The sequence below is a fragment of the Pseudophryne corroboree genome, chromosome 4 (assembly GCF_028390025.1).
Source record: "Pseudophryne corroboree isolate aPseCor3 chromosome 4, aPseCor3.hap2, whole genome shotgun sequence".
NCBI lineage: Eukaryota > Metazoa > Chordata > Amphibia > Anura > Myobatrachidae > Pseudophryne > Pseudophryne corroboree.
This window is the reverse complement of record NC_086447.1, coordinates 270,272,687-270,344,775: the sequence shown is the minus strand read 5'-3', so window position 1 is coordinate 270,344,775 and position 72,089 is coordinate 270,272,687. Positions and strand designations below refer to the sequence as shown.

The window sequence follows — 72,089 nt, the reverse complement described above, 5'->3', positions numbered from 1 at the left end:
GTGTAAGTCCAGTTGGTTGGCTATGCTGCAGTCTTGTCCTTTGATGTTGCGGTCCTATGTTGTGATACACACCCACAACACTCCCATGACACTTCCATGGCACTCCCACACATTCCCATTTGCTTACATTGGGGCCACCCAATAAATGCTCAATTTCATGGAATGGCAGATCCAGCCAAGATCCGTACGACTCAGAATAGGAGGGACATATGAAAAATGCATAAATTCAGGACAGAGATGAGAATCTGATGTGTAAGTGTTGGGCAATACTTCCTGGACTGCTCTCCTCTGTTACAGTGGTAGGAATAGGAACTGGAAATGAAATGGCAAGTCTGTTATATAACAAGCATAAAATAAAATTATAAGTTTTACTGGCATTCATCCAACACAGCTCAATGGGCCTGATTCAGATGTGGTTGGAGCCAGCATTGCTGGTAATGCAGCAGGAGGCAGACACCTGCTGGATGCATTAGTGATCCGAGCTGCATCCTAGGATGCAGCATCGGATCAACTGCGACACCAGTATGCGGCTACATGACTCACTGTGTCACGCAAGCCGGCTGCCGCAGTTCCTACAAAGAGTTCAGGAAATCTCCATTTTCTGACAGAATTCCTGTAGGCACTCCCCAAAATGTAGATGACATGCCTCCAACCCCAAACAGCAGTAGACTGTCAGTCACTGACAGTCTGCACTCTGCACCTGAAGTGCATCCAGTGATGCAGTTGGATCATGCAATGTGCCGCAGATCCAACGGGATCTGAATTAGGCCCATTGTGCATTCACTGAGAGCAGTCCATGAAAAATGAATTTTCCCACCCCTCGCAGACTGGCAGGTGCTTGTTGTGCATATAATTGCTTCTGTATATGTAACTATGCTTAGGGTTCCTTTGCAATCAATGCTGCTGCTGCTCAAGGGAAATGCAGCAATGATAGACAACCAGTTATTGATACACATATACTCTGTAGTACTCTGTAGTACTTGCCAGCCTATATGAGGTATAGTATATAGCAGCACCTCTCCCAAAACAGGCGTTATCCTAAGGGGGCAGGATATGAAGCATTAGAAGGTGACAAGTGGGACAATTAAAACGAGATCTATGGTAAGAACTTACCATTGTTAAATCTCTTTCTGCGAGGTACACTGGGCTCCACAGGGAATGACATTGGGGTGTAGAGTAGGATCTTGATCCGAGGCACCAACAGGCTAAAAGCTTTGACTGTTCCCAGAATGCATAACGCCGCCTCCTCTATAACCCCGCCTCCGTGCACAGAAGCTCAGTTTTTGTTAACCAGTCCAATGCAGTAGCAGGCAAAAGAGACGACAACTGTTAGTAGCCACATACACCACATTCTCACGACAGGAGAAGGTGTCAGCGGCTAATGCCTTACCAACCAAAGAAGCTAAGTGCGTCAGGGTGGGCGCCCTGTGGAGCCCAGTGTACCTCGCAGAAAGAGATTTAATAACGGTACGTTCTTACCATAAATCTCATTTTCTGCTGCGGGGTACACTGGGCTCCACAGGGAATGACACTGGGGATGTCCTAAAGCAGTTCTTTATGGGAGGGGACGCACTGTAGCTGGCACAAGGACCCAGCGTCCAAAGGAAGCATCCTGGGAGGCGGAAGTGTCAAAGGCATAGAACCTTATGAACGTGTTCACTGAGGACCCCGTAGCCACCTTGCACAATTGTTCAAGGGTCGCACTACGGTGGGTCGCCCAAGAAGGTCCAACAGACCAAGTAGAACGGGCCTTAATGGTAGCAGGTGCTGGAAGACCAGCCTGTACATAAGCATGTGCAATCACCATTCTAATCCATCTGGCCAGGGTCTGCTTGTGAGCAGGACAGCAACGTTTGTGAAAACCAAACAGTACAAAGAGAGAATCCGACTTCCGAAGGGAAGCAGTCCTCTTCACATAGATACGGAGAGCCCGTACCACATCCAAAGACTGCTCTTTGGAAGACAATTCAGGAGAGGCAAAGGCTGGAACCACAATCTCCTGATTAAGGTGGACAGAAGACACCACCTTAGGTAAATACCCGGAACGTGTTCTAAGAACCGCCCGATCACGGTGAAAAATCAGATATGGTGACCTACAAGACAAGGCACCCAAATCCGACACCTGTCTAGCAGAGGCAATAGCCAGCAAAAACACTACCTTAAGAGAAAGCCACTTAAGGTCTGCAGATTCAAGAGGCTCAAACAGAGACCCTTGCAACGCCTCCAGAACCACTGACAAGTCCCAAGGAGCCACAGGCGGGACATAAGGAGGTTGAATCCGCAACACACTCTGAGTGAACGTGTGCACATCAGTTAAGGTCGCAATTTTTCTCTGAAACCAAACCACAAGGCAGAAATATGAACCTTTATGGAGTCCAGACGAAGGCCCAAGTCCAGGCCCTGTTGTAGAAAGGCCAAAAGTTTGGTGGTACTAAACTTGTAAGCGTCATAATTGTTAGATGCGCACCAAGCAAAGTAAGAATAGCAGACCCAATGGTAAATCCGAGCTGAAGCCGGTTTCTGGGCCTTCAACATGGTTTGAATGACCGCCTCAGAAAATCTTTTGGCCCTCAAGACAGAATCTTCAAGAGCCACGACGTCAAAGCCAACTGGGCTTAATCCTGATATACACAAGGGCCCTGAATGAGGAGATCTGGGCGCTGTGGAAGTATAAGGGGATGCTCTATCGAGAGACCCTGAAGGTCTGAGAACCAATGTCGTCTGGGCCACGTGGGAGCGATCAGAAGTAGGATTCCTCCTTTTTGCTTGAATTTCCTTATTACTCTGGATGTAGTGACACCGGAGGGAACACGTATGGCAGCTGAAAGTTCCATGCAATTGCCAGTGCTTCCACAAACGCTGCTTGAGGATCCCTTGTCCTTGCTCTGGAGACCGGAACCTTGTGATTGTGTCGAGATGCCATCAGGTCCACATCAGGAAGGCCCCACCTGTCCACGAGGAGTTGAAACACTTCTGGATGGAGGCTCCACTCTCTGGCGTGTATGTCCTAACGACTGAGGAAGTCCGCTTCCCAGTTTAGGACCCCCGTAATGAATACTGCCGATATGGCTGGCAGATGGCGTTCCGCCCACTGAAGAATCCGTGATACTTCCCTCATTGCCATGCGGCTTCGAGTGCCGCCTTGATGATTAATGTACGCCACCATGGTGGCGTTGTCCGACTGTACTTGAACAGGTCTGTGTTGTATTAAATGCTGAGCCAAGTTCAATGAGTTGAACACCGCCCGCAACTCCAGAATGTTTATTGGGAGGAGAGATTCCTCCTTTCTCAGGGTTGCTGGAGCTGCCCCCCTGTTGTATGCCTGCACTGCATGGCACCAACTACAAAACTGAGCTCCTGTATAGTGGAGTTATAGAGGAGGCGGCGCTATGCATTCTGGGAACAGTCAAAGATTTTAGCCTGTTGGTGCCTCGGATCAAGATCCTACTCTACACCCCAATGTCATTCCCTGTGGAGCCCAGTGTACCCCGCAGCAGATATTATTTTAAAAATATCAGTAATTTAGTATTATATTGAATACTTTTAGGTAACGTAGGAAATACATCCTCTGAAGCCAACATATGTCGGGAATAATCCTTCAATACGATAAATGGCAGGCTAGATTGGCTAATCAGTCTTTATTGTCCACCACTGTTTACAGGATTGTAGTACATGTTGTACTTTGATATTCTGGGAAGTTCCCTTTTATGTTTTTGCTGTGTTGGTAGCAATGTAAAATATAACTACTCTGGTTATTATTTGTATGATTATCATAACATGCAATCGTTTATGATCTTCATGAGCATAACAAACTGGTTACATGTTCCATATAAGGGATCATTTAAATATAAAACCTCTTCTTGCATAATGTAGATAAATGTTTGAATGTCCTGGTCCAGTCAGTTCCATGTTACTGACCAACCATTTATCTGTTGTTAAACATAAACACTATCTCAAGTTTATCCTTGAACTGACTTAGATAAACATGAGTTAAGAATCTTAAATAAAAGCTTGAAGAAGAAATATAAATTTCAACACATAAATAGATATTTACTCACATAGATAAAACATTTATTACTATTAACAGAAAGTCACACAAACTGGAGTGAAAAGATTGCTTATATGAAGCATAAAATCTCCGGGAGGAGTTGTGACTGCGATTCTGTACGCATCGGTACTGTGAATATATGCGAGTATCGCAGATGCTGGGATTTGTACTGTGCCATCTCTAATCCACAACTTGCTACAAAGATACACCATCGGTCACACATTGGATGCACCATCGATGCCCATCGCAACAAAGCTGCCTTGCCCTGAACAACTGCGTACAAGGATGCAGTTACTGGCTGAGACACACCCACGAAATGCTCGCGACACTCTTGCATTTGGCTACCCATCCCCCATTACCTTCCTTAATTGCTCATTGACTGTCAATTACTCTGCGTCAAAGTGCTCACTGTGACCCCCGTCTTTAATCAATCTTGGCGCGTACACAGTGTGACTCATGCACAGTACTAAAAAAATTGCTCAGCTTCAGAAACATCGGAATTGTGTCCACCTCTGAATCAGGCCCAAAGGGAGCTATTAAGGTCTATAGGGCAGGTTTAATTAAGTGTGAGTTACGATCTCCATGGGATATGGCTGATATGTTTTGCTTGCACCTCAACAGTGAACAAGGTTATTTTGTACGGCAATGCCCAGTAGTGCACGCAGCTACACATCTCTCACGGCTACTACGGGACCTGATTTATAGATGGATGCAATGTCGATGTTGTACGCAGTGGAGCAATTGTTATTATAAAGGCGCATGTGCGGCGATGGTCTTGCAGTGGTGGTCACTGTGGGGATTTATTCACAAACTGATGACAGTGAGGGAGCATTTGTGTACTGCAATGGGGGAGTGGCGACTCAAATGCAGGTGTAGCCATGACCATCTCACAACTATAATCCCATACTCAGTTACAATCCTCCGGCGTCTTAATTCCAGCGGGGATGCAGTGCGACAATACGGTTACTTAGAAGATTAATTATCATCCGATATGCATCCGATGGTTGCGTCTTCATACACAAGCGGCACATCTGAGACACCGCCAGTGGGCGTCTCTATACAAATCCTGGCGGCTGCAACATTTGCATATTGTTACACAACCACTGCGTAGGAGAACACTGGAGGGATGCCAGAATTTGCAGCTTATTGTACAAATCACTTAGCATTTATTCATCATCTCGGAATAACTGTGTGAAGCTTAAATAATACCTATTGTTCTTACTATTTTGACTGAATACAGTTGTAATTATCAAGGACAAAAATACAACAGTGTTTCTTTGTGGGCATATTTGAGTTACAGTTATATAATGCATATGGGGGGTAATTCCAAGTTGATCGCAGGAATTTTGTTAGCAGTTGGGCAAAACCATGTGCACTGCAGGGGAGGCAGATTTAACATGTGCAGAGAGAGTTAGATTTGGGTGTGGTGTGTTCAATCTGCAATCTAATTTGCAGTGTAAAAATAAAGCAGCCAGTATTTACCCTGCACAGAAATAAAATAACCCATCCAAATCTAACTCTTTCTGCACGTTATATCTGCCTCAAGAGGCTCAAACAGAGACCCTTGCAACGCCTCCAGAACCACTGACAAGTCCCAAGGAGCCACAGGCGAGACATAAGGAGATTGAATCTGCGGGGGAGGGGATACATAGAAAATTTTAAATTTAAACACAACAAGCCAATCCCTGGTATCCCCGGAATCCCAGGATTGATCATTTTTCATTCCTGATTCCTGCCAATCAGTAGCCTTTTAGGTATGACCAGGGTTAGATGGCTGGTGTTTGGACAAATGATCCGATGATGCATCCATGGACGCAGCAGTGGATCCCAGAAGCCGTCAGGAAGAGTCTATTTGCACAAGATGTCTCCTGCGGCATTGGCATGCATTCGGAGTAGCTGCTGCAATAACTGTCGCAGCTGCTACTGCATTCCGTACACCTAAGAATCAGGTCCATTGAGTGGGTACTAAATATTCACCATCAGCACAATGGCCCACACAGTACGCCCAATGCCTAAAAGCTTGAGTTAGGATAGGCAATAATCTTAATGTGCACAGACCAGAAAATATTGGTGTCTTCAAGGCAAATCCTGTTTTGAACCATGTCATATACACTTCTTCAGCGGAAGAGTGTAGCTAACTCAGATGAACCAAAGTGGCGAAGAGCTTCCTACACAAGAGAAACATTATCATGGACTTGGTGATACTGTATTCCAAACAATTAACAATGACAATAAACCTGCACTTTCATTGGAACATAAAGATTAACGTTGAGACTGCAAGGGAATCTTTTGAGTTAATAGTGGTTTCCAGTCCTGTGAAAAAAGGAACTTCTCAATCTATCTTCTAAATCGGTCAGGGTTATCCATAGGCAACCTAGGCGTTAGGGTTAATCTGTGGGGGAAGGATTGGGTTAGAGGTTGCATTAGGATTAGTTTAGTTGCTCACACATGATGGGATGCCGTTGATTGCGTTCCGACCACTGGTATCCTCACTAAGATGCCTATTGGGTACTACTGCTGTGCGGCATAAGGTGTCTATGGCGTATGCCTGTTCTGTGCTCTAAATGTGAATTTGGGCATTTCATTACAGTACATATAATGCAACAGGGATCTCATTGTGGATCATGGGGTGCACTAACCTAACAGAAGTAGACTCAGAACTGTACAGGGCAAAGGGTGGTCACACCATATATTGATTTGATTTAGATTTCTCTTCTGTTCATTCACTTTGCATTGTGTTAATTGATAAAAATAAACTTTTAACAAATGTATTTTTGAAAGCATTATTACTTTGCAGCATTTTTTACACACCTTCCCAAAACTTTTGCATAGTATTATTTAGATATATATATATATATATATATATATACACACAGAGTAAAAACCACAGCACTCACCGCACCAGAAGCGGGGCACAGCTATGCACTTACCACTCACAGGGTGGGGTGCATGTAACACTGCACTCTCCACCACAGAAGCGGGGTACACAGCTGTACTTACCACTCACAGGGCGGGGTGCATGTAGCCCATGACCACATCGCTCTAATAAATACAAACAGAGAACCCAGCACTCACCAAAGTAAACTCACTTATCCTCAACAATTCAATAAATAAATGATGGGGGTTTAGTTGGTGGATTGGCCAATGCACGGAAGCCTGTATACCGATTCAAGGTACCCCACCTTCATACAGGTCCTACACTATCACAGAGTCTTAAAACCTGACTACCACACTGCTGCATCATCTGCCTGCTAGATGTAATGTGTACCTGCCACAGACACCCCGCCCTGTGAGTGGTAAGTACAGCTGTGTACCCCGCTTCTGTGGTGGAGAGTGCAGTGTTACATGCACCCCACCCTGTGAGTGGTAAGTGCATAGCTGTGCCCCGCTTCTGGTGCGGTGAGTGCTGTGGTTTTTACTCTGTGTGTATATGAAGGGGTTAATCTATGGTTAGCTCTTATTAACCGTGGCCACTAGCTTTCTCATGCACCACTGTGTGGACTTTATTATCCTGAACCTGTCTCAGCTGTTTTTTAGCAATCATCTTTGAGCCAGTGCAATAGGTGACTAGTGTGCCTTTAAAAGCCATAAAGTCTGTGGCAGGTACACATTACATCTAGCAGGCAGATGATGCAGCAGTGTGGTAGTCAGGTTTTAAGACTCTGTGATAGTGTAGGACCTGTATGAAGGTGGGGTACATTGAATCGGTATACAGGCTTCCGTGCATTGGCCAATCCACCAACTAAACCCCCATCATTTATTTATTGAATTGTTGAGGATAAGTGAGTTTACTTTGGTGAGTGCTGGGTTCTCTGTTTGTATTTATTAGAGCGATGTGGTCATGGGCTACATGCACCCCGCCCTGTGAGTGGTAAGTACAGCTGTGTACCCCGCTTCTGTGGTGGAGAGTGCAGTGTTACATGCACCCCACCCTGTGAGTGGTAAGTGCATAGCTGTGCCCCGCTTCTGGTGCGGTGAGTGCTGTGGTTTTTACTCTGTGTGTATATGAAGGGGTTAATCTATGGTTAGCTCTTATTAACCGTGGCCACTAGCTTTCTCATGCACCCCTGTGTGGACTTTATTATCCTGAACCTGTCTCAGCTGTTTTTTAGCAATCATCTTTGAGCCAGTGCAATAGGTGACTAGTGTGCCTTTAAAAGCCATAAAGTCTGTGGCAGGTACACATTACATCTAGCAGGCAGATGATGCAGCAGTGTGGTAGTCAGGTTTTAAGACTCTGTGATAGTGTAGGACCTGTATGAAGGTGGGGTACCTTGAATCGGTATACAGGCTTCCGTGCATTGGCCAATCCACCAACTAAACCCCCATCATTTATTTATTGAATTGTTGAGGATAAGTGAGTTTACTTTGGTGAGTGCTGGGTTCTCTGTTTGTATATATATATATATATATATATATATATATATATATATATATCCATATATAGTTATGGCACTCCCAATCACAGTGTCATCCACCTGGGTGCCCTCCTCCAGAAACTATAGACCAATGTGGGGTACCTTCAACTATTGTCCATAGAAAAGGAAACCAGGCGGCACTCCAAGGGTTTTGTTCAAGCAAAAGATTTGTATTAGTTTGTTTTTGCTGCTTGTCACGTTGCACTTTATAGCATAGCACCTTGAAAAAAACGCCTGATGGGCGTTGAAACGTCGGTGGCTTGCAGTATGCTGGATTAATTTTTTTGCACTGTCACTTTAATACAAATCTTTTGCTTGAACAAAACCCTTGGAGTGCCGCCTGGTTTCCTTTTCTATGGACAATAGTTGAAGGTACCCCACATTGGTCTATATATATATATATATGGTATCCGGTCTCTAGGTCGACAGTAACTAGGTCGACAGTGTCTAGGTTGACCACTATTGGTCGACAGTAATTATGTCAACAGGGTTTCTAGGTCGACATGTTCTAGGTCGACAGGTGAAAAGGTCGACATGAGTTTTTCACAATTTATTTCTTTTTTTGAACTTTTTCATACTTAATCCACGCGGACTACATTTGGGAATTGTAACTTGTGCTGAGCGCAGCGGTAGTGGAGCAACGCACCTTGCCTGAAGCATGGGGTTACCGGTCACTGTACGGAGAAAACGACACCAAGAAAACATAAAAAAAACTCATGTCGACATTTTGACCTGTCGACCTAGAGATCATGTCGACCTAGTCACTGTCGACCAATAGTGGTCGACCAAGACACTGTTGACCTAGACACTGTCGACCCTCCATACCACACCCATATAATATATATTAATGTTTGTGTGTGTGTGTGTGTGTGTGTATATACAATGGTAAATTGTAATCTAGATGTAATAGAGGAGGGAGTCCCAGATTGCTATTTTGCCTAGAGCCCCGTGGGGTCTTAATCCGGCTGTGACTGTATGCTTCCTATAGGATCTTACTGAATCTTACTGAATCTGACTTGTGCACAAGAAGATCCCTTCGATACTTTGTATCCTTGATATACACCAAGTTATTTTATTTTAAACTGCAACCACTGAGTAGGTTGTAGTTGTGATTTTTGAAGATTGAGAATCCAACCGTGATGGATAAGAGTTTCCTTTGTGAGGGTTATGCTGGTGTAAAACTACTCTTTTGAAGGTGCCTTTATGAGGAGGTTGTCCAAGTATGGAATTACATTCACCCCCTGCAGTCTGAGTTGCAACATCATTTCTGCTATGACTTTCGTGAAAACTCGTGGAGCTGATGACAGAACGAATGGCAGGGCCTGGAACTGATAATGATCAGACAGGACTGAGAACCGAAGGAAAGCTTGGTGAGGAATCCATATCGGGATGTGTAGATAATCATCCTTAATGTCTTCCTGGCTCTACAGACTCTCAATCACTGCTCTCAGGGATTCCATCTTGAACTTGAATACTTGAAGATACGGGTTCAGAGCCTTCAAATTCAAAATTGGCCTGACTGACCCATCTGGTTTCAGAACTACAAATATGTTTGAGTAGAACCCCTTGTTCTTCTGGTATTCTGGTACGGGGATTATGACTCCTGCTTCCAGAAGTCTCTGAATAGCCTCCTGGAGAGTTAAACGAGCCTCCAAAGAAGCTGGTAAACTGGAGGTGAAAAATCTTTGAGGAGTAATCTGAAACTCTATTTTGTACCCTTGACAAATAAGATCTTTGGCGTCTTGACAAGACTCTACCCAAACCTGACTGAAGTTCCTTAGCCGTGCCACCACCCTGGGATCTTCTAGGTGAGATGTCATGCAGTCATGCCGAGGGCTTAGGTACAGTCTTTTGTTCTTCTGGGACTGGTGCGGTTGGTTGACGTCCTCTGCCTCTTTTGCCTTTAGCAGCATTAGATGCTCCCCTGCCTCTTCCTCTGAATCTAGTGGGATGAAAGGAATGAAATGTAGGCCCACGAAATATGCGTCTGGGCGGCGGCGCTGCTGACGGAAGAAAATTTGATTTTCCCGCTGTTGCTTGTGATATCCACTTTGTTAACGCCTCACCAAACAAAGCTTCTCCAGTAAACAGCAGGCCTTCAACCCCACGCTTGGATTCTGCATCCGCAGTCCACTGATGTAACCATAAAGCTCTACGAGCTGAAACTGCCATTGCCGAAATTCTAGAGTTAAGCAACCCTGTTTCTCTAGAAGCTTCACATACAAAGGCTGCCGATTCCTGAATATGTTGGGCTAATTGGATTAATTCCTCTTTAGGTTTTCCTTCTTGCAAACATGATATCAGGCCTTGCGCCGAAACCTCCATAGCCTTATTCACCCAACAACTTGCAATTATTGGTCCCAGTGCCACTCCTGCAGCGGTATAGATTGATTTCAAGATGTTTTCCACCTTTTAGTCTGAAGGATCTTTAAGGGTAGTAGCCCCTGGTACAGGGAAAACTATCTTCTTCGAGAGCCTGGAGACTGAAGGATCTACCAGTGGCGGCTGTTCCCACAATTTCCTGTTATCTGGTGGAAAAGGAAATGACAACAGAATTCTTTTAGGAATCTGAAATTTCTTATCAGGATGTAACCATGCTTCCTGAAACTGGCTATCTAGTCCCTGGGAAACTGGAAAGGTCACTATAGACTTTTAAGGTTTGCTAAATAAAAACCTGCTGTACCTGAACCTCATATTTGTCAGAAATTTGCAGTGCCTCTTTAACTGCCAGAATTAGGGCATCTACACCCAGAGGAGACTGTTCATCTTCTATAATGCAATCCTCTTCCTCATCAAATTCTCCCTCCTCTAGCGGTGGTATATCCTCATCCGAATCAGATAATAATTCGGGCAAAGCTCTTTTTTTAGAAACCTTTTGAGCAGGAAAAAGAGGGACTGGTGTAGTTTTTCCCACAGCTAAAGAAAAGGAATCTACTGATTGTTTTATGGATTGAGCCCAGACTGGTTCTGGCGGTGATTTTTCCCTGTGTTGTCTGGCCGCTGTAAGCAGACATAATACCAGTGAGAGCTGCCATCCAAGGTGGGGTCTCCTGGGATCTACTTGCCCTCTGCGAAGAAGATTCATCTAAACATAATTCACAAAATAGGGATACCTCTGAAGAATTCTGCGTAAATTTTGCAGAACATCCCTTGCATGTAAAAAGCTTCTGGGAGCCCTTAGATATTGTGCTTTTAACAGACATTACTGTACCTGTGTCTAGTATGTACACATTCACATGAAAAAAAAAGTCTGTCAGTCAAGATAAATAAAAAAAAATATATATATCTAAATATATATAATACTATATATTTTATATATAGATAGATTTATATATATATATATATATATATATATATAGTACACGTTACATGCACACAGTAAAACTATAATTTGACAGTAATGCAGACTGTTATAGTCAGAAAAAGAGAGGGAGAGTATGCACACCTGCCCTTGAAGCTGTTTGTTCTGGCAAATAAAGTAGTGAATAACACTCTACCCTGCTCTCCTGAACCCCTCTACACCCCACAGTAAACCTGGCTGGTGGTGCATGGTCCGGCCGCTATCCGCTTAACCGGAGCTGAGACGATAAGAAAAACGGCGCATCTTTTGTCTCTGCACAGAGAGCGCGGCCGCAGCGCGTCACAGTAAACTCCGCCCCTCAAAACTTATTTCCCCGGAGCCCCTCTAGCGGGGTCCCGGTCTCTACATACCGCCGCTGTCTTCAGCTGCTCTGAGGTGATGTTGCGGTCGCTCCAGCGCAGACCTCTATGGCTGCGGTGTGAGCTGCCTTGGGACTGTCCCAGCAGCCAGGGATCCGTGCAGCCGCCTCTCTATTAGGTGGGAACAGATCTTTTCAGAGCTCCCATGGTGCGGGTAGGTAGTAAGCCAACAGCCTACCTGAACATAACAAATAAAAAATTAAGTAAAAGTAAAAAAAATAGGATTTTAATACCTACCGGTAAATCCTTTTCTCTTAGTCCGTAGAGGATGCTGGGGTCACATTAGAACCATGGGGTATAGACGGGATCCGCAGGAGATATGGGCACTTTAAGACTTTGAAAGGGTGTGAACTGGCTCCTCCCTCTATGCCCCTCCTCCAGACTCCAGTTATAGGAACTGTGCCCAGGGAGACAGACATTTCGAGGAAAGGATTTATTGTTAAACTAAGGTGAGATTCATACCAGCTCACACCTCAAGCATGCCGCACAATGTGGCATTCAACAGAACACAAGCCAACGGCATGAACAATTGCAGCAACATGCTGACAAAAACGTAACACAACATGTGTGTAACCACAAATAATAACTGAAGATACAGTACGCACTGGGACGGGCATCCTCTGCGGACTAAGAGAAAAGGATTTACCGGTAGGTATTAAAATCCTATTTTCTCATATGTCCTAGAGGATGCTGGGGTCACATTAGAACCATAGGGTTATACCAAAGCTCTAGAACGGGCGGGAGAGTGCGGATGACTCTGCAGCACAGATTGACCAAACTTGAGGTCATTTGTAAAACTTAGCAAAAGTGTTTGATCCCGACCAAGTAGCTGCTCGGCAAAGCTGTAACGCCGAGACCCCCCCCCGGGCAGCCGCCCAGGACGAGCCCACCTTTCTAGTAGAATGGGCCTTCACCGATTTCGGTAATGGCAATCCTGCCGTGGAAGGAGCACGAGATCCAGCGCGCAATGGTCTGCTTGGAAGCAGGACACCCAATCTTGTTGGGATCATACAGGACAAACAGAACCTCTGTTTTCCTAATCTGAGCCGTTCTGGCGACATAAATTTTCAAAGCTCTGACCACATCTAGAGACTTTGACTCAGCAAAAGCGTCAGTAGCCACAGGTACCACAATAAAGGTTGGTTCATGTGGAAAGAGGAAACCACCTTCGGTAAAAATTGCTGACGTGTCCTCAATTCAGCTCTATCTTCATGGAAGATCAAATAAGGGCTCTTGTGAGACAAGGCCGCTAACTCAGACACCCGCCTTGCAGATGCCAAGGCCAACAGGATGACCACTTTCCAAGTGAGGAACTTCTACTCCACCTTCTGTAAAGGTTCAAACCAATGTGATTGAAGGAACTGCAACACCACATTAAGATCCCATGGTGCCACTGGAGGCACAAATGGAGGTTGGATAGGCAACACGCCCTTCACGAAAGTCTGAACTTCTGGAAGGGAGGCCAATTGTTTCTGAAAGAAAACCGATAAGGCTGAAATCTGTACCTTAATTGAGCCCAATTTTAGGCCCGCATCCACACCTGCTTGTAGAAAATGGAGAAAACGTCCTAGCTGAAACTCTTCCGTAGGAGCCTTCTTGGATTCACATCAAGAAACATATTTTCTCCAAATACGGTGGTAATGTTTAGACGTTTTTATGGCCTGAATAAGTGTGGGAATGACTTCACTGGGAATACCCTTACGGGCTAGGATTTTGCGCTCAACCGCCATGACATTAAACGTAGCCGCGGTAAGTCCTGATACACGCACGGCCCCTGTTGTAACAGGTCCTCGCGCAGAGGAAGAGGCCAGGGATTTCCTATGAGTAATTCCTGAAGATCTGGATACCAAGCCCTCCTTGACCAGTCTGGGACAATGAGGATCGCCCGAATCTTTGTTCTTCTTATGATCTTTAGAACTTTTGGAATGAGAGGAAGTGGAGGGAATACATACGCCGACTGAAACACCCACGGTGTCACCAGTGCATCCACTGCTATTGCTTGAGGGTCCCTTGACCTGGAACAATATCTCTGAAGCTTCTTGTTGAGACGAGATGCCATCATGTCTACTTGAGGAACTCCCCAACGACTTGTCACCTCTGCGAAGACTTCTTGGTGGAGGCCCCACTCTCCTGGATGGAGATTGTGTCTGCTGAGGAAGTCTGCTTCCCAGTTGTCCACTCCTGGAATAAAGATCGCTGACAGAGCGCTTGTATGCTTTTCCGCCCAGCAGAGAATACTTGTGGCTTCTGCCATCGCCGCTCTGCTTTTCGTTCCACCCTGACGGTTTATGTACGCTACTGCTGTTACATTGTCCGACTGGATCAGTACGGGTAGATCTCGAAGAAGATGTTCCGCTTGCAGAAGGCTGTTGTAAATGTCCCTTAACTCCAGAACGTTTATGTGGAGACAAGTTTCCTGACTTGGCCATCTTCCTTGGAAGTTTTCTCCCAGCGTGACTGCCCCCCAGCCTCAGAGGCTTGCATCTGTGGTTACTAGGATCCAGTCCTGGATCCCGAACCTGCGCCCCTCTAGGAGGTGAGAGCTGTGCAGCCACCACAGGAGTGAGACCCTGGTCTTGGAAGACAGGATTATCCTCCGGTGCATGTGTAGGTGGGACCTGGATCACTTGTCCAACAGGTCCCACTGGAGCACTCTGGCATGGAACCTGCCAAACGGAATGGCCTCGTAGGCCGCAACCATCTTCCCCAGCGACCGAATGCATTGATGGATTGACACTCTTGCTGGTTTCAGAACTTGTTTGACCAGACTCTGGATCTCCAGAGCCTTTTTCACTGGAAGAAAAACTCTCTGAAGTTCTGTGTCCAGTATCATTCCCAAAAACGACAATCGCGTTGTTGGAAGCAACTGCGACTTTGGCAAGTTTAGGAGCCAACCATGTTATTGAAGAACTGTCAGGGAGAGTGCAATGTTTCGCACCAACTGGTCCCTGGATCTCGCCTTTATCAGGAGATCGTCCAAGTACGGGATAATAGTGACTCCTTGTTTGCGAAGGAGAACCATCATTTCCGCCATCACCTTGGTGAAAATCCTCGGAGCTATGGATAGACCAAACGGCAACGTCTGAAATTGGTAATGACAATCCTGAATCGCAAATCTCAGGTAAGCCTGATGTGGAGGATAAATGGGAACATGTAAGTAGGCATCCTTTATGTCCACCAAAACCATGAAATCTCCTTCCTCCAGACTGGAGATCACTACCCTGAGAGATTCCATTTTGAATTTGAACTTCTTCAGGTAGAAATTTAGGGATTTCAGGTTTAGGATTGGCCTGACCGAGCCGTCCGGCTTCGGGACCACGAAAAGGCTTGAATAAAAGCCTTCTCCCTGTTGTGACGGGGGAACCAGGAAAATGACTTGATTCTGACACAACTTTTGTATAGCCTCTCTTACTACTTCCCTGTCCGGAGAAGAAACTGGTAAGGCCGATTTGAAAAATCGGCGATGGGGAACGTCTTGAAACTCCAGTTTGTACCCTTGGGACACTATTTGTAAAACCCACGAGTCTAGGCCCGAACGAATCCAGAACTGACTGAAGAGTTTTAGACGTGCCCCCACCAGTGCGGACTCCAGCAAGAGAGCCCCAGCGTCATGCGGTGGATTTGGCAGAAGCAGGGGAAGACTTCTGCTCCTGCGAACTCGACAAGGTTGTTGATCCTTTACCTCTTCCCCTCCCTCTACAAGCAAGGAAGGAAGAGCCTCGCCCTCTTCTGTATTTATTGGGCCGAAAGGACTGCATTTGATAGTGGTGCGTTTTCTTTTGTTGCTGAGGAACATAAGGCAAAAAAGATGACTTACCCGCAGTAGCCGTAGATACCAAATCAACGAGGCCATCCCCAAACAAGACACCACCTTTATATGGGAGAGACTCCATATTTTTCTTGGAGTCTGCATCAGCATTCCATTGGTGAATCCACAATGCTCGCCTAGCCGAGACCGCCATGGCATTGGCTTTTGATCCCAAAAGGCCAATATCTCTCGCAGTTTCCTTTAGGTATGCTGCAGCGTCCTTGATATAACCCAGCGTCAAGAGGATGTTATCCCTATCCAGTGTATCTATATCAGATGACAAGTTATCTGCCCACTTTTCAATAGCACTACTCACCCACGCAGATGCAATGGCAGGTCTAAGCAGCGTACCCATGGCCGCATAAATGGATTTTAACGTAGTTTCTTGCTTATGATCTGCTGGGTCCTTAAGGGCCGCCGTGCCTGGTGCTGGGAGAGCCACCTTTTTAGACAAACGTGACAGGGCCTTGTCCAAAATGAAGGGGGGGGGGTGACTCCCACTTTTTCCTGTCCTCAGTGGGAAAAGGATAAGCAACCGGAATCCTTTTGGGGATTTGAAACTTTCTGTCAGGGTTTTCCCAGACTTTTTCAAATAGAGCGTTCAGTTCATGAGAGGGAGGAAACGTCACCTCCGGTTTCTTTTCTTTATACATACAGACCCGTTTATCAGGAACAGCAGGGTCCTCAGTGATATGTAATACATCTTTAATAGTCACAATCATGTACTGAATGCTCTTTGCCAATTTTGGATCTAATCTGGAATCACTATAGTCGACACTGGAATCATTGTCCGTGTCGGTATCAGTGTGCATCAACTGGGCAAAAGAATGTTTTTGCGACCCTGAGGGGTCCTGGACTTGCAATAACATATCCTCCACAGATTTTTTCCACGCCTGGGTCTGAGACTCAGACTTATCTAATCTCTTACTGATAAGAGCCATATTCGCATTCAAGACATTCACCCAGTCAGGAGTCGGCGGTGCTGACAAGGTCACCCCCACAGTCGTCTGTGTCCCTAATACAGCCTCCTCCTGGGAAGAGCACTCAGCCTCAGACATGTCGACACACGTGTACCAAACACCCACAGACACACTGGGCTTATAGGGGACAGACCCACAGTAAAGTCTGTCAGAGGGACACAGAGAGGATTTGCCAGCTCACAACCCAGCGCCAAACTAACAACTCTGAAAACACAAAAAAATGCCTCAGACCTGTAGCGCTTTTAAATGCCAATATACTGCACCAATATGTACTGCGCCCCCCCCCCCCCCCCGTTTTGCACCCTGATACTTGTCAGCAGTGTAAGGAAGGACCAGCGTCTCTGCAGCCTTGTGGAGAGGAAATGGCGCCGAGCAGTGAGCTGTGAGAGTGAGGCAGAAGCTCCGCCCCCGTAATGGCGCGCTTCTGTCCCGCTCAAATTAAACAAAAAATTATACTGGCGGGGGTTAGGACAGTGCCCAGGCACTAATGTCCCCTCTTGCCAGTTAACTTTTAATGAGGATTTATGCTGCCCAGGGCGCCCCCCCCCCCTGCACCCTGCAGTGCCTGTGTATGTGTGGGAGCATGGCGCGCAGCGTTCCACTCGCTGCGCGGTACCTCAGAATGCCGTCACTGGAGAAGTCTTCTGATCTTCTGCTACTCACCTGTCTTCTGACTTCTGGCTCTCTAAGGGGGTGACGGCAGGCTGCGGGAGTGAGCATCCGGGAGCGCCCAGCCATCATCACCCTCAGGAGCTAATGGTGTCCTGTCAGCCAGAAGCAGAGCCATTGAACTCACCAGAAGTTGGACATACTTCTCTCCCCTAAGTCCCATGAAGCAGGGAGACTGTTGCCAGCAGTCCTCCCTGAAAATAAAAAACCTAACATAAGTCTTTTCAGAGAAACTCAGTAGAGCTCCCCTAGAGTGCATCCAGTCTGCCTGGGCACAATTCTAAAACTAGAGTCTGGAGGAGGGGCATAGAGGGAGGAGCCAGTTCACACCCTTTCAAAGTCTTAAAGTGCCCATGTTTCCTGCGGATCCCGTCTATACCCCATGGTTCTAATGTGACCCTAGCATCCTCTAGGACGTATGAGAAATAAATCTTCTTATCTGGAACCTCCAGAGATGTGCCCGGCTCTAAGGGCACAAAATTCTAAACTGGCTGTAGGAGGGACACAGTGGGGAGGAACCAGCACACACCATCACTGAGAAATGTAAAGTGCACCGGCTCCATAGGTATATGGTCTATACCCCACAGTAAACCATTCCACAAGTATCCGCTATGAGGACAGAGAAATAATATATAACAACTCTCTGTATTTTGTTGCTTTAAAAAAAATGTTAGTGCTGCTCACAAATAAAAAATAAAATAAAAATAATTAATGATAGTCCTTAATACTGTATATGTGTTTGAAATAATAAAAGGATACCAATGAACATAAAAATAATTTAGAATAAATTAAAATAATATGATTTAATTTAGCAGCTTCATGTAAACGAAATACTGCAGAAGGAGAGGATAAAGACCCTGGTTTAGGTCCTGAAGGATGTGTGGCACATGCCGCAAAGTACCAATGTTTATACTTTGGGCATGCACCGGACCTGTACTGAATGTCTCCGCCATGGGGGAGTGGGGGGGCTGTTTGAGCGAAGAGGTCATAATCTGCGATCACTGAGGTTTCCTGGCGTCTTAGTTGGATCTGCAGTGGCCGGATTGCGCGACTCCATATGTTAAATAAATAATTTTTATTATAGTTGGCAATTTTATACTTTATCAATAGACACCGTGGTCGCTATACATCCCTCATCCCCCCTTTCCATATATATATATACACACACACACACACTAAACAACCACTTGAAAAACAAAAAATATTCCAAAACAATTTGCACTTGGATGGCAATTATGTGCATATCATAATCAGCACACAACAAATTTTTTTCAAAATGGAGTAGTAGGTAAAGAAATATACAGGTTGCTAGATTGTCCTCTACTTATAGATCCTTGAGGCGGGATGTACAACGTCCAAGTTTGCCAGAGGCGCGGAATGCCGGCTGAACTCTGACTTTTTTTTAAAAGCGGCAGTCATATACAAGGCATGGTTTTGTCTTCTAAATGATTGCCGCTTTAAAAGAAAGTCAGAGTTCGGCCGGCATGCCACACCTCTAGCAAACTCGAACGCTATTACATCCCTCCTTTGGTGTCCATAGAGGATTTTTTTTTACTATAAATTCATGTTACTAAAACTAAAATGAATGCAAATGTTTCAAATCAAACCTCTTGAGCTGTCATTAAACCCTATCTTGAGTTATTCTTTTCCTGGCTTAAATTAATAGAAGTAAAGACTAAATAGAATCCTCGAGAATACATTTATATTTCAGAACAAGAATATTTACTGAAATAAATAAAAAGCTCTTATTAATAACTAAAATGCACACAAACTGTAACACTGAAATGTTTTTTCAATATTCACATACATTATGGACAAATGCACTATCGTTATTCTGAGATTGTAAGCTCGGAAGAGCAGGGCCTTCTTCCTTCCTGAGCCTTTCCTTCTCTTACGCTATCTTATACTCCTAACCCTGGTTTTCTGTATATAACTTGTACTTGTCTTATATTGTCTCAAACAGTTTTTTTCTTGTTTTGCTCATTTGTTCATGTACTCTGTAATTGGCGCTGTGGATCCCTTGTGGCGCCATATAATAAAAGATAATAATAATAATTGCAAGACTTAGCAGTTTGTTTTTTTACTATTTATCGATTTCTCGGTCTACGCTGGTTAAGAAGCCAGAGATCAGTGGTTTTCCTCATTGTGTGATTCCCCATAAAGAATATTCTGGGTTAATACTTTTACCTAGGAACATAGTGAATTCCCTTTGGCGAATGTTTGACAAAATTGTGGGAACAACTTGTCTTCTGGCAAAATAAATGCCCCGTCCAAACAATGCAGGATGTTTGCCCCCAGACTTATACCCCTTTTCCACCTGAGTACCGGGTCTGATCCAAGATGTTTAACCCGGCTACAACCCGTGTCAGCCCCGCCGTTTCCACAGCACTTCGACACGGGTTATTCCCGGGTCGGATCTGTTTCCACTTAACCCAGGTAAGCTCTATAAAAGCCTATTAATGTCACTTGTTACTCGGGTCTGAAAACACGGGTAATGACCGTTTCCACTGCACAATTACCCGGGTCATTTCATTTTCAACCCAGGTAGCTACCCGGGTAGGATTCCAGGGTCACTCAACCCGTGTTGAGCCGTTTCCACTTACTAAAAACCCGTGTTGATGCGTGCCCCCGTGCAAAAACACGGGTAAATTTAGCTAGTGGAAAAGGGGTATTAGTGTCAAAGTTATTTGGCAGATCCCATCAACAATGTCCTGGGAGTTCCCATGAAACAATTGTCTCATAATCCTGTCCAGTCCGGTCTTCTTCCTTGTCATGTACTCTTTCTTCCTAAAACATAACATGTAAGTATGGATCCAGGAACATCAACACATTCTAATAAATTACAAGTGTCATAAATGTAAACTTAGGGCCTAATTCAAGGTTGATAGCAAAAGCAAAATTTTCCTCTAATGGTCAAAACCATGTGCACTGCAGAGGGGTAAGATATAACATGTTATATCTGCCCCACCTGCTGTGCACATGGTTTTGCCCATTAGAGGAAAATGTTGCTTTTGCGATCAACCTTGAATTAGGCCCTTAATCAACTATTATTACAGAAGCTTTTGAAAAGGAATTCTCGCTGATATGCGATTGTGATGGAAGCATTTTCCTAAGTATGCCAGCCTAAATCTATTTACACATGCTGCTATACTGACAACATCCCTCAAAACAACCTTGACAAATGCTGATGTTCAAAATGAATAGAATCATACTCAGAAATGCTAGTAAAGGTAGCTGGACTGGCAGTAACTAATCATCGCCAAACTTTACAAACCTCTTTGCCTGATAACATTAAAATAATGGATTCGAAGGTATATTTGCTTTAAAACAATAAAGTTGACCAACCCTAAACTAATCTAAGCTGAACCTTGCAGTGAGAGACCAAAGATGATAACAACTGATAAAAATTATTTACGAGGTGGGAGGCATCCACTGAATATCACATACAGTCCCACCTGCGGTGTGTTCCAACTCCTCAACTAGCTCGTGGAACAGTTCCACGACTGTGTATGAGAAACAGGCTGCCAACCAATCAGGTGGCTGGAGACAGATTGTCACCCAGATCGCGTGGTTTCCCATCATGGAGATATACAGTAATAATGCATATGCTTTTCCTTCTCTTAGGGAGCCTAAATGTCTATATGTACAAAATACAATGCCACATTATGCAGAATAAGCAGAAGTGAAACACAGAGTCACATACCTCTGAGCATTCACCTGTCACTGTGCATCTATGTGACACGTAAACAGCCTTTCTGCAAAGTGGTGTGACGCCTGAGATGTAACAATGAGCACAAATGTGTACAATACGCCCAGGCCCATGCGTGACTTAAGAATATTTACCATGTCCTATACCCTTAATGAAAAAAGTTGTATAACTAATCAAGAGTTTAATTCTGGTAATTTTGGAAGACATCTCAGGTAAATTGTCACTAAAGGTTTGCTGAGTAGCATTAATGGAGTTGGCAAAATTACATTTTTATTGCAATGTTGCTTTACATCTGAACCATGCAAAGCTGTCATCTCCAGTGCTTTAAGGAAAAGGTTACAGGTAATCTGTCCTCTACAAATATTTATAGACTAAGGTTCTGTATAAATATATCTGTCAATCTCAGTTCTGATACATATGCGTGTACATATATATATATATATATATATATATATATATTTAGTGCTTGATTGAGATATATGTACCTTCTGTGAAATTCCCCCATATTTTAGATTATTCTTAGGAAGCCTCTTGTTATTCAAACTATATGAAGCTAATTATTAGTTTAAACTGCTGCAGCTAAGCATATCTCAGTAGTGTGTGGTTGCACCCAGCAGCCGTACACAGATTCTTCCCGTCTTGGCCCCTTTCACACTGGCGTCCCCAGCCCAGCATATTGCCTGATTTGGTGACATCACCAGTGGCGTGTGCAGAGGCGGCGCATGGAGATCAGATAATCTCCAAGTGCCGCCCATCCATACTGTGTGAACGGGAAACGAGTGGCATCGACCCGGCAACCCGTTCACACCGCACAGTGACCTGGGTAGAAGCCGCATTCAACCCTGGTCGCTACCCGGGATATTTCCCCTGGCAACTTTCAGACCGCACAGCAACCCGGGTTACTGCGCACTTGTGCAAAAACCTGGGTTACAAGCTAGCGGTTTGAAAGGGGTATTAGCTGCAATGGTTTAAACTGGCAAGTTCAAATAGTGCCATATAGTCAGGATTACAACTGGTTTCCTGCGCAGGAGCAACTAGCTCACGGGTTAAGTGTCTGACTGCTGTATATGAGGTTGGGAGATTTTGCCCACTGTGTGGTATGCTGGGCATTTCATGTTTTAAATACAGGGGGATTTAGCTGAATGACAAGGTTCCCACAAATTACACTATTACTAATGGCTCACAATTTAAGGGTATGAATATGGTATAGGAGGTTTGGTGTTCAAATCCGTTATTTGGCACGTTAAGTAGCTAGTTTACATCAAACAAGTAGAAATATCGGAAACCATCAAATCAATGTTTAGGCCTAAGCAACATTTTTTTTACAAATGTTAAAAACATTGGTGCTAGTCATTTTCTTTCAATGTCTAATCACTCTCTCCCATCTCTCATTGTAACATAGTAACATAGTATCTGAGGTTGAAAAAAGACAATTGTCCATCGAGTTCCACCTATTTGTGGTCTCCTATGCATGATGATTTGACTAAAATTTCTGACTGATGCTGCTGTCAGCCGTTACATTTTATCCCTATTTATAGTAACTATAATGCATGACTATGCACCATATCCCTGGATATCCTTATCCATTAGGAATTTATCTAACCCATTCTTAAAGGTGTTGACAGATTCCGCCATTACAACTCCCTCAGGCAGGGAATTCCAAACACGTATTGTCCTTACCATGAAGAAGCCTTTACACCGTATTGTGCAGAATCTCCTCTCCTCTAACCTGAGCGAGTGTCCACGAGTCCTCTGTGTTGATCTAACCAAAAACAGGTCCCGCTCAAGCTCTGTGTATTGTCCCCTTATATATTTGTAGATGTTGATCATATCCCCTCTTAGTCTCCGCTTTTCCAATGTAAACATGCCTAGTCTTTTAAGCCTTTCCTTGTATTCCATCGTCTCCATGCCCTTAATTAGTTTGGTCGCCCTCCTCTGAACATTTTCTAACTCCAGGATATCCTTTTTGTAGTACGGTGCCCAGAATTGTACACAGTATTCAAGGTGTGGCCTCACTAGTGATTTATATAACGGGAGTATAATACTCTCGTCCCTAGCATCAATACCCCGTTTTATGCATGCTAATATCTTATTAGCCTTCTTTGCTGCAGTCCTACTTTGGGTACTACTACTTAGTTTGCTATCTATGAGGAGACCTAAGTCCTTTTCCAGTACAGAATCCCCTAATTTTACCCCATTTAGTAGGTAGGTGTAATTTTTGTTCTTGTTACCACAGTGCATTACCATACACTTGTCTGTGTTGAAGCGCATTCTCCATTTGGCTGCCCATGCTTCTAATTTAACTAAGTCGTTCTGAAGAGACTCGGCATCCTCCTCTGTATTTATAGCCTTACACAATTTGGTATCATCTGCAAAAATTGACACCATGCTCTCTAGACCTTCTGTTAGGTCGTTAATGAAAATATTGAACAATAGCGGTCCTAATACTGAGCCTTGCGGCACACCACTTAGCACTTCAGTCCAAGTTGAAAAAGATCCATTAACCACAACGCGCTGCTCCCTATTATCTAACCAGTTTTTGACCCAAGTGCATATTGTGCTTCCTAGCCCTGATTCTTGTAGCTTGTAGATAAGTCTCAAGTGTGGTACAGTATCGAACGCTTTGGCAAAGTCTAAAAAGATTACGTCCACGTCTTTACCCTGATCTAGGTTTGCGCTTACTGTTTCATAAAAGCCAAGTAAGTTGGTTTGACAGGATCTGTCCTTCATAAACCCATGTTGATTCCTTTTAATGACCTTATTGTGCTGCTGCCGCGTTGCCCCACCCCTCAACTCTGACTCTATTGATCCAATCTGTTTACAGCTCTGCCTCTGTAACTTAATGGTTGGGGTAGGAGGGCTGAAAGAGGGTGCCCTGGGGTACTGCACTGAAGACGGGCCCACGACTGAAGAGTTAAAAATACAAAGAGTGGCTAGAAGGGAAGAAACAGAGGCCCAGGAGTGAAAATAGACATAGGGGAGCAACAGAGAAAGAAAAGGGGGAATAAGAAAGGAGGAAAAAAAAAAAGGAGGAGAGTAAGGGCAAGTACATATTAGGATGACAGGTAACCGGGCTGAAGGTTGGGACAATTTCCTAGACCATGCAAGATTGCCCGTACACACTGTCCGATGTAATATAAACGACGGAACGATCTCCTGTTCCATCTTTCATTATATTACAATGCACTGGGCTGCACACAGCTGACCAGAAAAGGTCTTACGCGACCTGTGGGAGCGCACAATTAGGCATACACACTAGACAGGATGCGGTTATCTGACTGGCGCTCAGGATCCCGGCAGTCAGCATGCCGACGCCGGAATCCCGAATGCTAGCATACGGAATGCCGTCCCACAGGCTCTATTCCCACTCATGGGTCTCCACGACACCCACCCATAGAGTAGGAATAAAACATGTGGCGAGCGCAGCGAGCCTGCAAGGCACTTTGTTGCGACAGTGCCTCCCCCCCCCCTTCTCCCCCTGGCATTCTGTGCTGCCGGGATCAGTATGCTGACCGCTGGGATTCCAGCAGCCGGTAACACATATACAACACCACTAGACTATATACACGATTTACCATTCCAATATGACAAATCGTGCAGATATCATCCTACTGTGTACCCGTCCTAATGGGAGAGGGTGTCCGAGGGAGAAAGCAAAATGGGGGAGAGAGGCGAGAGATGAGAAAGCAATTTTTGTTAGCATTTATATAGCGCCAGCATATACCATTGTGCCATACAATGCATAGTCCACCTGCATAGCTAGTAATGGAGACTCTTCATCCATCTGGCCTGCTATACAAAAGGTTCTAAAAGCTGTGCTTATAAAGCAGATGACCTCCATGTCCTCCCATGTGAACTCATCCGTGCCAGTGACCCGCAGATGTGTATTTGAAGCACTTTAACAGATTGGATCAAATGCAGGTTAAGAAAGTCAGCTGTGAATTTATTTAATCTCTACAGATAAATCTGGGCAGGATTCACTATAATTAGAAAGTGTTCTGCGGAGCCTGACGTATCAGTGCTACTGACAGGAGAGGACGTGTGTACTGCTGAATCTCTCTCCTCTACCTGTAGATGATCTCATGTCAGTGCGCACGGCTTCCTGACTGTGGGGGTAATTCAGACCTGATCGCTGCTGTGCGTTTTCTCACAGGCTGCAATCAGATCTACGCTATTCATGCGTATGCAACACAATGCGCAGGCGTGACGGACCGCAGCAACGGGGATCGCCTGCCAGCGATGGGACAGTGCGAAAATACTGAACGCACCGGCGATCGCAAGGAGATTGACAGGAAGAGGGAGTTTGTGGGCGGCAACTGACTGTTTTCAAGGAACGTCCAAGAAAACGCAGGAGGGACCAGGCGTTTGGAGGGGTTTCTGACGTCAGCTCCAGCCCCAATCATCGCAGCAGCAGAGTAAATCCTGGGCTGAGAAGAATCTGCACAAATTTATGTTTGTGCAGTTCTGCTACAAATGCGATCGCTCACCTGCACACACACCATACCCTCCCCCTGTAGGCGGCAACTACCTGATCGCAGGGATGCAAAAAACGCACCCTAGCAATCAGGTCTGAATTAGGCCCTGTATACTGCCATGGCCGGAGTCCATAGTGTGCAATGCTGATTAACATCAAGCTGGAAATACAGGCATTTCATGGCGTCATGTCCAGACAGCACATTACATCAAATTACAAATGAACACTCATACATAATCCTTCAATAGAATAAATGGCAGGCTAGATAGGCTAACTTGTCTTTATTGCCCAAGACATTTACAGTTTTGTAACACATACTGGGCCTAATTCAGACCTGATCGCAAAATGAAAACTTTTTCTCTAATGGGCAAAACCATGTGCACTGACTGCAGGTGGGGCAGATATAGCATGTGCAGAGAACGTTAGATTTGGGCGGGGTGTGTTAAAATGTAAATCTAAATTGCAGTGTAAAAATAAAGCAGCCAGTATTTTCCCTGCACACAAACAATATAACCCACCCAAATCTGACTCTCTTTGCACATGTTATATCTGCCCCACCCTGCAGTGCACATGCTTTTCCCCACTAGAGAAAGATTTTGCGGTCAACCCTGAATTAGGCCCATTGTCCTTTGCTATTCAGGGAACTTCCCTTTTCTGTTTTGCAGCAATAGTACCAAAATATAACCAACTCATTATTTATATGATTATTATACTATGCAATCCTCTAAGATCTTCAGGAGTAAATAATTCGGAGAATGGTAAACTAGTAACATAACAGAACTGACCAATCAAATAATGTAATCTCTCTTCTTTGTATAATGTAGATAAAATGTGCTGAATGTTTTCGCGTACTCAACTTTCTATTTCTTTATTTCTTTATTTTACAGGTCAATCTCTGGCCGTTTATCTGGAGTTATCCTTGGCCTGACTTCAATGAACAGGATTTCAGAATCTTAAATAAAAGCCTCAAAAACAAATTTATATTTCAACACATGAATATTTACTCACATAAATAAAACATTTTTATTATTAACAAAAAGGCACACAAACTGTTAACAATTAAAAATATTTACAATATGCACATAAATTATCAACAAGTGCACCATTGGTTGTTATCACAGAGCCTGGAAGTTTTGGGGGTTTTGTCTATTTGTCCTTTACTCCAAATTAAATAACAACTTCAGCAGATTGTTTAGGTTTAAATGGCAACCGTGTTACTAACTTCTTCATACTGAATAATAAAATAGGGATAGCTCTGGTCATCATTAAATATCACAAAGATTTGAGGCTCAAAGAAATTGTCTACACAGGAATCATAGAGGTCGCTGGTCAAGTCCCCCGAGTTCAGTGGCGGAGGTCTCCTCATGGTGTGATTCCCCACAACGTATCTTCCTGTTAATACTTTGGCCAGGAACATGTAGTGAATTCCCTTTGGTGAGCGCTTGGAGAAGTTGTGGGAATAACTTGCCTTCCTGGCAAAGTAACTGCCCTGTCCAAACATGGTAGCATGTTTCCCACAGACTCGGGGGTCAAAGTTATGTTTGCAGATCCCATCAACAACGTCCTGGGAGGTCCCATGAAACAGATGTCTCTCATTCATAATCCTGTCCAGTCCAGTCATCTTCCTTGTCATGAATTCTTTCTTCCTAAAAGACGGATTAAAACATCACCTGTTAGTATGGATCCAGGGAAATCAACTGTTACATGCACATCTTAATAGACAAGTGTCATAAATGTGAACTACATCAACCACATGACCAGTGCTGCTAGAATATGATCAAATCTCACAGTACATAATCATGATATTACTCCAACTAGTTCTTTTCATGCTAAATGCATCTATATCACATTGTTTATGATGTACAAAAACTTCATGGGATGTTGCACCAAGTGTGGCAAAAAGTGTGGTAGGTCAGATATAACATGTGCAGAGAGAGTTAGATTTGGGTGGATTATTTTGTTTCTGTGCAGGGTAAATACTGGCTGCCTTATTTTTACACTGCAATTAAGATTGCAGATTGAACACACCTCACCCAAATCTAACTCTCTCTGCACATGTTATATCTGTCCCCCCTGCAGTGCACATGGTTTTGCCCAACTGCTAACAAATTTGCTGCTGCGATCAACTCAGAATTAGGCCCATAGATTGTAAGATTCACTGGGGCAGGGACTGATGTGAATGACAATATATCCTCTGCAAAGGGCTACAGAATATGTATGCGCTATATTAATAACTGGTAATAAATAACTATTATTCGGGCCAAGAGACAGGATTGAGGAGTGTTCAGTCAGCACAACACTAAACCAATGCATCTGTTCTTGCACTACTAAAACAACCAGAAGCAACAAAATTGCAATAGTGCACCTATCAATCTGATGTGTGACACTTTTACATCTGTGTGCAAAGGAGTCAGAATCTGTGTAAGAAGTGCTACTATGCAGTGGCCACGGCTTAGTCTCACACCAAGTCAGCTGTACTTCATCTGTACATGTTTAAAACTAATTCCTGTGGGGTAAAAGTCACAGTCTAGTGTTTGCAGTGTCTGCGAATAAGACACAAAATGTAAGAAACTATGGTACACCACCGGAGCATTTCAGTCGCTTCAGGCATCTTACACTGTACAGCGGATTGAGGCTAGAGGGGTATATTTATTAAAGGTGCAGGTTTTTAGAAGTGGAGACATTGCCTATAGCAACCAGATTCTGCTTATCATTTATGTAGTGCCTTCTAGAAGATAATAGCTAGAAATTGATTGTCGTTATGGGCAACGGCTCCATTTCTAAAAACAGGAACTTTAGTAAAATCTACCCCCAGGTGTATGAGAACACATATGCAGCTTGTGCTATGGGAGATAACAAGGTTACACTGAAGGTCTGCTACAAGTATGAGAACTGTAACTTAATGATTGCTAGGTGACTGAGGATGCCCATTTATACTGGATTAAATCATACATTCGTTTTTGTGACTATGTAACATTCACATCATAAATGTGACGTGCACTCCTACGCTGACACAAAGTAATAAAACACATATTACCGTTTGTATTTTTCCCAGAGGAAGAGGTTCTGAACTCGCATTATCTTTGAAATTCGGAACTTGGTCTCGGGCACAGTTTTGTGAAAGAGTGTATAGACTGTTCTGTAACTTTTATCTTCCTTTGGCATAGGCACTTGGATAAACTCCTGAGATGGGTCCATAGGGATCCAGGTTTCCGGATAAAAGTTTGGGGTTGTAATAGCACCAGGAGATAAGATGTGCAAAGGTGCTGACGGAGCCAACGTGGGAGCTGCTGGGGGAACTCCACTCAGTGTCCTAGGATTACATAAATGCATAAATGCATAATGAGGTGCAAGACCAGATTGTGAACACATGACAGCTCAACCGCTAGACAGAAAGGCTTGCTTAACATTATGGTACATTTAGCATAGATTACATAGGGGTCTATTTACTAAGCCTTGGACGGAAATAAAGTACCAGCCAATCAGCTCCTAACTCATTTTTCAAACCCAAACTGGACTTTATCTCCTTACAATTTATCTCCATCCAAGGTTTAGTAAATAGTCACATAGTGGCTTACATTAAATCATTTGTAATTTGTGATAAATGCAATTTGTTATAGGAGAATGATATCAAGCTGAGCCAACATTTTTGTAGGACAATTGCTAAAACATTATTTCACAAACAGTATCTCTTTTGGAGCCCAACGTATGCAACAAGCTGTACCATAAAAGTTAGTTTGTAAAGTATTGTACCTACAGAGACTCAGCTAAAAGCGGTTTTGTCCAGATGATGCATGACCTCAGGTCTTTCTACAGGAACAGTGTGTGTACATGACGTTCCCTCTGCATCAGGACAGACAAGTTAAACTGCAGCACTTTAGATCAATGTTGATGCAGACTTTTGAAAAAGGAGTGCCGCTGATAAGGTAGGATGAAACATCAAATATGTGTTTCATTTGGGTGAGCACAGAAGATATTTTACACTGAAAACACAATCCCATAGTGCTCCAGCATGATAAAAAAAAACCTTGGGAAGTATTCTGCACAGATTATTAAAGGTTATATATTGAAGTATTTTTGTGTATGGTATTATTACATATTGGGAAGGATTCAGGGGACGCTACAATTCTTTGCAGGAGAAACAAGCATCAATGCAATACTAAGCTTCATATCACCACAGAAAAATGACGTAACATAAAATGTATAATTGCACACAAGTTTCCAGTAATGTACTATCATAACTAAAACGCATCAGCGCAAATTTCTGTCCAGTAACACTCTGCCTGCAGCTGTTAGTACATTCCAGCACCCATTCTGAACAACCGGTGCTTACTCCATCAACCTTTGCCACCTGTATGTCACTGAAGTTTGAATGCTCATGTGTGTGCTATGGCCTGTCTCCCTGTTGGCTGTTCAGCAAGTACCCAGCTTTGATTGTCGTGCATGGACTTTGGACCTAATTCAGACCTGATTGCAGCAGCAAATTTGTTAGCTAATGGGCAAAGCCATGTGCTCTGCAGTTGTGGCAGATATAACATGTGCAGAGAGTTAGATTTAGGTGGGTTATATGGTTTCTGTGCAGGGTAAATACTGGCTGCTTTATTTTTACACTGCAATTTAGATTTCAGTTTGAACACGCCCACCCAAATCTAACTCTCTCTGCACATGTTACATCTGCCCCACCTGCAGCGCACACTAACAAATTTGCTGCTGCGATCAGATCTGAATTAGGGCCTTTGTTTATTTTCATCTATCTGTTGGTTTCTCTTTCTGAAAGAAGAGATGTTCTCTCAGGTGAATACGTATGATTTGTCGACAGTAATGTTGTCAAAACAGTCAAAATGTGACAGCTTTATCTCAACTGGACAATGCAGACATGCGTATATTATTAATAGCATTATAACTGTGCCGGCATTAAAACGTGATTATGCATTAATGTCAACTTTGTAACTACCGGTACTTCATCTCTCAGTATGTGGGTTTACGGTCAATACTTGCACAGTAATAAAACATAAGAGAACATACTCTGTTACTTTGTTTAATATCTTACTTCATCCTCTGTCCGAGCTTACAATAAACTCGTTTGTCCAGAAGAATAATTGGGGCTATGGGGGGCATTCAGAGTTGATTGTAGCAGTGCTAAAATTAGCACAGCTACGATCATAAACTCAAACATGCGGGGGGACGCCCAGCACAGGGCTAGTCCGCCCCGCATGTCAGTGCCCCCCCCCCCCCCCTCCCCCGCACAAATACAAAAGCATTTCACAGCAGCGATGCTTTTGTATTTGAGGAGTAACTCCCGGTGAGCGCAGCTCCTGCGGCTGGCCGGGAGTTACTCGTCGCTCCCACTGGCCGCAGCGGCTGCGTGAGACATCACGCAGCTGCCGCGGCCCGCCCCCCGAATGGTCCGGCCACGCCTGCGTTGGCCGGACCGCTCCCCCTAAACGGTTCAGCCCCCTCCCGCCTAGCGACCGCCTCTGTCTCAGAGGCGATTGCTAGGTAACGACGGCTGCCATGCGCTGGCGCATGCGCAGTTCCGACCCGATCGGTGCGCTGCGACAAACTGCAGCAAGCGATCGGGACGGAATGACCCCCCATGTTAGGTGTAGGAGACCAATTCAACTCAAAAGTCTTGCAAAGTCATCGCCCTTACACCCTCTGTCACTGCATCCAACGAGAATCCTTTTCATGGTTTTGCTTTGTAAATGATTGTCACTTTAAAAATACGGGCATTCACACCTCAAGTCCCGCACCCTAATACATTTACCTCAAGATGTCAATACAATGTCAAAATGCACAGAATAACAAAAGTGAAACCAGCAGCATACCCCTGAATACTATTCCTGGCCTTGTGCTACTATATGACACCCAATGTGTTGTGATGCACGAGCAGCAGCAATGAGAAGGAATCCAGTGTACAACTAGGCACAGGCCTATCTGTCACAGACAGAAGCTATTTACCATGGCACAGAACCTTAATGTAAGAAGTTGTGATACTTATTTTGTGCAGGTTAAATTGTCACTTGAGGCTGGTTTAGGAGAAATTCTTGCATTTGGCTGCAAATCCTGGCTGAGTCCTTACATTTTTGAATGTGCTGCACGAATCTTGGTAGCTGGGGTGATCAAGCCTGAACATGTCAGACTGTGGAATATTACTCCAAACGCTAAAAATAGCAGACAAAACATGCTTTTTCTAATCTTTCATTCACGTCTTACAAGCAGCAATCTGCCACATTTATGCAGTGTGTGGATTCTGTGATAACATACTTAGCTGCTCAGACAACCTGATTCTGTAATGTGTTACGAGGTAAGCTCTTGCTAGACCCTGCATGTCAAGCCTTCAGGCAGACTAACAGCTTCCTGCTTTACCCTAAGAGGACAGCATGTTCCAAACACTGGACTGTGCAATCCTGCTTCCAGCTGTGCATGAGATGCCACAAACAGCTTTTATACGGCCTCAAATCAAAATAGATTAAGCTGTAGCACTTGCCTGATAAACGTGCACATCTGCCCAAGTCAACAAAGCTGTGGAACATGAGGAATGTTCTGACAAATGCACTTGATGTTCACAGTGCAGAATGTTATGGCAATGTTCGCTAGCGTGCTTCCCACCTGGCTCACTAAGCCATCTTAAGAATTACAGCAAGTCCTTATTTTTCCTTTTAATGACAAGGATTTTTCATGTTATGTAGAATTAAAAATAATGTACAAAAAAAAAAAGTGTTTAACAACTGCTTTGGTGCTGAGCGAGATGAGAAGGTCATCCATACACTGCAGCTCACTTCTACAGCCACACTTGATTCTTGTAGGACCCGAGTTCCTTACAATTGTTTGTGGAGGTAAAATGAGATATCTGCTAGGATTTTGGGTTGCACTTGTGAGAGGTACAGATATGTCCTCATACATCTTCGATGTTGTCGCACCAAACAGCCCCTCTTGGCATGCCGGATCGCATGACTAGGACGCACCAGGAGATTGTGCCGATTAATTTGATACGCAACACTTGTATATCTGTGTGCGACAGAGTCTCTGAATCAGCTTAATAAGTGCTACGATGCAGTGACTGTTTTTTCCACGTCAAGTTCTGTTGTGCTTCAAATACAGACTCAGTCAAACACAGCATACATGTGTCGCATATCTAATTAATCACCACAGTCTTCTGGTGCGTCCGAGTCACCTCGCATTGTGACTAAGATGAAATTTTGGCCCAAAAAAAAAAAAGATACCTGCCGCTAGCGGAGTTACACAGGACCCATCAGCTCACTCGTGACGGGCATCTCCCACTGTGTGGTGTACTGAGGGTAGATGCATGAGGAGACATCTATAGATATTATGTGAACATAGGGTAGAGTCACATTCAGGACTCATCAGGGGAAGATGTACTAAGCAATAAAAAGAATGGATACGTGAGCCAGTGGAGAAGTTGCCTATGGCAACCAATCAGCATTGAAGTAACATTTATAATTTGCATACTATAAAATTATACAGAGCAGCTGATTAGTTGCCATGGCACACTTCTCCACTACTTAGTACATCTATCCCCTTAGATTAATGCTAGAGATATGTAAGGGTTAGAATTAAAACTAGTTACCGTATATACTCGAGTATAAGCCGACTTTTTCAGCACTTTTTTTTGTGCTGAAAAAGCCACCTCGGCTTATACTCGAGTCAGTGACAGGCAGAGGCAGAGCAGTGTGAAGGAGGGACACGGAGCGCACAGCGCGCGGCTCTCCTGTGTCCCTCCTGCATCTCCGGCGGCAGCAGCGGCGGTTCTATTACAGGAAGTACCCGTTCGTGACCTCTGATCACGAACCGGCACTTCCTTTAATAGACCTGCCGCGGCCGCCGAAGATGCAGGAGGGACACAGGAGAGCCGCGCGCTGTGCGCTTCGTGTCCCTCCAGAAGACAGCGCGGGAACGACGGAGGGGTAAGTAACAACACTGTGGGGCATACCTGGCACTTGGGGAGGGAGCATATCTGGCAGCATGAGGGGGTATATGTGGCAGCATGAGGGGACATATCTGGCAGCATGAGGGGACATATCTGGCAGCATGAGGGGACATATGTGGCATCATGAGGGGACATATCTGGCAGCATGAGGGGGCATATCTGGCAGCATGAGGGGGCATATCTGGCAGCATGAGGGGGCATATCTGGCAGCATGAGGGGACATATCTGGCAGCATGAGGGGACATATCTGGCAGCATGAGGGGACGTATCTGGCAGCATGAGGGGACATATCTGGCAGCATGAGGGGGCATATCTGGCAGCATGAGGGGGCATATCTGGCAGCATGAGGGGGCATATCTGGCAGCATGAGGGGGCATATGTGGCAGCATGAGGGGCATATGTGGCAGCATGAGGGACATATGTGGCAGCATGAGGGCATATCTGGCACATCAGGCACTGTGGGGCATATCTGGCACTGTGGGCATATCTGGCAGTGTGGGGGCATATCTGGCAGTTTGGGGGCATATCTGGCACTGTGGGGGCATATCTGGCAGTATGAGGGCATATCTGGCAGTATGAGGGCATATCTGGCACTGAGGGCTGTGTACGGCTAGAGCTGCATTTCCCACCCTAGGCTTATACTCGAGTCAATAAGTTTTCCCAGGTTTTTGTGGTAGAATTAGGTGCCTCGGCTTATATTCGGGTCGACTTATACTCGAGTATATACGGTACGTTTTATAATAGAATATTCTTTTTTCAGTTTTACCCAGTAGACGCAATAACCTTAATTAAATATCTGAAACTCCCAGCTTTGTAAGAGAAACCTCTGGTTTTCCCATTAAACTAAAGGGCAGAGATTGAACATAGTTTAGGGAATTGCCCAAGTCCCGCATTCTCTCAAATACTTGTATTTGTAAGAATACACCTTTAAACAGGCAAAAACACCTTAAAAAGGATGTAGCCAATAAAATCATAAGAAACCAGTGCCTTGGTGATTATCACAACTACCCAAAGCAAATGTAGATTTTGCACAGATAGTGACAATTACTACTTCCACAAGCAGATGGACAGGCATGGTGCAGTTGTATGGATGTGTATCACTCTGCATATGGGTTATGCATTTATTTCTGTGCGCACAGTGCCGGAGCGATTACAGCGGATGCGTGCTACTATGCATTCGGGCAGCGCAATTGTCCATTGGCTGCATGTGGCCAGAGACGGAACTTAGGTGAAGTTCAGATACTCCATTTCATAGGGAAATCAAATTGGCATCCGATATTCAAGTGTGAATCTGTTCCACAAGCCTAACCAGGAATGAAAACAAAGGGAATAGTGATTTAAATAGCATCATCTGTTCTACAGCTAAAAGCAGAAGCGTGAATGAAAACTGAAACAGGGCCCCGTGTCTTGCAGCACAAATCTCTTTTGAGAACTGGAAAGACTCAGCCCTCCTGTGCACTGATGGTAGCAACTCATGTCCACTTATTAAAGGGCCCTTCACGCTCCCACCATCTCAATTTATTTACTCCTTCAATGCAAGTATTCCCTGAATATACGTACAGCAAAAATAAAGGATCGGAATAGAGCTACTTACTGAAGATGTGGCGATAACATTACAGAGGAACGGAAGAGAGGTCGTCTTTTGATTTCTTTCCTGAAGCAGGCATTCTGTTGGAAGCCGTCTTTGATATTCAGTATATACTGGTTGTGCCATGTAACAAAACGGACCTCCTTCAGACCGCGGCAGTTGGCTTCCTCAATCAGCTTCACAACAGGCTGTTGTACACAGAACATGGTCAGCAAGGTGAAAACACAGATTTTTCTCATCGTGAAATCTTTAGTCTGTTGTATACAGCATTTGCACCATACTTCCAAGAAATATTCACTGCAACCTGCACAGCAGTTAGTGAGGGCAAGACGTATTTATGTATTTTTATTTTTTCACATTTTGCCATTATAGGGTTTTTTTCATAATAGAACGCTTTGCATGCTAGGCATCAATATAAAACATTCTTGTCTGTTACAGTATCTGCACTACAAATGACCAATGTGATCAATATGCTGCATTCTACTCTCTCTCCAGGGGGTGAATCAGTTGTTAGTAGCTCCTGTGCAAACAGCCCAGGCACTATTCAATTGTTTAAGACAACCAGCCATGAAGAAGCACCTAATTCCTATGATGGCCCTTTTCTCATGCCATAATGCACAGCATCATCTGCGTTAAGCAGCTTTTCCTGTGTTACGTGCTGGGCGCGCTGCAGTTGGGGTGCACCAGCACTTGCGTCCAGCTCTGAAGCCCTACTTTACACAGATTTCTGTTCGTACCTCAGGAGGATGCGAGCATAAATCTATTTTAAGTGCAGACTCAGGTTGGTGTCTACAACAATCAAATATCTCCCAGGCTCTTTAGTGGGGATCTATAACAAATTGCCCCCAAACCATTTAATAAAATATATATTATAATAAAATCTTTGTAGCCCCCCTGCAGTGTGTGTACTTTAACATTGCTATGATGATAGGAGGCCTGAAAAAATAAATAAATAAATAAATATAAAACCAGATGTCTTACCTCAGAGTACTCTCTCCATCCAAAATGATCTCTGCAGAAGTATTTCCACACCGTGTGGTAATTAGAGGCAATGCCAGAGGTAGAAGGGGTAGAAAGCCGTCGTATTTGGTCAAATTCGTGAGTCTCATAAATAGCCATACAGTCCAAATTTACTAAAAAATCATGTCCCCTGGAAATATACAACAAAGAAGGGGTCATTAAATTGCATTTTGTGATCCATTACACACATTCATTCAAAGTAAAACTGGACCAAGTTAGTGTATGTTGCTATTTATTATGCATAACTACTTGGATAACAACATCATATAGAAACATTTCATAACATGCGCATATTTTAGGAAAAACTAACACAAACAAAAACAATTAGATTACTTAGGGGAGAATTCAATTAGGTGCGGGGTTTGCCGTACAGGGAAAAGCTCTGAGTTCCATGCCCGAAGCTATTCAATTATTTGGCATTATACAGCATTGTAAACCATCTACTTCTGCTTAAAATGCAGAATCTAATGGGTTTCACAAAGCCTTAAATCAGGGGTGGCCAGAGTTTTGGAGTTGGCGATCTACTTTGAAAGCTAAAAAGCTTTTTTGATCTACCTAGGAGGAATAATAGCGCGCCGCAGGCGCGCGCGCAAAAAAGGGGCGTGGTATAACAAAAGTGGGTGTGGTATAACAAAAAGTGGGCGTGGTATAACAAAAAAAGGGACGTAGCCTTGCTGCACAGAGTGTAATGACTGTCTCGCACGAAATAACACATTGGCCCCCACAGGTAAAAACCTCAAACACATATGCCCCCAGAGTGCCAGATACACATATGCCCCCACAGTGCCATGTGCCCACAGTGCCAGATATGCCCCCACAGTGCCAGATATGACCCCACAGTGCCAGATATGACCCCACAGTGCCAGATATGACCCCACAGTGCCAGATATGACCCCACAGTGCCAGATATGACCCCACAGTGCCAGATACAGATATGCCCCCACAGTGCCAGATACAGATATGCCCCCACAGTGCCATGTGCTCACACTGCTAGATATGCCCCCACAGTGCCAGATTACAGATATGCCCCCACAGTGCCATGTGCCCGCAGTGCCAGATATGCCCCCATAGTGCCAGATATGCCCCCACAGTGCCAGATTACAGATATACCCCCACAGTGCCATGTGGCCGCAGTGCCAGATATGCCCCCACAGTGCCAGATTACAGATATGCCCCCACAGTGCCATGTGCCCGCAGTGCCAGATATGCCCCCATAGTGCCAGATATGCCCCCACAGTGCCAGATTACAGATATACCTCCACAGTGCCATGTGGCCACAGTGCCAGATATGCCCCCACAGTGCCAGATTACAGATATGCCCCCACAGTGCCATGTGCCCGCAGTTCCAGATATGCCCCCACAGTGCCAGATATGCCGCCACTGTGCCATGTGCCCGCAGTGCCAGATATGCCCCCACGGTGCCAGATATGCCCCCACAGTGCTCACCGTGCTGTGTGGAGAGCGCAGCGCGCGCTTCTCCTGCCTGCCATCCTGCCCCTCAGTCTGATCTCCGGCGGCGACGGCAGCGTGTATAGCTCAAATCAGGCGCCGGTTCGCGAGCTCTGATTGGCTAACGAACCGGCGCCTGATTTGAGCTATACACTCCGCCGTCACTGCCGGAGACCAGACTGAGGGGCAGGACGGCAGGCAGGAGAGGCGCGGCTTCGGGTGGCTGGGCAGCGGATCGCGATCGACTGGTCGCATGTCCGCGATCGACCAGTCGATCACGATCGACTGTTTGGCCACCCCTGCCTTAAATGTACCCGAGGCTCCTGAGGCTGTAAGGAGAAATCCTGCCCCCGTGGGATTATGGTACATGGCTCCTGCAGCTAAATGAATCAGGCAGCCCATACAATTAGCTGCAGGGTAAACCCTGCTCCTAAATATATCTCCCCTTAGTGTACAGATTGTCACAGAAGTGGCGAACATAGAGGAACACAAATGGATCTGTTGTAATTCTTTAGGCGAAATGCATCTAGAAAGGTTAGCAAAATGGCATCAGTATGAGAACCATACACTATAGAATGTAACATACAATTCTGTTTGGGAAAGTTAGATCAAACAATTCCTGTAAGTATAATTTCTCAATACTGGAATGGACAAAATCATGTACAAGGAACAATTCATGAACTTGTTATAAGCATTAATTCAGAATCCAGTGAGTCACTTAAGAATAAATTATGATCTATTAAAAAAACAAAAAACAAAACACCTCCCAAAAGAGAAGTTCCCTGCAGTAAATAATCACTGTGACTTGCAAGGAAGATATGCAATATTATAGCCAATAAAATTGTAAGGAACTAGTGCCCTGGTGTACTGGTGAATATAAAGGTTTCATTTTCATACATTTTGTACAAATCACAATATGGCCGACTCCAAATTGCCTGCTGACCCGGTTTTTTAAAAACAGTCAAAGTATTGTCCACAGACAGCACACCACCTGAGAACAAACTTAAGTGAGCCCCGGACATAAAGTACAATACAAAAACCAAGGTGGCTGTCGGGTTTTCAGATTTGTTCCACAAGGAATTAAGGTTCAAAGAGAGTTGCGATTACCTAAAGCAGGGGTGTCAAACTCAAATTCATCGGGGGCCGCATCAGCAGTTTGGTCCCCATCAAAGGGCCGGTTGTATCTGTAGGTCTATCCAAAATTTACCGCTCCACCTGCCTTATATGTGCCCAGCCATCTGCCCCCTTTTAAAGTGCCCAGCCATGTGCCCCCTTTTATAGTGCCCAGCCATGTGCCCCCTTTTATAGTGCACAGGTCCCCATTTTACACATTGCGGCAGGCACAGGTCCCCATTTTACACATTGCGGCAGGTACAGGTCCCCATTTTACACATTGTGGCAGGCACAGGTCCCCATTTTACACATTGTGGCAGGCACAGGTCCCCATTTTACACATAGCGGCAGGTACAGGTCCCCATTTTACACATTGTGGCAGGCACAGGTCCCCATTTTACACATTGTGGCAGGCACAGGTCCCCATTTTACACATTGTGGCAGGCACAGGTCCCCATTTTACACATAGCGGCAGGTACAGGTCCCCATTTTACACATTGTGGCAGGCACAGGTCCCCATTTTACACATTGTGGCAGGCACAGGTCTCCATTTTACACATTGTGGCAGGCACAGGTCCCCATTTTACACATTGCGGCAGGTGGTGGAAGGAGGGAGAGAGAGAGAAAGAGAGGAAGGGAGAGGGGCTGACTTACATTTGAAGCGGTTCTCGCCGCTCTTCGGCCGCCTCTCCCTCCTCGTCTGCGCGGCTCCCTTCTCCCTCCTCCGACGGGGTTTCGTTGAATGACGCGTTTGCGCCGTGACGTCACGACGCAATCGCGTCATTCCGCGAAACCCCGCCCCCCCCGAGCTGGGCACTCGGGAGAAGGGGGTTTCATGGCGGCGGCACCGCGGGCCATCAGACGAGGTCTGGCGGGCCGGATTTGGCCCGCGGGCCTTGTCTTTGACACCCCTGACCTAAAGGATAAAAAAAATGGGCAGACTAGATGGGCCAAGTGGTTCTTATCTGCCGTCAAATTCTATGTTTCTATGTAAGTCTAACTCATACTTGCCTACCTGACCCTCTCCATGAGGGAGAAAATGCTCTGTTCCTGGACTTTCCTGGTAATGTATGAATGCCATCACCTGTGGTGAAACACCTTTCTAATCAATTAACTAGCTCACCACAGGTGATGGGAATCATACATTACCAGGAAAGTCCAGGAACAGAGCATTTTCTCCCTCATGGAGAGGGTCAGGTAGGCAAGTATGGTCTAACTGGGAATGAAATCAAAGGAATTAATGATTTAAATAGGATCATCTGTTCTACAGCTAAAACCAGAAACCTGAATGAAAACTAAAAGTGCACAAGGTTTCTAAATACAAATCTCTTTAGAGATCTGAAAACGGCTCAGTCCTCTAGTGCACTAGTGATTCATGTGACACTTGTTAACCTTTAAACATGTAACCCAGGCAATACGGTACACATTCTTTATTATTAGACACCAGTAAGAAATAAAAAAACAGTTAAAAACTCCCTATTATTTTTATACAGAAAAGAAAGTGTGCCCTATACATAGTATAGAATATCAGCAGCTTCTTTATATAGAAAATCTGCATGGACTTACACACATATACGTAGGTTGTTTGAGACTATAGATTGTTTCTCTATACATAACTCGATTCAACTGAATACTAATCAGTCCTCTTATCTTTCATTGTGGCCCGCAATACCTAAAGAAGCATTTAATAGGTTATATATTCATGTCACTGCTGGGTCATACGCAGAGCAATGATCTACTGGGGAGATGCATATGGAGGGCACATGACACTGGAGAGTCTGTATCCATTTACACACGCTATACTTTATATTTTCTGCTTTAAATGAACCATGCAGTGCATTTGTTTTAGGTTTAGCTTATATGCTTAGATCTTTGTTATACTTGTAGTTACTGAGCAACAAGGCCCCCTTGTCAAATTTGTTTACAATGGTAGGGAATGGCAATTAATTTCTAATTTATTTCTTTTTTATTGTCTAGATTGTGACCGTATGGAACATATGCTTCCTCATTCATTTATTCAGTTTAAAAAACAAAACAAAACAAAACTGTGCCATCACTATATAAACGTTCTGGGCCCGATTTAAAGTTAAACATAAAAATGTGACAAAACAAGCAGATACCCTTATAAATCTGTGGCTGTATTCAGAGTTGCATATATCTTACATGTAACGTTAAGGGGGGAATTTAATTGTTTTTAGGTGCCTGACAGGAGCTATTGAATTTGTTTTGCCATCGGTCACAAGTGCCGCAAACAACTTATTTCTGCTTACTACCTCCTGAGATGGCTAGCAGAAATCCGCGAAAAGTCAGGCTTTGGGCACCCGAACTGCTGTTTCAGCAGCGCACCCAATACTTTGCACAGGTTTAGCCGCTTTACACGTCTAAACCATTGCATTTGGGCGCGGCAAGTAATGAGTGTCCACAGCACTCTCAGAACAATTGCATATAACCCGTTGGGTGCAAATTAATTAGATGTGCCCAAAAACAACTGACTCCCCCCCCCACCCCACCCCCCTAAACCTAGCGGATACATATTATGCACTGTGCAAAAATGCTGTCATCTCTGAAACGTGTAACTCTGCCTTACTTTTCTAAATTCACGTGTACACTCCCCCCTGTTCCACCAGCAGGTACGGACAACTCAAAAAGGCAGACACAAGTTATAGACGGGCGTGGCATAAATGGACTATTTAACAAAATAGTATTAGGAATAAAAGGCGTTTTCTACTGTACTGTACTGTACTGTAAGGAAAGGGACACAAAACGAAGCAGCCCTAAAAGAAATGTGCTGTAGTACATGTAGTATACTTACACCTTAATTTACAGAAGAGTTTTCCTTTTCAGTCTAGAAATGACTGTTTGCTACACAGAGAATCTAAGAGCAGGAATTCCTGCTTTCTGTGTAACTGCGCAGACTACAGCTATCTAAACATGTGCTTAGCACAACTATAAATAATAATTTGCATGAGAAAGAGAGAGGCTACATTGCTTTCTCTCACGCTATCTTGCTAAAGCTGAACATTTTGCAATACAGAAACTTCTTAGGTATCATCATGACCTGGAAACCGATTGACTTAAATATTTCCATCATAGCTCGACTGTCATTTAAGTTTGTGGTTTCCGCAAATTCACTTTAAAAACACAAAAAACAAAACTGGTTTTATTTTTCTAGAAAGTTTTTCAACAAAAGCAACTTTTCTATATTCAGTTGATCAAAGAGTAAACTATTGATCTCCCTTTTTCAACAGGAAATAAAAATACATCTGCAAGCGTTGGGTATGGTTGACCGGCGGATCCTGGCCGCCACAATGATGGCAGGGGGGAGAGCGCAACGAAGCCCCTTCCGGGCACGTTGGCTTGCTGCGCTCGCCACAGGTTCTATTCCCACTCTATAGGTGTCGTGGACACCCACGAATGGAAATAGCCCTCGGCCCACTGATGGCATTCTGGTGGCCGGGATACCAACCACCAGGATTGAAAACACCATCCCATCTTGAAAACTGACCTAAACTGGTTATTGGAAATTTGTATATGGAATAATGTAACCCCCTACTATAATATTAGAATAATATTAGGCATCACAAGGCACAGGGACAGGTCGTGCAACACCTCAGTATGGATAAGCAGGGGTGAGTTATACCATATTATACTCAAGTGTCCCTAATAAACACCAGGACCCAGATTGTAAGAGGCACACTCAACTGTTGCAACCGAATGGGTTTAGCAGCTTTATGCATCTAAATGTGGTGCATTTGGGCACAAAATGCGCTTAATGTTGGGCACCCGCACATATCTGCTAAACCAATTGAATCACCCCCCCACCTTTGTGAAGACAGAGTTTTGACATTTCTACAAACACTATTTTTAGATTGTTTAAACATGGAAGTAGGACTTGTGTATACATTCCATGACATAAGGAGCCACACATGCACGCTGCAGCGTCTATTGACGGTGACCTGAGCCTTTGTGCAAATGCTGCTACAACAACTTGCCTAGGGTACAACCGTGCGGCGGAATGTGCATAGCCTGAGACGCTCACTGTCAGCCTCCGTGCACCTGAGACTCTCACTGTCAGCCTCCGTGCACCTGAGACTCTCACTGTCAGCCTCCGTGCACCTGAGACGCTCACTGTCAGCCTCCGTGCACCTGAGACGCTCACTGTCAGCCTCCGTGCACCTGAGACGCTCACTGTCAGCCTCCGTGCACCTGAGACTCTCACTGTCAGCCTCCGTGCACCTGAGACTCTCACTGTCAGCCTCCGTGCACCTGAGACTCTCACTGTCAGCCTCCGTGCACCTGAGACTCTCACTGTCAGCCTCCGTGCACCTGAGACGCTCACTGTCAGCCTCCGTGCACCTGAGACGCTCACTGTCAGCCTCCGTGCACCTGAGACGCTCACTGTCAGCCTCCGTGCACCTGAGACTCTCACTGTCAGCCTCCGTGCACCTGAGACGCTCACTGTCAGCCTCCGTGCACCTGAGACGCTCACTGTCAGCCTCCGTGCACCTGAGACGCTCACTGTCAGCCTCCGTGCACCTGAGACTCTCACTGTCAGCCTCCGTGCACCTGAGACTCTCACTGTCAGCCTCCGTGCACCTGAGACGCTCACTGTCAGCCTCCGTGCACCTGAGACTCTCACTGTCAGCCTCCGTGCACCTGAGACGCTCACTGTCAGCCTCCGTGCACCTGAGACGCTCACTGTCAGCCTCCGTGCACCTGAGACGCTCACTGTCAGCCTCCGTGCACCTGAGACGCTCACTGTCAGCCTCCGTGCACCTGAGACGCTCACTGTCAGCCTCCGTGCACCTGAGACGCTCACTGTCAGCCTCCGTGCACCTGAGACGCTCACGGTCAGCCTCCGTGCACCTTAGACGCTCACTGTCAGCCTCCGTGCACGCTGCAATACAGATTGGTGCATCCTTGTACTCTACTATTGGGAATTGCACCAGCTCTCTGTCTGACCATGGCCTCCTATGGCTGCAGCTGTGTGCCTGAACGCAGCCACTTGAATAGACACACCCACACAGACCATTTACGTGCGCATTTCCAGGAACCTCGCAAGTTACCGCCCAGGAAGGCCCATCACTATTCCACAACACTTCTGATACCATCTGTCCTGGTGCATGTGTAATGCATGTGCCTTTAAACTTTTCCAATTTTTTTTGCGCAGACACAGTTGCAAACAATTACTCAGCAAAGTGTACATCGCCATTGTGTGTGGCTCTGACTCAGGCACAAGAAGTCCTATAAAAGAACACTGTAGACATATGGAGCCTAATTCAGAGTGGCACGCAATGCTGGTGTGCAATATCTAGTCTGTGTGTGCATAAATCCCTAAAATCACTACAGTGCAAGCGTTACACAGTGTGTACGCACTAAGGCACTGCTGATATACAAATGCATGGTATCAGAGAGGTCGTGGAAAAGTGAATGGGCGGTGGCTAAACAGACACATGGAGATTGTCCATCTTATAGGTGTGTTATGCACATGCCATAGGACTGATAGACATTTCCATGGTGTGACAAACTGAGGCATCTGACGACACACCAGGCGCTATTTACTGCTTCTACAGACACTGACACCGGGCGTCTCAGCCCTAGCCCAGTCATATACACGGATGTAGACCAGGATTTGCAGATAGCCACAGACGGGCAGCCAGCAAAGGATGAAACTGCGCCTGCATCCACCTCTAAATCAGGTCCATTATCCTCATTATGGAACAGTCTGTGGATCTAATCTGAAACAGTTAAACAACATACATCTGGTTCATTGCATGAATATCAGCAGATTGTTGTCATCTGACAAAAAGCCGTCGCTATCAGGCGTCTGATCTCAGCTGCAGGAAGTCGGAGAAGTTTATGTCCCACGGTGCGGTCATAGGACTGTTAGGGCTTACTCACACATTTCTGCTTTTTTTTTGTTATTTTTCACATTAATAAAAGGCATGACGACAAGTGCACTAAAGATAGGTCAGTTAATGGTGCATTTACCATCACTGTATAGCAAAAGGTTAAAGCATTTTATAAATATGCACGTGTGAACGAGCCCGAACGTGATCTAAACCCTTTCTGAAAAAAAAACACTGCCTACTTTTTCCTAGACAAACAAGATGAGCGGAAGGAGTGTTTGTTTTAGTTTCTAATTTAGTCATGTTTTCAAAGTCACATCTGTTGCACTCCTAGAACGTATGGAGACAGATCTTACTTCTGCACACCTCCCATGTTTGGACTTTTGCTTTGTTCTGGTACCAGAGCTCCTCAATATCCTCTACATTGCACCAGTGTAGCCTGTTCTTACCAGAGGCTACTTAGGGTCTCAGTATATCGGCCTGTAGTGGTCAGCAGAATGGTACCACTCTTAAATGATACACGTGGCAAAAGAGACGCAACAAATAACATGGGCTAGATGCATCATCACTTGGAGAGTGATAAAATGGATAGAGAAAAAGCACCAGCCAATCAGCTCCTAACTGCCATGTCACAGACACTGGGGCAGATGTATTTAGCCTGGAGAAGTGATAAAGCAGTGATAAGAGCAAGGTGATAACGCACCAGCCAATCAACTCCAATATGTAAATTTACAGTTAGGAGCTGATTGGCTGGTGCGTTATCACCTTGCACTCATCACTGCTTTATCACTTCTCCTAGCTTAATACATCTGCCACCCTGTTTGAAAAATGACAGTTAGGAGCTGGTGGGCTGGTAATGTATCACTTTACATTTTATCACTCCCCAAGCGATGATGCATCTAGCCAAATATATTTGGAAACTAGACAGAACAAAAACAGTTTTAGAATTTTACAGCATGCTTTTTTATGCAAAGTAAAATAGAACATATCCTAGTCTTAGTACAGGTATACAGTACACGTAATTAGTGACCCAAATTACTTTTGTCTTCATCAACTCTCAAAGAACAGGAACTGGGTAACACAGGCATCAATAATAGATCAGCACAAAGGCCTTCATCGTTTACAGCTGTATTCCTTCCAAAATTGTTTTTAAAACTGCATTTCTCTTCTATCTCTGGTTATGCCGTGTAGCCTTATTACACGACCTCACCTTATTACTGCGGCACTTCATCCCACCTACCCGCTAGGGAAGCTGACAGCCTAATTGGAACGGATATTATAGCACAGATTTTAATTATGGCATTGTGCACTAACACCCACAGATCAGATTCAGGTCTGCAGACCATAATTATCCAGGCTGCTGAGTGAGATTATATTAAAAAAAAGGACAGATGAATTTTAAGCAGGTAAAAAAAAAACAGAAGCAGCAAAGGAAAGTAATGTTGGGGATATGGACTGAATTTTAATACATTGCGGCATTACTTGTGCCATTTTAAAGTGGAAATGGCAGGTACAGAAGTGCAATTAGGTTACAGTGGAAATGCTTTGCAAGCCAGCATGCCTGCAGACTGATGAGACCCTCTCCCAGGCAAGATGCAACGAGTTTGCAAACTTCTTTGCAGATAAAATATCCACCATCCGGGCTGGAATCTCCACAGTGCCATCAAAGGAGTGCCAAACTACAAAGCCTGCCAATATAAGCTACCTGCCTTCATGGACCAGCTTTGACCCAGTGGATGTAAAGGACACTGCTGAAATTGCTCGAATTTTGCGTCCCACCACCTGTGATCTGGACCCAGCCTCAACCAAGCTTCTAATAGGTTGTATGGATATAATTGGTCCTGTCTTTACAAAAATTGTTCAATGCTCTTTGCAGACAGGCATTTTTCCTGGACCCCTAAAGGAAGCAATTGTTAGACCGCTTCTTAAAAAACCTAATTTAGATCCCGACTGCATGACCAACTACAGACCGGTATCAAACCTTCCTTTCCTAGGAAAGGTTATTGAGAAAGTCGTTGCAAATCAACTGGAAACCCGCCTGACAACCCATGATATTTATGATCCATTTCAATCAGGATTCAGGAGAAGACATAGCACTGAAACAGCCCTGGTGTGTGTGTTAAATGATCTTCTGATGGCAAAAGACAGAGGTGACTGTTCAATATTAATCCTTCTGGATCTCTCGGCAGCATTTGATACCGTGGACCATGGGCTTCTGATTGAGCGACTGATACATTTCTGTGGTCTGAATGGCACAGTCCTAAGCTGGTTCAAATCATTTCTCACAGGCAGGTCACAGAGAGTATCATCTGGATTATACTCATCACCACCAGTGCCATTGCCATGTGGTGTCCCACAAGGTTCTATACTATCCCCCATGCTTTTTGCAGTATACATGCTCCCATTGGGCGAAATAATCAGGCGCCATGGCCTGGTCTACCACTGCTATGCAGATGATACACAACTGTACTTGTCCTTTGCTCCGGGCACTGATAACCCAATAGCAACCCTAAATGGCTGTCTAGCTGAACTACAGGAGTGGATGAGCGCCAGTTGGCTGCGACTGAACCCGGATAAAACAGAGGTCCTTTTGATACGACCGCAACATCAAAGGACAAGACTGCAGCATAGCCAACCAACTGGACTTACACTGGGGGATTCAGAATTACAGACCAGTGATCGTGTGCGGAATCTTGGCGTTGTCCTGGATGGTGGCTTGACACTTAAACATCAGATATCAGCCACAATCAAATCCTCATTCTTTCATCTGAGGAACATAGCCAGAATCAAGCACTTAATTCCCTCAGATGACATGCCAAAAGTCATACATGCATTTGTATCATCTCGTTTAGACTACTGTAATGCCCTCTACCTTGGTCTACCAGCAAAATAATTGCAACGCTTACAGCTGGTGCAAAACACAGCTGCCAGGCTATTAACCAACCAGCCCCGTTCTAGCCACATAACACCCATCCTCTACTCCCTTCACTGGCTGCCTGTAAGATGGCGAATCATCTTCAAGATTGGCTTACTGAGTTTCAAAGCATTACATGACCAAGGCCCAAGGTACCTGAAACAGCTTCTGACCCCATACTGCCCCACTCGATTACTGCGATCCGTAGATGAAGGACTTTTAGCAGTACCTAGAATCTACCGTAATTCATCTGGGGGTCGAGCTTTTAATCATGCGGCTCCGACTCTATGGAACTCACTTCCCCGCACAGTGCGAGAGGCCCCAACTATAGAATCCTTCAAAAGTAGACTCAAGACTTTCCTGTTTACTCAAGCATTTCCATAGTGTCCCTTTTAGTATCTTCATGCTTCTGTATTTTATGAAAATGTACTTCATTATTTTCTGTACTATATTATGCTATGTATCTGTTAAGCGCCTTGGGTCCTATTGGAGAAAGAGCGCTATATAAATAAAATTATTATTATTATTATTATTACTTTATAGAAATGGCATGGGGAAGCCACGCATGCCATGGCAATTAAACACAGAATTCATTAGTGTTTAGTGCGTATTTAATACATATCAGTACATGTTACATCAGTTACAATGACAGGAGCTGCCTACGCTATATAAAGTACATCTTTGTCCAAAGCATTATCTGGGGTGAATGTCTCTAGATTTATTATAAGACAGTAGAAGCACTGATCTGTACAAACACAACCTCTGACAGTCAATCACCATACTGAAATACTTATAATACTATATATATATATATTTTGGAGTAATGTCTTCTCTGATCTGAATATAACAAAGGTACCCCTGTGTGTGACAGATGCTTGGATCAGAAGCGATGGCCGGATAATGAAAAAAATAATAATAATTCTACACAATAATTTTGGCCACTAGAGGCATTGTTCTTATGGAGTGATGTTTAGGTTATTCTAACATGGTCGGCTCAAGTTATGGTTCAATGCAATCAAATGAGATGCAAGGTTGCATGTTCCGGCACTAGGCGAGTGCAGTATACACAACATTGTATATATTGAAAAAAAATGCACATTGTAGGGGCTTTGAGCCCAATTCAAATGTGGTTGGAGGTGCGGCACATTCCACAGTGTACAGATGTTTGGAACTTTGTGCCAGACCCGTACTGCGTACGTGCAGTATGCAACGTCTGACGCAGATCAGCTGTCAATGATTGTCACACAGCCGACCGATGGTGTTGCAGATTATCAGATGCTGCGTCCTAGGACACAGCCAGGATCAGTTAAGCAGCAGGAGGCCTCCTGCTGCATTACCATATTACTGCTGCTGCTGCTTCTATGTAAGCAGCAGCAATAGTAACTCCAACCACATCTGAATCAGGCTCAATGTATGATGCAAATAATGCTAAAATGCAGTTTTGGGGCATGTTCAGAGTGAAAGAAATGCCACAAAAAAAACACACAAAAAAAACAACCTACTTTACACCTTAACAAAACCATGTTGCTGGTGGGGCAGATTTAGAATGTGTAGAGAGACTAAAGGCACAATTTAACACATCAGGCCGACGTATCGCGAGTAAGTGGACCACATTGTGTGTAGTCCACTTACGATTACGATCTGAGGCGCACTCCCAGTGGGTTGTAAGAAAGTCTTACAGATCTTACCTGCAGTAGGTAAGATCTGCCCTGTCGCTTGTGATCTAACATTAGCACATCGTGAGTGAAGCTGCCTTGGACTCACAATATCGTGAGTCCAGGAGCTGCCGGCGGCAGGTGGGGAGTTTAAGGGGTATTGCATGCGATGTAGCCCATGTCACACCTCGCTCTGCTTATGTCCGTGAGTCTGTGAATGCCTGGGATACTCCCACACTACGCCCACTGAACGGACCATTTCTGCATGTACTACTGGCCACTTCCCAGCCATGACTATTATAAAAAAAATAAAAAAAGTGAAAAGTTAAGTCTGCATAATGCAGGTAGCACAAACATGTTGCATAAAGGAGAAACTATCTAAATTATGACTCATCTAAATGGTGGTTTTGTGTAATTACATCATTCTAGCATGAATATTAGGACTTGTAGTTCTAGAATATGTGAGCCACAGATTTCTCTGTTTTAATCCATAGCAACTACTAGTCTATCTCAAGTGACAATGGGGTCGGGGTACATTCAACTAGATGGGGATGTAGCTTCCGGGATGAGTGTGCAGCGCCATTCAATTAGCCGCACTGTAAACCCGTGGCTAGGGATTTCGCCTTGCACCCTCCTGAGGAGCGAGCAGAAAGCCACACCAACTAGTGCCTTGGAGTAATCCGCGGTAATACTGCATGCGCTAACAGTCCGTAAACTGCATCTGCCAACTTCCAGTGCCAGGCGCAATGCAGGCAACTGAACAGCTTTGGACACTCATCCTGGGAGCTACATCTCCTCGCTTCTAACTGAATGTCCCCTATTTGTTAGAATAATGGCAATGTAAGGCCGGTTTGTATAGGTTAGAGACTTTTTGCTGCCAACTTTACCATTTAATTAAATAAATGTTACCACCAAAACTATAAAGCAAAGCAACATATTTACTGAGAACTGCAGCCGCCTTAATGATTCTTCACCAGCTCCTTGAGTCCTATTGGAGAAAGAGCGCTATATAAATAAAATTACTATTAACTCCATGATTTTACTGCCCTGTGTAACAGCTCTGCCCTTGGCCTGGTCTAACTGGCCTTCTGGAATATTATACTATAATGGTGATGTATTTTGAGCACTTCAGACTAACGTTAGGCAACTCGCCTAGTACTTGAGGAACAACAAGTAACAGCATGCCCTTCCAGTCTGGTGCATGCATTTCCACAATACATTGTTAATTTAAAAAGACACAGAACTAAAAAAAGAAAAAGAAAAAAAAAAGTTAACAGGTTTTGGATGGATCACTTAATCCTGTGCAAAACGTTTACGTTGTATCATTTGTAAAGGTCTAGTGTGGAATTTCACAGAAGATGGATAGTTCAACGCAAGGGAGAACAGAAGAAGAATTTCCTCTGAAATCACAAAACTCAGGGAAAAAGAAATCATGGCCAATAAACGCGATATTCCAGCTATTGTGTAGAACAGAAGTATACTTTATTCAATACAGACAAATATTGATAGGAATAAGGGATTACTCCAGGACCGTTTGTAAGACGCCTGAAACTCAGGAGGGGGCGAGCCGAAATAATGGGCACCCAAAAAACAATTGAATTACCCCCAAAGCATTCTCAATGCCGATGTAGTGGAGTGTTTAGTGTTGTACAGCACATACAGTCAGGCGATGGCGGGCGCAATGCGAATCTGTGTGCAAATAGATTGACAGTCTTTGAATGATTTAGAAGGCAATGAAGGGGAGGAGGAAGTGTCAAACCCAGGTGTGCCGCAACTGTTTTGGGTGTGTGTCTGAGCCTGTAACTGCGTAGAAGTCTCCGGAGGCTTACATGCAACAGACCACAGAGTTGTTCAGAGGTCTGGCCTGATGGGGTGACCCATGTACAACAGATGTTGCGCCTTTGTACGCAAGCAGCAGATCAGAGACGCCGCTAATGGGTGTCTCTGTAATAATCTGTGCAGCTGCGTCAGTAGCATATTATCGCTGATCTGCAGTGTCTACCTGACTCAGGCCCATAGCCATAGTGGGACTTGTTAAATAAAACTGTGCTAGATGCACGTGACCTCAGCTACGATCTGCCCATACAATCCTCTCCATGCGTCACAGACACCGTAAGGCTGTTTTATATGAACCATATAAAATAAGAACACTACAGTAGCTGCTGGTGCCATTCTGCCTAAACAGCACACTGGTACAAAGGAATCAGCCATACTTCTTCATAAAAACTTCAGTACTTCATAAGAAAATAATCCCTAATATTTAAATCAATCAGGAAATAAAGTGATAAATGCATTTCATATATTGTTTTAGTGATTCTGTTATGTGCATTGGGCCTAATTCAGACCTGATCGCAGCACCAACATTTCTCTCTAATGGGCAAAACCATGTGGATAGCAGGTGGGGCAGATATAACATGTGCAGAGAGAGTTAGATTTGGGTGGGGTGTGTTCAAACTGAAATCTAAATTGCAGTGTAAAAATAAAGCAGCCAGTATTTACCCTGCACAGAAACAATATAACCTACCCAAATCTAACTCTCTCTGCACGTGTTATATCTGCCCCACCTGCAGTGCACAAGGGGGGTAATTCAGACCTGGTCACACGCAGGCTATATTTTGCACTGCTGCGACCAGGTAATCGCTGCCTACAGGGGAGGGGGGATTCACTGTGCAGGGCTGCAAACGCTTGTGCAGAGAGCTGCCCAAACAAAAAGTTTGTGCAGTCTCTGCACAGCTCAACCGCTGCGATGATCCGGCCAGGAGCTGACGTCAGGATCCCTCCCTGGAAACGGCCGGCCACGCCTGCGTTTTCCTCGACACTCCCAGAAAACGGTGAGTTGACCCCCCCGGACGGCCCTTCCTGTCAATCTTGTTGCGTTCGCCGCTGCAAACGCTTTCTTCTGTGTTTTCGTCGCTGCCAGGCGCCGGCCGTTGCCGGCCAGCGACGCATCTGTGCATTGCAGCCCGTATGCACAGTTCAGACCCGATCGCACGTCTGCAAAAAACTGCAGCGTGCAATTGGGTCTGAATGACCCCCATGGTTTTGCCCATTAGAGAAAGATTTTGCTGCTGCGATCAGGTCTGAATCGGCCCCTTCGTTCGCAGAGGCTGTTTTTAAAATCCATTCTGGAAACTGCAAAAAAAAACCCAAAACCTATATTTTGGACAACTATATGCAGAATGTTTGCGCTGTGCTCACTGTGCTGCATGACTGCTTTCAAAGAACTATGGCAGTGTGCAGTCCTGGTACTTCAGAAGTAAATATTGTGGTTAACAAGAGCTATGAGAACATCCTAGGAAAGGATAGGGAGCACAGCATGGTGCAGGCCAACATTTTCCTGATGCCCCAATAGCTTGATTCAACCAGAATATGATAGCAAAAGGTGCTTAACACCTTGTCCATTTGTCATTCCCGCATAATGAGTCACTGACCGTAATCAACCAAACTGCTGTTATCAGCGATGTTTACACGCAACACTGTATAACAAACAATCAAGCTAGAGTATTTCCATTACAAAGACAAATGTTCATTACTCTCAGTATTTCCTGTGCAAAACATCACCACAGCAGTTCGGAGTCGGATAACTGAGGATTGCTGAACAAGCGTAATTCTGTATAAAATACTAATATAAAAAAATACTAAACAATTGTTAAGAATATTCAGGCTTAGGGCAACTATAATATGGTATATTAAGATATCATATCCTAAAGCTTTCCCACGCCGTTCTGTTTTTGATGAAATGTGAGTGATTCACAGTGGTCTGATACATCTCTATACTATATTCTGCAGTGTAACTGGCTTATGTGGGCTCCATTATCTCAACGGAGACAATCCAATCAAGAAATTACAGTAATGTACTTAATAGAGTGTAAAAAGCCCCGAAATGAACTGCTTAGGAACGGCTGTAAGACTAACATTGGTCTGTGACATTGAATGCATACACTGTGGCGCCCGGACACGTCCATTGTAAGTAGTATGCACTGTTGGAAAAGACAAATGCTTCTGTTATATGCAGGTCCTTTTACCTTACAGGAACATCACAACATAAAAGCTTGCGTTGTAGTGAACAGTTCAGGTCACGTGGATTTGCTTTGTGCTCTGTACATCCTGGGTTGCTGATAAAGACTTTCAGATAAGCAAAGTGAAATCCATTAACCAAGATTATCCTTTGCAAGCAATCCTTTGTGTAACTGCTAAGTGGGCCAAGGAGAAGTCATCAATTAAAGTAACTGCACACAAATACGCACATAATCAGCTGTGCATTGTGAACATGTGGCTTGGTACATTGTAAGATAAATGAGTGCATCAACATATAGCACTTGATTAGAGATGTAACCTACATAGAATAAGTCTCTTATGTAAAATGCAGGTCAGCAGCAGTCCGAGCCATCTGCAGATGAAGTGCTTGGCACCGGAGATATGGGTTCTAAACGCATTAGAATAATCAGTTTTTAGTTTCCATTACACAGCCCTTCCTCCTAGAAACCAGCAGCCTCTTATCTGTGAACGGGGAACAGTCTGTTGGGCAATCACTCTCCCATGACCTAGGAGACTGCATCAAATTGCCCTCTGGAAAGGGATTTCTCATACAATATTATATATATATATATATATATATATATATATATATATATATACACACACACATATATATATATATATATATATACACATATATATATATATATATATATACACACATACATACATACATACATACATACATACATACATACATACACAGTATATAAATAAAACAGAACCTCCCTTATTGCACTAATTGTATTGTAAAAAGTGGGATACTTGTTAGCATATAAGAAGGCTGCCTTGTTTCACTAAATTCCCTGTTAGGAAGAATGAGAGATGAAAAACATATAACGATAGTGTAACTGGTGCCTAAGGGTAACTGTAACATCCCAAATTTGATCACATCAACTGCTCATACTGTAAATAGTGTAACATTTCGTAAAATGCAGAAGCAATCAGTAGGTTCCCATACATATATTTATTAACAATTCTAAAAAGCAACTTCAGTGTCCATAAACATATGATTACAAGATCTCCTCCTTCTAATAGTGCAGCTTGGAGGTCGCATCACAAAAGACAGATAACCAACGCGTTTCGTCTCTTGCCGAGACTTCATCAGGGATATATCTCATTAGTGAAGTTACCATCAAAGAATTGTGATACTAAGATACACAGCACATTTCACCAGATGGTCGAATATTCTCCAGTTCATCCTTTGAATCTGATTTCCTAAGTATCAAACGCCTTTTTTTAGAAATCATCAGGCACTATTGGCCACATGTTAAATGCTAAGTGGCTTGTCTGATCGATGGTAGTGTCCAAGAAAAGTTTCACCTATGATTTAAATTCTTTGCATAAAATGCATATTTTCAAAATCCATTATCTAGCTTTAGTTAGGTTTGCGCAATTAGAAACAAGCGTAAACCATACTACAATCACACTGTGAAAGGTAGAAAATTGTCAGATTTGGTAAACATATATTTTTATATCAAAATAGAAATATTTAGGTTTGTAGTAGCTGAGCTCTTTAACGTTTCATGTTTTACGACAGCAGTGATGAGGAGACTGTTGCGCTGTGCTTGCACAGTTCTGTTCATGTGCTGAAATAATGGCGTCTACCTGTGAGGAAGCGCAATATGTGCACTATATATTGCAGATGACACATGACAGCTTCAAAGATGGCATCAAACTTGCTTCCAGTCAGCTTTTCCTCATGCCACACATCTTATGTCTCAGAAATGCAAAACTCCAGTAGATATTGATCATCTGGGAAATAAAACATTACAGCAGAAGCGAAGCAGTCATATGGCATTAACCAATATACAGGTACACCACCGATTTTCCGGCATCCTCGGTTCCAGTGCCGTGCCGGATTATCGATTTTGCCGGATTAACGGTGGAAACTAATTTTGCACCTTCAGAACATTTCTAAAGCAATAAATAGTAAAATATATGCTACAGTATAATATTAATGAATGAATAAACACAGTAGTGTATGCAAAACTGTTTATAAGCAAAACAGCTATCAGGCTCAGGCTGTGTGTTCCGCCCATGTGCGGTACTTGCTGTGACCTTGGACGCCATAACAGCCCCACTGATGCTTGCTGTGTCACCTGCAGTGTCCGTGGAAGCTGTACCCACTGACACTTGCGCGTATTGCGTGTTACGTCCATGCGCAGAAATTTTCCCGGATTGAAGGATGTCCCTAACCCCCTTTAATCCGGACAAATCAAAATTGTCCGGATTAAAAGAGGTTCCGGATCATCGGTTGCCGGAAAATCGGTGGTGTACCTGTATATTGATATATTCAGCGGTTTCCCAGACAGAGTACAGTGGAAGGGGGCAGGTTCTTAGAGCATACACAGGGCATAAGGTGCTATGTAAAACATACATTTTCACACACCTGTCAGTTCTACTTTATCACTACCTTTGCATACTTTGGGGATCTTCTCATAGGTGCATAGGAGACATTATTAGGGCTACATTCCCCTATGAGGAGATCCACCGCTAGTAAAAGCAGAGAACACTTGCCGAGAACAATGCAGCATCACAGAATGCTCACATATATTTATGGGACTATAAATTCTGCATACACTTTGTTCTCGGAGAAGAGAATGCTCTAGATGGTTACAGCGATCCTGAGAATGATAAGTAATCCTAAGGCCCCAATATTACATTCCATGGCAACAAGATTCAGTAAGTCAACAGCAAGACACAGAGCAGAAGGAGATAAATATCCTGTCACCAGAATGACACATGAGAATGACCATATTTACCAGTAGCAACACTGGGTCAGGTGAACGGAACTGCTCCTGTGTCCCGTCTGCCCATTCATTACCCCAGAATGATCAAGTTGTTTTGATCCCTGCAATAATAGCAGGCAAGGGCACCTTGTCCCCAGCAAATGCAGCCTTCATAATATTAATGCAGAGGCTGTTTGTGTTCATAAGTACAGGAAGAAGTATTGGTTTCGAAAACCTGTCAGAGAAACTACACTAAATATAGGGTTTACTCCATCGGAGAGGAATACATTTTCCTATGTTATAGGAAATTGAAAGAGCTCAGGTAACTCCCATGTATGCACAAGCCACTCCAGCTTTTTTCAGTATCCTTATTATACGTGGAGAGAAAATAAGGAGGGTTTTGCTCGTGTAACTCCATTAAAGATAATGTGTCATCGGCCTGATAGCTCTCATCTTAAGTAATCTGGTGGAATGAATGATTAAACCGCTTTGTACATGCTCATAAAGTGTGCTGATAGCACAAATGTCGGAATGTTATCCTGTACCACCCTCAGTAAACACACCACAAAAGCAGTCCTTATTTTGCTGTGCATGGAATTATACATACAGCGGCGCAGGTCAAATGTGACAATACAGCTCAAATATTTCACACAGCTGAGATGTCTCACAGCAGATTCCTCCTGCACAGTCACCCACACAGAATAAAAAACCTGCAACTTGCGGACAATGGGCAAAAACGACAGACAAATACTGAGGTATATGAGAAAAAGATCTGTTTGTAAGCAGTATGTGTAAATGGACTCAGGAAGTCAAGCACTAGTTCATGAATGAGCAGCTTCCTTGAAATACATAGGAAAAAACTGCTACGCCGTCAACAAAAAGCACCAGTTATTTATTTAGAGCATATTCAGAAGCGCTTTACAGAGGATATTTAGCCATTCACCTAATTCTCTGCCCCAGTGCAGCTAACAATCTATGGAGGAGATTTATAAATGCTTGGAAAGAGATAAGTGGCAAGAGATAAATAACCAATCAGCTTCTGTCATAATACAGACTATGGGGGAGATATAATAAGCCTTAGAGAGTGATCAAGTGGAGAGAATAAAGGACTAGCCAATCAGCTCCTACCTGTCATGTTACAGGCTGTGTGTATGTTTGCAAAATCACAGTTAGGAGCGGATTAGTTGGTACTTTATCTCTCTCCACGTTTGATAAATCTCCCCATATGTTCCCAACCACATGTACATAGTAGGGATAATTTATTTTGTTGGGAGCCAATTAAGCTATCAGTATATTTTTGGAGTGTGACAGGAAATCGGCGCAGAAGAAACCCACAGAAGCATGGGTAGATGTATATACAAACTCCACACAGTAAGGACCACGGTGGGAGTAAAATCTAAGTAAAATCTACAGTGAGAAAGTAATACTAAGCATTATACCAGCTGTGCTGACAAATAAATGAAGCATACATCCTTTTGGAAGTGGAAAGAAGGAAGGGGTTAAAGAATCGCTGTTTTTAAAGCAAGAATGCGTTGCTCTGACTTACAGGTGACAGATGCTCCCAATACTTTAAACAGTATATTCAATTAAACAAATAGTGAATGCATTTGTGATTACAGAATCTCCAGGACCGCACTTCAAAAGACTCACAGCTTCTTGGATCGCTGGAGTAGAAACCAATTAGTTTTATTTCATATGGAAATGGGAAAACATGCAGCTGATAGTACCCAGACTGCTCAAAGCATGTATTTAAAACCCCTTTGACATTCCCAGTACACTGCTGCTTTGTCATTTGTGTTGCCAAGTCCTGGAGAACTTCAAATTAATTAAACATAAAACTCCAACATAGTCCACAGTGCTCGTTCACATATGGATTAGAACTTCATTAGCAACCCAAGTATTTTACCACCCCAAAAATGGTATTTAGGGAGTGGATGTTACCTCTTAAACAATAAAGTACAGATTCAGCCCCCAATTACACTTGTTATGCCGTACTACAAACTCGGCACATTATCTCATCTCGAGGACTACCTAAGCGGACTCAGAAAACCAAACTGAGCCAAAACAAATTAGCTTGGAAAATGTGTGCAATTGCTGCAAATGAACAGCGCTTGGGTAATAGCTGTGTACACAAATTGTTGTTTCTCCAGGGGCAACAACATAAAACATTTAGATCCGTTACTAAGCCTGGTGTAGAAGAAGTGTGAGGAGACTGCAGTAAACACAAACACAGCAGGAACAAAGATTTGTACAGCAATAACACCAAAGCAAAACTGAAAATGTTCGTGACAAATGACCTTGCTTTTCTGTTCTATCAACTTATTGGTAAAAATCATAGGACAACAGATCCATGAACATGTTGGACTAATGCATAAGCATAGCGACTATTTCTCTCTTACTGAAAGTTGCTTTGTTGAGATAATCTGCATCACTGTATTCTCGAGGTTCATTAAGAATGAAAGAACATAAATAAAAGTCATAGAAAGACCTCAGATCTGGCACGCTGACATGTTCTGAGGTCACAGTGTGCACATGTGCATTCCTTCCATTGGGAATAAGCACCTCGCCAACAGTTAAGACCTTGATTGAAGGTAATAAACTGCTTTTAGCTCAGCTTCTTAACACATTTTAACTGGTTCAGTCTTATAGCCATCATTTTAGCAACAGGCTCCCACACCACCAATACATATTAAAGCTCAGGTAATGTGAAGGTTTTAATCAGATAGGCAACAATGTGCACTCTTGGGGGGGGGGGGCTTGGGGAGGATTCGATTTTCGCCAATGTCTGCAAAAGCGCTGGTTGCATGCTGCAGGGGTGGTTGGCACGCTGGCACTTTGTTGCTATTGACAATTTTTTCTCTCAATCTGTAGAGGTGCACTAGGAAATTAGCGATATTGGGTTTAGGGACGTGTGTATAGACAGCGCACTTTGCTGGGAACGGAATTCTCCCCTTACACTAAAGGTTCTAGAGTTCACCAACTGATAAGTCAGTTGGGGCGTCTGCTTCTACAAAGACTAGTGAAAGAAAACTTTTGGCAAGATGGGATAGTTAATGAAAGGAATGAAAAAAGGAAGAAAAAAAATGAAGCATCATAGCAGGAGAACAAGTGTCCACGCACACTTAGGTCAGAGAAGCCTAATATAAGCAAAAAAAGAAATACAGGGGAACAAATGTATTGTAGAGAAAACTTGCCTATATTAGTAAAATAACATACACAGGTCATAGCCATAGGGTCTAAGGGGCAACAGCCAGTCAGTAACTGATTGATCACGTGCATCGGACTAATGTAAGCAAGTCACTGATAAGCAGCTGTAGGTTAGTTATTGTGCCTTGACATCAAATTAGTAAATGTCATTCATTATAAGGGAACATTTATTGGACAGGTTGCTCTGTACTTTCTGTTATCCATGTCTTTAGTCAATGTTACAAAAACATTACTGTGAAGACCATAAATTCCTGCCACCTATAAAAATAAGGTCTCAGTTCATGTTCTTAGGCATCTTCTATAAAATAAAAATCAATGAGGCCAGAATAAACCAGCGGGAGTATTATGAAGGCTCTCTGTATATAAGAGAACACAGAACAATGAATAGTGTTATGGAGAACTGGGCATTACATGCTTGCAATGCCAAGGAAACAGTGTTTAAAACTAAAAAAGAACAAACAACTGATAGCCAGTGGTTACTAGTGAAGCTGGCTCCTGCTTGGCCTCTCTGGATCATGTGAAGCGCCGAACAGGCCCTTCCTGGTTTTATTTGCATTGATAGAACTGCTGAGCCAGTCTGACCACAGGAGATTGAGACCTGGCCAAATAGCGTGGTAACCATGCAAGCCATGTGCAACCTGTGGCTTGTTTGGGAGCTCCTTAGAACAGCTTAATACTGAAATATCTGTGGCCACATCTACTGCCTTGAAATTCTGAGTAACAGGTTGCTGCGACCACGAACAAACTTTATTGATCCCTCTGACTAAAGAACTCACACTGACATTTGTGAACTAATTACTCACTGATTTTATCAACTGAAACCTAAAATTAAATGGTCTGCTGAAACTTCTACAGTGCTTACTAGTTTATGATGGGCTCAACATTGTAACATGGACCAGTTTAATCGGGATCAGTATGAAACGTTGGCGGACTGGGTTCCCGGTTGTCATGATCCCGATAGCGGAGGATCGTCCGCTGTAATGCCGGCAGCGGGGCGAGCACTAGAAAGGCACAGAGGGAGAATAGGCTGTGGCGCCGGTATTCTGGCCGCAGCATTTAATCGTTAGTCGGCATTGTGACCTCTGGGATCCCGACTAGTGGTATTTTAACTTCTTCCCATTTAATCCACTTCTTAAAACGCAAACAAGGGTGTCTCCAGACACACGGGAATAGAAAAACACTGCATGTTCTATTAATCTCAAAATATGTATGTAATAAGTATGACCTGTAAGGCCAATTACACAAATCAAAGTACTTCGGCCCAAATTCAAGTTTGATCGCAAAAGCAAAATATTTCTCTAAAGGGCAGAACCAAGGGGGTAATTCCAAGTTGATCGCAGCAGGATTTTTGATAGCAATTGGGCAAAACCATGTGCACTGCAGGGGGGGGCAGATATAACATGTGCAGAAAGAGTTAGATTTGGGTGGGTTATTTTGTTTCTGTGCAGGGTAAATACTGGCTGCTTTATTTTTACACTGCAAATTAGATTGCAGATTGAACACACCCCACCCAAATCTAACTCTCTCTGCACATGTTACATCTTCCCCACCTGCAGTGCTCATGGGAGGTCATTCCGAGTCGTTCGCTCGGAAAATTTCTTCGCATCGCAGCGTTTTTCCGCTTAGTGCGCATGCGCAATGTCCGCACTGCGACTGCGCCAAGTAAATTTGCTATGAAGGTAGGATTTTTACTCACGGCTTTTTCTTCGCTCAGGCGATCGTAGTGTGATTGACAGGAAATGGGTGTTTCTGGGCGGAAACAGGCCGTTTTATGGGCGTGTGGGAAAAAACGCTACCGTTTCCGGAAAAAACGCAGGAGTGGCTGGAGAAACGGGGGAGTGTCTGGGTGAACGCTGGGTGTGTTTGTGACGTCAAACCAGGAACGACAAGCACTGAACTGATCGCAGATGCCGAGTAAGTCTGAAGCTACTCAGAAACTGCTACGAGGTGTGTAATCGCAATTTTGCGAATACGTCGTTCGCAATTTTAAGATGCTAAGATTCACTCCCAGTAGGCGGCGGCTTAGCGTGAGCAACTCTGCTAAAATCGCCTTGCGAGCGAACAACTCGGAATGACCTCCATGGTTTTGCCCAACTGCTAACAAAGATCCTGCTGCGATCAACTCAGAATTACCCCCCATGTGCACTGCAGGTGTGGCAGATATAACATGTACAGAGAGAGTTAGATTTGGGTGGGTTATTTTTTTTTTCTATGCAGGGTAAATACTGGCTGCTTTATTTTTACACTGCAATTTAGATTTCAGTTTGAACACACCCCACCCAAATCTAACTCTCTGCACGTTACATCTACCCCACATCCAGTGCACATGGTTTTGGCCATTAGAGATTTTGCTTTTGTGATCAACGCTGAATTAGGCCTTTAATTAAGCTGTGTACACATCAAAACAATATCAGCACCATTTGCAGTATCGGAATGACAAAACGTGCATATTGTCTGATGTGTATGCCCAACTGCGCACTCCTGTGGGTCGCTAGCGACATCTTCTGGTCGGCCATGCTGCATGGCTAACCGGAGGATGTCACATGCGACCTGGTGCACTGTAATGAAGGACATTGGGCTAGTGTGTAAGGACAATCAAGGTTGGTCTGGTCCTAGTGTGTACGGGCAATCAGGGTTGGTCCGGGGCAAAGGGAAATTGCCTTGACAATCGACCCGATTGCCCACGGGCCTGATGTGTACCCACCCTTAGTTGAAAGACTTGTTAGTTGTTTTATGAACATGAAAATGAAGCATTTTAAATGACTAACTATGAGATGGGATGTAGCTACAACGAATCCAGACGGGATCCCGGCGGTCAAAATACAGACTCCGGAATCCTGACCAACGGCATAATGCCGGCATCAAAATCCCGATGTAGATCGGGATCCCGGCGTCAAAATACCAACGCCTGGAATCCCCAACGTTCTTTTAGTTGAACGTGCTCACGTCCTGCCGCGGGGGGTGGGTTAGGTTTAGGCATTAGAAGAGGGGTTAGGTACCCACACCGGAGGGTTATGGTACTTTCTGGGGGGCTGTCGGGATTCTGATGGACGGGATACCGCTGTCGTATTCTGACCGCCGGCATCCCGTCCATCGGCATATCATACCGAATCCGCTGAGATCTGATGAGTGAAGAGAGACTATATCTTGAAAGACCATTTTTAAAATGATTCCAAATAGGAAATACTACAGCACTCAGCACTCTACAATAAACACTACGAGTACACACCAGTTTTCTTTGCAGTCAAGCTGATTTTTTTAAAAGTCAGCAAGTCCCAACAATAGCTATTATTATTATCCTTTATTTAAGTGGCGCCACAAGAGATACGCAGCGCCCAATTACAGAGTACATAAACAAAATAATCAAAACAGGAAAACAGTGACTTACAGTTGAAGAGAATATTGGACAATCACAGAGTAAATAAATATAGCTACATCAGCAGATGACACTAACATAAGTATCAGGGTGGCAGAAAACCACGGGATTTGGTGCCGTCGAAGATGGTTTAAGTAAGAGAAGGATAAGCACATGAGGGTTGAGGGACATGCTCATGAGAGCTTACATTCTAAAGCTATGCCAATTGAACAAAAAACATAAAACATTTTAAAACAATCTAAGGGGGGAATGCAATCGCAGGTGAAGTTCTCACGTCCGCAAGTTAGTGTAGCAACAGACACACTTTACGGCACCTCGGACTCGCACAATTCGTTCTCAGTCCCATAGGGCTGTGTGAAAAACTGTGCAAATTCAGTAGGAGCAGGGTGCGAGGTGCAGTGCTGTTTGATGCCATTTCAATACCGCTGCAACAGCAATTGTAAGCTTGCGAGCAGGGCCTTCCTACCTCTATGTCTGTCTATTTTTACCCAGTTTTGTTCTATTACTGTTGTTCTAATTGTAAAGCGCAACGGAATATGCTGCGCTATATAAGAAACTGTTAATAAATAAATAAACTTACACCCTTCATCTGCAACTGGATTTCCCACAAAGGGGGTAAATAAATGCACATGGATATGCAGTAGCGATATCAGGCTGCACACATCCCCAGGGATTACAGAAGCCCAACATCCTGTGCAGCTCATGGGCCATGATTTCATTTACCCCCCGAGTAGTCAACAACATCCCACTTCAAATCTTGTGTAAAATGTATTTTCATGAGTAGGGAAAGTTGAACATTGCTCACAGGTTACAAAGCACCTGAGGGGTTAGCACATTCACATTCTCATCATTTCTTCTCATGCTGCTCATACTCACATGGCTTCAGTTGGGGGAAATACATAAATAAAAAAATAAAAGAAAAGTCTTTGCTACCTTGTCATAACTTTCAGGGCAAGCAAACAATCTAGGATATTAATAAGCCAGAGCAACAGCAGACAGAACAGGTCTGAGATACTAAAATGAATGAATTATATACTTACTGATATCGCATTTTGATCCGATCACTATCTGGGCTACAGTACAGTCTTTCTAGATGCTCCTGTGAATCGTCATTTACACTTTGCCAAAGGCCAGTAGCGCTCCTCCTAACCTGCCAGTGATACGGCAATACTGTGTGATGTTTTTGGCAATCTTTACCATAAAAACATAACCCTTGTAAGAACTCCACACAAATGTCAATCCCATCCTTCTGGTGGACGTGATATTGCAGCTGGTTCAAAAGTTCAAACACAAGAAGTAGAGAGGCTTCCTCAGTTTTGTCCTCAAATATCCCAGGATTTGGATTATTGTTTTGGCTCACATTGTATTGGTCCAGACAGCTGGTGTCCTGGAATAACCCAGATGAGTAACTTTCTAAAATCTTGTCCAAGCAGATCGGGCTGGTAGAATCACTAGAGTTTGTTTGTAAAAGAGGATCCTGGAACGAGCCACTGGCAGTGTTAGGAAGAGCTCCATTAGTGCTTTCTGATGAAAAGGTTGGTTCTGTGCTCTCTATTACACTTGACTGGTCTTCATCTAGGTCTTGTACTGTGTGAACAGCAGCCGTGTGCTCAGACACCGGCCTAAGACTTGGATTCCCGGATATCAGGACACTGTTCGAAGGACAATGTTGGTCTATGCCTAGAGTCTTTTTTGCAAGGGGTTCACATAAATTACTACTATTCCCAGATTGATCATTTGACACAAATATTCCATTCAGAGTCCCAGATCCCAAAAAACTAGTAAATATTGGCCTAAGAGCATGAAGGGTTTCAGCGTCTAAAATTTTCTGGGTCTGCTTCTTTTTAAAACAAGGCTTCACTGGAGGAATCTTATCAGAATGCCTGGAGAATGACCTACTTGTCATCTCTGGACCCTTTAATGAACAGTCATCATCAATTTCTGCATCCATTAGCTGCAAGGAATCTTCCATAATGCTCACCATAGACTCCAATTTGGCCTGCATAAAGAGGGATAGAAAGAACTACATTAAATTGTTGTTTCAAATATCCAAATTTCGTATATTTTTTTTTCAGTACAATCTTAAGGATTCTCTCTGGTTCAAGCAACTACCAGTGTTCAGATAAACAGCCTTCCCCTATTCTACACATACCTTATCGTTATCCAGCACACATAACAGTGGTTAGACTCTTGGTATTTAGTCATAAATACTTTGAGCTCATAACTACGTCAGATCTTTGCACACGTCTTACCTTTTATTTACACTACAGTGGAACACAGAAAAAAAAAGTTCATAATGTATCACAAACAAGCCTAGCAAAGGCAGCCTTAAGGTCACGTGTACACACCCTGTCTCACTCACAATCTTGTGCTCTAGTACACACCCAGTCTGACACATTCACATGTCCATTTCTTCTCTGCCAACTGGGAGCCTTACACAGCCTTGAGGTGGCATACACACCCAACATCACACATCATCCTGCTGAACACAACTTTAGGTCAAGATTCTTAGCAATTCTCAAAGTTTAGGTCTGAAACAATGAACAAGTTCCAAGATAAATAGTCTACTATGTAAGGGTCAAATGTGAAAAATGAGCTTTCAAATAAATAAAAACTATATAAACGTAAAAAGGAGAGCACATTTCAGTTGCATTATATAGGTGTTAAATAATTTAATTTTTGTTTTGCAAAAACTGATTATTTCTATTGATCACAGTCTTTTCATTAGCATGTTAATTAAGGAAAAGAATAATTCTGCCATTGATTTTACAAAACCCACTTTTATTGAGCGCTACCTTTTCAGTATTTGTAATATGGCCTATACAAAGTATTGTTATTTCAGATAATGTAATGCTAGATAAAATCTATGGATGTGGATTGTCTCTGAATCCATATAGTTTTTTACTCTCAATACTACCAGATTCTGTGCCATCCTTTACGATTTAACCGTACCCAAAGTGCATTGTCACTTAACAAAGTGACAGTTGATACACCGTACTGCAGTAAATGGAATCCCAATGCAATTTTGCATTGGGTTCCAATTGTGCAGAGTGATTCTTTCCGGTCACATATGGCACAATATCGGGCTAAACTGGTCCAAAAACGATCAAGCTGGTCTACCACATTTTATAATCTATGGGAAGTTTTATTAAGAATATGATTCAATTCTGTGATTCTCTGAAGACATGTGAGATGTGGCTGAAAGAGTAGACTTTGTCTAAGCACACCAGACTAAACTTATAGCACACTATGGACAGATCAGAGAACATAAACTGGCTGGTAACAGAATATAATACCTATCACTTCCAGAATGCATACATTTAAATGCAACTGCCCTTTAAAGGCATTCTGCACTGTTTATAGGTAAACAGGTAACGATAAAGAGAGGACATACTTGAGGAGTGGTTAGATACAGGAAATAGTCTACCAACTTATTTTTTCACCTGAAGATTTCTACAATATTTACAACATATTTCATCTTAGAAATATGTTGTAAATATTGTAGAAATCTTCAGGTGCCAAAAGATAAAGGTCCTCCCTAGGCACACTAGAGCTACACAGACAGGCAATCAAACATTACTAAATAATGATCTAAAAAATAAATATATCAGGTAATTCTGGTTGTTTTGTACACTAGGACTTCTGGGAATTGCATCAAGGAAGAGAGAATAAAACACGAGAGTTCATTAAAATACATTCCCATGTGCACACTCCACGTCTATTGAATAGAACAAAAGACGCTTTCTGACCATCTACAGATTTCATGTTCTGCAAGAAGTATTTCCCACTGCCAGGACTACACTGCAATAAATAATAATACAAGCAATCTGCTGTTTATGACAAAAGAAAATTATTCCATTTAACGTAGACAAAGCCATGAAACAAGAGTCGCAAAGCCCTTAAATATGTGATGAGATAATAATGTATTGTGCTTCTATCTACAGTATGTGTACACTGCATTACTGAGTACACATTATGTTACCAGCCAGAACGTGATAAAGCAGCACATACAGTACAGTACACAGTACAGTACAGTACACACTACAGTACACTACACAGTACAGTACAGTACAGTACAGTACACTGCCGATCTGTCTGATTGCATCACACCTCAACCCACAATGTACAGAGATACATGTACCAGTGCTGACACTATGTAATATGCCGGTGATTAGTTACCCTCCCCTGTATCACTTTTGTCTCATGCTGAGTATTATATAGCAACTAAGTCAAAGTTTTTGCTGGGAAATATCCGTCCTATAAATGGGACAGAGCTGTACATGCCTAGTGTCCTGGGCAGCAGTCCCGCAACAGGACCCGGACAGTGAGTGCTGCAGGGCAGAGGAGCCGGCGCTGTACGGGGCAGAGGGAAGGCTCACCAGTCCCTGGCTCTATGTGCACACAGGCAGGAGTCGGACCCTCAGTGCCCCCTTATCCCCCAGTCTGACATTCCAGAGAGCAGCACCGCTCTATAATACACGGACATTACTTTACATGCGACATGGGGAGATTGCGGGTAGGCGCAGTTACCTATACCCCCAGTCTGCACATCCTTGTCTCTGCGGGCAGCAGGGAGCTTCCCTGTCCCCCGGCCCCACGCTATGTGATCCCGACATGATCCTTTGTTCTGTCCCCGCATACTCCAAGAGCACCCCGCAACTGCAGGCAAGTACGTCTGGTGCAAACTCCGCACGCACAGCGCAGCCAGGGATCTGTCCGGCACGGAGAGGTGCTGAGTGTGTGCCCCGGGCAGGACGGCTTACCTGCCTGAGGAGTTGCTGCTGGTTCCCGGCAGCCCTGGAGTGCGGCAGCTTGTTATCCCTACAAGGAGGTGGCAGGGTTCCTACCCGGCTCTCTCCTGCTCAGTACGTGCCCAGCCAGCCATCATCCACGCTCTGTAGCCAGCACAGTCCGCACCGCCCACCCGCCTGCACTCTCACATGGAATAACACTACTGTACTAGCTTGTTTTAAATATCGCTTCCTGTAGCCACTCCCAAAGGAGCTTTGCACGACTCAGGGAGGAGCATCTGCCGGCCAGGAAGCGATACTCTGCAGCAGCAGCAGCAGCAGCAGCCGGGTATGAGTGAATACAGGCTGCCGCACTCCCAGCACCATGATCATAATATAACACGTACCGGGAGGGTATGTACTGCCACCTGCTGGTCACTGTGCGGCATCGTGGGAGAGGACAGGTGACTCTCACATCCGATACATCCACTGACTTCACTCAGTGAGTGAGTGTGTGTGTGTGTAATGATGATAGCTTGTACATGGTGTGAGGCACTGCAATATTCTATTTGCATTGTATACCAATATTTACTAAAGTCTTGGATGGAGATAAATTGGACGGAGATAAAGTACCAGGCAATCAGCTTCTAACTGTCATGTCCCTGGCTGTCTGAAAAATGACAGCAGCTGATTGGCTGGTACTTTATCTCCGTCCACTTTATCTCCATCCAAGGCTTAGTAAATAGACCACTCAGCATGTTATATACTGTACACCACATACAGCATGCACTCTAGTTTTTAGCATTTATGGCGATTTACAATATGTGCTTTCTGTATTTGTCACTTATTTCTGTAATGAAGAATAGCCAGTCAGTGGCGTAAGTTCGTCCCAGTCGCCCGGAGGCATGATACATTTTGGTGCCCCCCTACACATACACACACATACCATATGTAGCTATCCCGCACCCAGGGTGAACAGTAGAAGGGTGCTCAGGTACCTTTCCCAATAGTAATATAGATACACATAGAAAGTGGACGCACTCCAAGTCAGTCATTACAATAAAACAGACACCAGCATACCATTATAGTACACCTACAGTGCTCCCTCACCCACCAGGTCTCCATGGAGATGCTTTGGCGCAGCGGTGTGCCAATATAATTAGTGTTCACTGTAGTATTTTTTTTTAGGGCAGGGTGCTGATCACGGGGAGGGCACATTTTTCATTCGTGAGGGTAAATTTTTAAGTTAAATGGGCAAACTTAGGTACATACTATAATGCTTGGTGCTCCCATTCCTATGGGCAAAACATCTAGGGGCGTTGTTTCGTGGGGAAGGGGCGTGGCCACATAATAGTGTCAATTCACATTACACCACACGGTAGTGCCCCTAATACACATTGCACCAGTTAGAACCTCCTATACACACTGCGCCAGGTAGAGGCTAGAGCACGTTATACATATTGCGCCAGATAGAGCACATTATACACATTGCGCCAGATAGAGCACATTATACACATTGCGCCAGATAGAGCACATTATACACATTGCGCCAGATAGAGCACATTATACACATTGCGTCAGGTAGAGAGCACTGAGGAACACTGCACCAGGTAGAGAGCACTGAGGCACACTGCACCAGGTAGAGAGCACTGAGGCACACTGCACCAGGTAGAGAGCACTGAGGCACACTGCACCAGGTAGAGAGCACTGAGGCACACTGCACCAGGTAGAGAGCACTGAGGCACACTGCACCAGGTAGAGAGCACTGAGGCACACTGCACCAGGTAGAGAGCACTGAGGCACACTGCACCAGGTAGAGAGCACTGAGGCACACTGCACCAGGTAGGGAGCACTCAGGCACACTGCACCAGGTAGGGAGCACTCAGGCACACTGCACCAGGTAGGGAGCACTCAGGCACACTGCACCAGGTAGGGAGCACTCAGGCACACTGCACCAGGTAGGGAGCACTAATGGCACACTGCACCAGGTAGGGAGCACTAATGGCACACTGCACCAGGTAGGGAGCACTGAGGCACACTGCACCAGGTAGAGCACTGAGGCACACTGCACCAGGTAGAGAGCACTGAGGCACACTGCACCAGGTAGAAAGCACTGAGATTAATGTTTACAGCTGCAAAATACTTACAAGGTTAATTTAGCCCAGGGGGACTCTCATGTACGTACCGGGTCCGGCGGCGCACGGCTGGATCCGGCGACGTGGCGGGGTCCGGCAGGCAGCAAACGGCGGGGCGGCAGGGCGCACAAAAACGGGCAGGGCGGGATTCAGCTGTCTAAAAAAGGGGCAGACACCTAGCGTGAACACTAGATATATATTAAAAAAAAGACAAACGCCTCATTCACTTAAACACACGTCTCACTTAAACACACACGCCTCTCACTTACATACACCTCTCACTTACACACACCTCTCACACACGTGCCTCTCACTTACACACACCTCTCACATACACGTGCCTCTCATATACACATGCCTCTCACTTACATACACATGCCTCTCACTTATAGGCCCTACACACATAGCGATTTCACTGCACGATATGAACGATCTTGTTCATTAATGAACGAGATATCGTTCATATCGTGCAGTGTGGAGTCCCCAGCGATGAACGATGCGCGACCCCGCGCTCGTTCATCGCTGGGGCCATGTCGGCTGTGCATGCCGGCCAATATGGACGAGATCGTCCATATTTGCCTGCAAGTCTACGGAGCCGGGTGACGGGGGGAGTGAAGAAACTTCACTCCCCCCGTCACTGCCCCCCCGCCGCTGGGTCGCTCGTCGGCCGTCGGGCACCTCGGCGGCGCATCGCCGAGTGTGTAGGGCCCCTTACATACACATGCCTCTCACACACACACACATGCCTCTCACTTACATACACATGCCTCCCACTTACATACACATGCCTCTCACACACACACACATGCCTCTCACTTACATACACATGCCTCCCACTTACATACACATGCCTCTCACACACATACACACACACATGCCTCTCACTTACATACACATGCCTCCCACTTACATACACATACATGCCTCTCACACACATCACACACACACATGCCTCTTTTACTTGAATGTACAACTTTCCTTAAAAACACACACACCTCACTTAAAAACAAGCACACACAAAACACAGTACTTCCCCTCAAATACACCTCTCCCCCACCCCCCACACAGTGCCTACCTTTGGCTATCATCCAGAGCATGGAGGAGCAGAGAGTTCTGAGCTTCCCTCGGCTGGCTTACTAAGGGCCCGGGAGGAGCTGTGCTCTGGAGCTCCCCCTAGCTGCAGCCAGTGCCATCTCTCTCTACAAGAGGCAGCTTCCGTGTCATTGACACAGCTCCTCCATCTGCAATAGCAGCGCAGTCCTCAGGCTGCGGGAGACAGTGGAGGAGATGCGCCCCCTTGTGGCCAGGAGCCCGGCGGCAGCCGACTCCACTGCCTCCCACAGTTCCGCCCCTGTAGCCAGTGCTACAATTAATTGTTATGTACAACCTGGAATTACACTGAGGTTTTATTGTCTTTAATAATTCATTTGTACTTATGTACCTGTGGACTGTCGTCCACGACCTTCATGCAGGGCTGGCGGAGGCGTGACGTCACTAAGCGATATGAGCGGTCATATCGCTCAGTGTGTACAACCGGCCGCCGACCGGCCGGCCAGGGAGGGGGAAACATTAGACGATGTCGCTCACAGAGCGCCATCGTGTAATGTGTATGGGCCTAAAAGTAAAGGCCCATATGGACGGGCCGATGCCGGAGAGATGTGTGCTGAGCGAACCGCTCAGCACACATCTCTCCCGCCGCTCAGCACAGCGCAATGTGTTCTGAGCGTGCGGGGGGAGACGGGGGGGGGGGGTGCTCTTTTCACCCAGCGGGTGAAGTGAGCGACCCGCTAGATTGACCTGCACGACAGGCCAATCTAGCACCAGCGATAGTGATGCGCGGGGCTGCGCATCGCTATCGCTGTAGGGGGTACACACGGAGCGATAATGCTCAAATTCTAAGCAATCTAGTCAGATTGCTTAGAATATCGCTCCGTGAGTACCCCCCCTTAACCCACTTGGTCGTCTGTGGCATACGTTTGGCAACTGAGGGTGTTTTGTGTTGGGACTCAGGAGTGAGAGTCTCAGCCACAAACCATAACAGTACAATGGGTATCACCAAATACAGAAGGGGTAGTGTTCAGGTAGCTTGTAGATGAAAAGCAGAAGTGTGGTCACGGTATATGTATGTGTATTGCTATCAGAGGCGTAACTCTGGGAGGCAACGGAGTCATCTGCCGCCAGGCTCCTGCTCTGAAGGGGGGCACCTCTCCTCCCATTCGGTGACTCCATTGAATTAAGTTAATTGATACAGTAGCTGCCCCTATCCATTCAGTGGCAGACTTCCCCAATGGTCCCTGCACCTTACAAATCACACCCTTTTTTATTATACTGTAGATACACATTTTACAAGTGTCATACCGAGGATTAGAAACCACAACCTATTACACTGGAATCACTCACCTTACTGATGAAGCTATTTGCTCCTGTATAGGAAATATGAGAATTCTAACTATATGAAGTTACTTCTCTGACAATTACACGTAACTTCATATAGTTAGAATTCTCA

At 44.4% G+C, this 72,089-nt stretch overlaps 1 protein-coding gene across 1 annotated transcript; it reads right to left on the bottom strand.

Annotated features, from left to right (window-relative positions):
- Positions 1–26,803: 26,803 nt before the first annotated feature.
- Positions 26,804–67,708, bottom strand: TIPARP (TCDD inducible poly(ADP-ribose) polymerase). The gene is made up of 6 exons (XM_063916121.1): positions 67,482–67,708; positions 63,759–64,717; positions 36,347–36,515; positions 35,372–35,553; positions 28,864–29,139; positions 26,804–27,472 (listed from the first exon to the last, which is right to left on the bottom strand). The coding sequence occupies exons 2-6, from the start codon at positions 64,700–64,702 to the stop codon at positions 27,025–27,027; spliced, it is 2,019 nt and encodes a 672-aa protein (XP_063772191.1). The 5' UTR covers positions 64,703–64,717; positions 67,482–67,708; the 3' UTR covers positions 26,804–27,024.
- Between the last annotated feature and the right edge of the window lie 4,381 nt (positions 67,709–72,089).

What these genes read in the sequence shown, in the direction of transcription:
- TIPARP (XM_063916121.1), bottom strand. Translation starts at nt 64,702, where the DNA reads ATGGTGAGCATTATGGAAGATTCCTTGCAGCTAATGGATGCAGAAATT. An exon ending in ATGTTATCGCCACATCTTCA is followed by an intron (nt 29,140 to 35,371) that starts GTAAGTAGCTCT and finishes ATGTAATCCTAG; the next exon opens with GACACTGAGTGGAGTTCCCC. An exon ending in CTCTGGGAAAAATACAAACG is followed by an intron (nt 27,473 to 28,863) that starts GTAATATGTGTT and finishes TCCGTCTTTTAG; the next exon opens with GAAGAAAGAATTCATGACAA.